General features: G+C 40.3%; 1 protein-coding gene across 1 annotated transcript; it reads right to left on the minus strand.

The window, feature by feature from the left end:
* Window positions 1-2,924: 2,924 nt before the first annotated feature.
* LOC123048141 (cytochrome P450 709B1-like) lies at window positions 2,925-6,414 on the minus strand. Its single transcript, XM_044471300.1, has 4 exons — window positions 6,102-6,414; window positions 5,530-5,753; window positions 3,932-4,185; window positions 2,925-3,807 (listed from the first exon to the last, which is right to left on the minus strand). The coding sequence occupies exons 1-4, from the start codon at window positions 6,382-6,384 to the stop codon at window positions 3,006-3,008; spliced, it is 1,563 nt and encodes a 520-aa protein (XP_044327235.1). The 5' UTR covers window positions 6,385-6,414; the 3' UTR covers window positions 2,925-3,005.
* Between the last annotated feature and the right edge of the window lie 65,675 nt (window positions 6,415-72,089).

Genomic DNA, 72,089 nt, shown 5'->3' on the forward strand with positions numbered 1-72,089 from the left:
AAAAGCCCCTTTTTCTACTAGTGATTGTGGCTTGGTTGGGGCATCCGGCTTTGTATGCTAGGATTTGGTGCGGTGTCTTTGTGATATTAGTCTCGGACATTTGGCACCCCTTCATCAAGGGGATAGGAGTAGCGACTGGCGTGTTGCAAAGATGGTTGCTTCAGGTATACTGATGTATTACTTTATAAGGTCTTTGCGAACAATTAATAAAATGGCTGCATATGCATCATCGAGATGCAGAGGCCGGGGGTATATCCTCCTTAAAAGAAACGAAAACACGTACTGTTCATATATTCCCCTTTCCAAAAAAATACAAACCTGAGCATACATGGTGAAAAATATATACTATACGAGCTCTTGCGTTAATCCACATCCACAAGATTAACTTGGCCAATAGATTGTATATTTAATGGTCCAGCTCTATAAAAAGACGCTGCCTAATTTTCTAAAAGAAATGAAAAACATCTTATATCTTATATCATAACGTATACTTCTTGGTCCCAAAATTTGTGTCTCAAAACTTCAGTACTACCCCCGTCCTGGTTTATTGGTCCTTATTATTTTTTGTGCCCAATTTTGATCATAAAATGTTTGTGCATCAAAAAATTATATCAATGAAAGCTATGTTCAAATACGAGTCTAACGATATAATTTTTGTTGACATGCATTAATATTTTGTTAGTTAAATATTTGTTAAAAATTTGGCACAAATTACAAAGGGACCAATAAACTAAGACGGAGGTAGTACAATCTTGTACTAAAATTGGATGCACCAATGAAGTCTCCACGTTAATTACTAGAAAACACATAAATTAAACCTTTAGATATTAAATATGGTGCATATTAACAAGTAAACAAGGAAATAAAATAAATAAATTAACGAGTGAATCGTGGGTAGAGTCTTAGAAATACACGATCGGTAGATAAAAAAATGAAATCATAGACATGCGGTGAAAAAAAGGAAAGAAAAATAAATTACTTAAATCAATATCTATATCTATATTATATTTCTCTAATAATAAAGGATGGAGGCTTTCCTAGTTCTCCATACGTCACCTCTCTATATCCGTTGATTTTGTATTAAATATAAAGATTGACGGCTGAGATTTGAAAGTAGATCTACCTAGCTTAGTTGCCCTAACGGTACGAACGGCCCTATCCCATACGAACACCACCAGCCGGTTAACCCACCCAGCAAACCCGAACTGGGGCCAACAAATCACTTTCCTACTGGGCCTTAGGCCTCCGTATTAGGGTTAATTAAACTCTCTTAAGGAAGGACTACACTTGTCAAAGAGATAAGGAAGGAAAAGGGCTGCGCACGAGCGCGACAGAGAGATAAGGCAGGGAAGGAGATTTGCACATCAATCACGTATCGACTCCGACGACTTTTGCATACGTAGGCACGCCTGCAGATCATCCATTGTGTACGCCACGTCCGGCAGCGTGATAAGAAGTAGCCGCGGCTGGGCGATGGAAACGAGAAGTGCGGGGTCGAGGAAGAGGCACTGAAGAGGACGGTAATGCACTGGCGATTTCGCGCTGCAGGTCACCATGGAGGACACCACGTCTGGCAGTCAGGTCAGTGCTGTGGCGGACAATGCAGGGTAGCGGTGGACCTGCCCTTGCGTTTCCTAGAGCTTCTGTGCGGACGCTATCATGAGGGTCGTCTCCCCGGCGAGCACACAAAGGTCACGTCCAAGGTGTGACATAATGAGCAAAGCATGGATGTGGCACAGAGTTCAGACTTCATGCATGATAGGCCTCAAGCTTGTGTTGTTGCTATCATGCAACGTAGATGAGACCATGGTCCTTCCGTTATCTCAAACACACAGGCATGCTTACGTTCTACCGAGATTATGTTAAAATGTAGTACGTGTGATAGTTCATAGAAGAACTCTAATCGGACCAAGGTAGAACACACGACCCATGATGTTATTTTTAGTCAAAGAAGAAATTTCTCATTGTTATATACGCAATAGGTTTGAACAAAAACAAGTTATGTACGAACACTGTTTTTTTTTTTTGCATTCAACCATGTGTATGAAACATATCATGTTACTTACATGCCACAAATAGACCAAAGTGTTAAAATGCATGTACGTAGGATCCCCAAAGAAATTCAATGAGAACTCTCTTAGCACAAAACTTAAGTACAATGCATTGGGATGTTTTCTCAAAACATTTATTACTCTCTTCGATCCAAAATAAGTGTAATAGGAGGTAGTACTATTTCATATAGCGTGATAAGAAAAAATGCATTGGGAGTGCCTGATGTACGTCACGATGGTGACATGGCGACATTGTTGAAACCCGTTGCAACGCACAGTCAATTTTGCTAGTTATATATATATGACAAATGTTTCCTACAAACAGTGGTAGTTACCATCACTTGCGTTTTCTATGTTGTATGTAGTATTTATCGAAACCGAGAGTATGTACATGTAGTATGTAGTATATAACAATGATTAGGTAGTATATATACTAATTTTTAGGTAGTATGTACCATGTTTTGATTACGCTCTTTTTTACGTATAAAAATGTACGTATTTCACAAATATAACAAAAACTATGGGCTCATATGCAATTTTTTCGTGTAACTTGCTTTGAAATATCTTAGATATAATATATGAACATATTTAAAATAAAATAATAGTATATATAGTACCACATGATAGTATATGATATATGTGAGGTAACTACCACCGGGTGGTAGGATGGATTTTCCCTATATATATATATAGGGAGAGAGAGAGAGAGAAGGGAGGAATAGCCAGTTTTTTCCCAAAACAATAAAGATTCTATATTGAAACCTACCCACGTGCATAATCCATCATTTTCTATGCATTAAGTAGCAACTTTATTGAAGTGTAATGGGGAGGCTGTAGTACATTGAAGATGATGAAATAATTGAACTATTAATAGCCAATCATGGATTGAGTTGCATGTTCCGTGCTACAATCCATGTTAGAGTAGCAACACATTTTCCCAATAAAAGCACAAATCTAGATCTGCAAGCTGTTGATGACCACTTGAAGGCCGTATCTTGGCCGTATCGTGAATACATCCATCGGTGCATGGACATAGTTGGGGGAAAGCGAGACTGAGAACCTCTGCAGGATCATCGCGAACACAACCTTCGCCTCGATCATTGTAAAGTTCTGCCCAATGCAAGCCCTTGGCCCTATAGAGAAAGGTAGAAATGCATATGGGTGCTTCGCAGCCCTGCCCACCCCGTTCTCGAATCTCTGTGGCTTGAACTCTTCAGCGTCCTTGCCCCAAAGTTCCTTGTCACGGTGTATCGTCTTGATCGGTGTTGATAGAATTGTGCCTTCCGGTACCTTGATGCCGCCGAGCTCAAGATTGGAGCCTGTTTTCCTCTGGATGTTTGTGACCGGGCCGTATAGCCTGAGAGTTTCTAGAATGAACATGTTGACCAGCTTCATATTGTTGAGCTTGTCATCTGTAGGGATATCCTTGCCACATTCTCTCACCACCTCCTCCCTGAGCTTCTCTTGCCACTCTGAGTGTGTGCTTAACAAGAACATAGTCCAGGTGAGCAGCTGCGCGGTGGTCTCATGTCCAGCTAAGTAAAAAGTCTTGCACTCTTCTATGATCTCCTCCATGCTCATGAGGGGGTTTTGCACGTGCTCTGGCGCGCATGCATTCAGGATTATCCCAAGCATGTCATTCCCGTATCCCACAGTGTCCTTGCAGTTAACCCGATTTTTTATGATGTTCATGAGTATGCTCCTCACCTGTTTCTCGAGCATATGCATCTTTAGGTTATTTTTGGTAGGAAGGTACCTGATTTGTTTCATAAAAAAGAATTCATCAAACGGTGCTTTGTGAATTTTTTTAGTGCCTGTTGATTTGAAACTACAAGAAAGAACAAGGTATACATAAGAGGTTGCAGAAGTTGAATATGTACCTGAAGCCCGGGATGAGGTTCAAAACATTAAATATACTGTTGAAGGCAAGAAACTGGAGCTCTTTCTGCACCAGATAGACTTCCTTGGCCTCTTTATGGTTTCTGCCAAATGCCACATGTGAGATCACGTCGGCTGCAACCTCCTCGAACTGGCAACTAATATCAATCTCTACAGGACCCCGATTCATCTCCAATTTTGCTTCCCAGTCCGCCAGCATTAACCCGACACAATCAGACACTGTCATAGCCAACATCTGTGGAACCAAAGCTCGTGGCACATGCAATGAGTTAGAAAAAAGTCCCATACCAAGAAGTACTTCCTCCATTCGAAAATAGATTAAGTTTCAGCTGTGGTCTCCTTGGATAAACATGTTAGTAAATTATTATTCAATATATACTGCAAACGAATATACTAGTATAATTTGCATCTCGCAAATTTTAGTAGGGCTTTTATTAACATGTTTGCACATCCTCACACAGATAGACCTAGCTAAGTTTCACGCAGCCTATCCACCGTCTGATTTTACACAGTGTTTCATAGATAACTTTTCCATTTTAGATTCTTTTTGCTTTGTTGTTTGTTTGATTTTTATTCCTTTTGTGGGTTTTCATTTTTTTAATTTTTATACACGCAAGACGCCCGCCCACTGTCACACTGGTACAATTGCAAGCCCGCACAACTGCAATTGCACGCCCACTGATTGTCTGCAACTACATGTCTACCGGCCGATTTCAACTGCAGTTGCACACCCGCAGCCTATGCTTATCTACATGTCCACCATCCGCGTGTGACTACATTTACGAATATTATGGAAATAATAAATACAATAAAAAATTGAGAAACAAGAAATAAAAGGAGTAAAAAAATAAATGAAAGAAGAAGAAGAAAACAAAAAAGGAACAGCCAAAAATTCTTATGCTGATGTCACTTAGGTGACTCACTAACAATTTTTTTTTTGCGAATAAAACACTTCCATTAGTTAAGCAGGATGGTGACTCACTAACATGATATCCAGCGACACCCTTTTATTATAGTTAGTGTGCGAAGATATGGAGAAGTAATCAATTGAACACGTTATGGGACGTCATCGAGTTTTATTCATTGTTACAAGCTTAGGTTGAACGAGGACACACGCACGCCCAATTATATGAAAAATTCAATTTTGTGCCGGGCTCATCTACACCTGGTGAACAGTAAAATCAAAAGAAACAGCAGGAAAATTTGAAAATTCCTTGGTTTTTTGTGGTGCAAGATGATCAAATGCGTGACGTTCATGCAAAATTTCGGATTGTTTGGACAATTGAGGAACTTGTGGAAAAAAATTCAAAATCGGGTTTGGACATTCAAGGAGCTCGGGCCCAAAATAGCCTTTTTTTGCCACAACCTCCTCGAATGTCGAAACATTAGGCATTTGAGCACCTTGCACCACAAAAAATATTATTTTTTTGAATTTTTCTGCTATTCTTTTAGATGTTACTGTTCACACCCGAATCTAGATGAGCCCGGGTGTAGAATCGCCTCATCCCAATTATATTATACTCCGTCCGTCCGAAAAAGATTGTCGCTCAAATATGTATGTAGCACTAGGGCAGTATACCTTTAGCTTGTCGACACTGAACACTGGGTGGACAACCTTCCGGTGGCGCTTCCACTCGTCGCCGTCGATGAGGATGAGTCCCTTACCAAGCAAGCGGGTGAAATGATCATTCACGGGATTCTTTGGAAAAAGCCCCGTGCGGTCGGAGAGCACCTGCTTCACCATGTTCACATCCCCCATGAACAATTCCGGCTTCTCCCCGGGCCACGAGACGAATGTCCGTCCTGCACACGCACGTAAGTGAGTGCTAGAGAATTTATGCTCTTTAAAAAAAAATATATAACTGCTGGCTTCCGCATGGAGTGACACACATCATCATATATTTATTATTCAAAATTCAGTAGCCGAACAACATTAGCCTGGAAAAAGAGTAAGGCCGCGTGCCGGGGGCACCACTGTACAACCACTAACCCTATAATAAAAGACAAAAAACAAAACAACAAATACAAATACTTCAAAAAATTAATGAACTATAGAATAGCCAAAGAATGGACGTACCATGTGGTTTCGCGTCGTCCATGCAATTAAATTTTTTTGAGGCAAAGTCATGGAAGTGGTGGTAATTAACGTACCGTATTGGGCCATCCATTTGCGAAAGTGGGGCTGCACCAGGGCGCTGTAGTCATGGCAGCCTAGGTCGAGCACGAGGCCTGCGCTCTCGATGAGGAGGCGCTTTATCTCGCCGATGTTGCCGACCAGGAACCGGTAGTCCGGCCCGCCCACGCCCTGCGCGCGGAACGCCCTGGTTATGGCGCGGGGCCTCCACACGTACCGCCACAGCGCGCTGAGGATCCACGACGAGGCCAGCGCCACACTCACGCCGGCTGCCACCATCCAGATCATGGCCACGTGCATGGTATGTGCGTAAGGAAACGTTTGTGTGTCTTTCGGGTTGTGGACGCGATCGGGCTGAGGAGATGGTATTGCTATTTATATGGCACTTTTGGCCAGCTACAGTGAAGGTGGTTCACTCGTGGAATGGACCTGGACTCTTGGAAAGAGATAAATGCATCATGACTCATACAAGTCAGCAAGTCGTCGGTGATGAGTATTTTAGTCACACAACTTCTAAAGTGTTTCATAAGAAGCTCTAAATTCCCAGTTGTAGGCGAAGCCAGCATTGCGTGTGTATATACTAGCAAACATGCTCCTACATTGAAACGGGTGAAAAAAAACAACGTGAACCCAATAAGCATGGTACAAGCATGTCCACGTCTTCTAATTCAACGTGGCGCTCTACCCGTATCGCCGCTTATCCTTCTTCCCATCTTCACCCAAGATGGCCTTGGTTTCCAAACGATGAAAATGCGCCTGAATGTGGTCAATCCCAACGTGATGAAATTGACACACGTGTCATTGAACCGCGCCAGCTCAAGGAATGTTTAAACTTTAAGAACTAATTTTTTTGTAACTGGTTCAAACGGTCTTTTATTATGTGAATATGTAATTTGTTTTTTAAGAAAAGAACACATATTCAAATAAGTGCATGTTAACAATATAGTTTTGTTTTAGATTTTTTATCTTTTCTCATTGTGATATTTAGATATACATCATATGTTATGCACGAATCACCTCATACTATTTGTTTAAGAAAATTTCATATATCACGTTGATAATATTTCTTTTTTTGGAAAGTTCATAATATTTCATATTCCCAAATGCCACTTAAATTTTCAAGCTACTCAAAATTGCAGCAGGTACAAATTTTCAACTTCTAGTAAGGGATTTGATGTAAGAGACTGAGGCGGGACTACTTTATCGTGAATACCCGTGCATTCTCCTTTTTGCTTAATACAGTAAATAGGTTACCTTCCTTAATTTGTAAAATACACTTTATTGGACCAACTATTATATGAAAACAATAAACTTTGAAGCACGATCTGCATACACTCTTTGGTGTGCATGCGTTCTCTCATATATTTACCTTTGCTAGCCAATCAACTGTTTTGCATGCTCTTTTCTCTGCAACACGGCTATTTTTTGCTCCACCGTTCATATTTAGTGGCTGAAATTGTGAGGAGTTTTGTAAGTGGGTGGAGCCTCTAGTTGTATGAGCTGATATATAAGAAAATAAGGGTAAGCAACCTAGTTACTTCTGACCTCCACGTGAATAAAAACATGAGAACATGTCTAGATTTTGCTTAGATCGCAACATATTATATAGGGGAAGTAAGTAATCCAAACCAACTAATAAAGCAAAGTGCATTTCTCCAAAAAAATCCGTTCACCCATATTATTTTATTTTATTTTCTATTCGTGGTGGTACTATTTTTTTGTGAAAAAATGGTTCGAGCGCAACATCTCTACAATGGGCCTTGGCCTCAGCCCACAGTCCACACCCCGCACGGGAAGGCTCGAAGTAGATAAGATAATATGTGATTGTTGGGAATCGTCCTCCGGACCTCCCGTTTTAAGGAAAAGTTGCGCTAGCAAAGTGAGCAACCATATGTTCATGTCTTAGATTAGGGCTTTGAGAATAATAGTGACACTAGGAAAGACATAGGACACCCAATTAAATTGTCCCACCTCGGTCCCATACAATGAATACAATAATTTATACTCGTTCGCTAACCACTCGAAATATCAACAGGTCGCCTCAGAAATTGATGATTTAATGATCGATAAGGAAGTAATAACAACGTAATAAAAACCCGGAAGAATTATTGGCTGCCAAAAGAATTACCAGAAAGGAATGCATTAATATGCATAATAGGCTGCCACCGCCACTCATAAGGAAGACAATCAATAATAAATCATGCTCCAACTTCTTAGCATAACGGCAGACTATACGTGCATGCTTCGGGAATCACAAAGCTCAACACCAATATTCTTACTAAACCACAATCATTCACTAGTACCTCCCACATATTACCATCTTAATATCGCAAACTATTGCAAGGAATCAACTTATCATATTCAGTGATCCACATGAAAGTTTTATTATATCCCTCTTGAATACCTGTCATATTAGGACCAATTTCTTATCCCGTGCATATTGCCATTACTATTTATCCAACTCTCAAAATGATATAAGTGAAGCATGAGAGTGAAACTATTTCTTTAAAATATAACCACCTCCGTGCTCTACATAAATATAAGTGAAGCACTAGAGCAACTGCCTAGCTCAAAAGATATAAGTGAATCACGAAGATTATTCTAACAAATCACGAATGAGTGCGTGTCGTCTGCAAAAGGTGTGTCCAGAAAAGATGATTGTGGAAAACTAGAAAAGCAAACAAAGAAAAGACTCATATATAATACACGACACTCCAAGCAAAACTCATATCATGTGATGAATAAAAATATAACTCCGGCTAAGTAATTTACTGATGGTTGGTAGACGAAAGAGGGGATGCCCCATGCTTAGATGCTTGGGTGTCCTTGAATATTACCTTTGTGTGCCTTGGGCATCCCCAAGATTAGGGTCTTGCCACTATCTATTCCTTCATCCATTGCGATCTCACTTAAAACATGAAAACTTCAGTACACAAAACTCAACAAAAACCTTCATGAGATCCGTTAGTATAACAATCAAATCACAAACTTTTGATACTGTGATGAACCCATTAATACTTTATTATTGCATAATACCTACTGTATTCCAACTCTTCTAAGACTTATACCCCCCAGATACAATCCATAGATTCATCAAAACAAGCAAACTATGCAACGAAAACAGAATCTGTCTAAACTAGAATAGTCTGTAGCAATCTGAATAATTACTATACTTCTGCAACTCCAAAAATGTGAAAAATTACGACAACATGGACAATTTGTATATAAATCGTGTGTAAAAAAATTAGAATTTGTTCACATTCCAGTGAACTTAGAGAATTCCAGAATCGGGAGTAAAAATTTATGTTTTTTTACAGAATCAAAGGAACTATCAACCAAATCATCCCGAAGGCTTAACTTGGCACAAATACTAATTAAAACAAAAAAACACAACCATAGTAGTAGCATAATTGTGTGCACAAAAAAAAGCATAGAAACAAGAAAAAAAAAGATAGCGATTGGGTTGCCTCCCAACAAGAGATTGGGTTGCCTCCCAACACTTACGCTGGATTAGATCGCCCGCTGCAGCGTCCGATTGCTAGGGAGTCGTTTCGTTGTGAAGTATATATGGGCTGCTATCGACTTATTGGGATGATTATGTAGATTTTACTATAATTGTTCTGAGTATATATAGTATTTTCCTATTACATGTGCAAATGGTACAAAAATAAAGATAGCCATATCAACATATTCAAAGAAATTGCCTCCAAAATATTGATTACATCTATATATATCAAAAAAAAAGTTGTCAAAATGTTAGATCAAGCCTTAAGGCCAGACAAGACATAGCAAGCATGGAGCATGCAAGTACATGTTTCCTTTCAGATTTCAACATATATCATCGCACCAGCTCTCATCCAGAAAATCCAGCAGCAACGCGGGATACCGCCTAGTTGACTATAATTGGTACATACAGACCGGAAGTGCTTGCCTCTAATACGCGAGAGAGGGTAGCAAAAAGCTTAATGTTTCGTCCATAAAACTTAAGTATAGACTGATAATTAAAATCCATTATGGCACCCCGGAAAAAAAACAAAGACCATCATGATGACTACTATTGTACAGCGATAATGGCAACCATTAGTTCCTGTAGTCGATACTTGTAGTAGTGCTATGATGCTTTCTCTCATAATGGTTTATAAACATATAATTGAATTTTAAAAGTTAAATTCATAAAGTATAAAAAGCTCTTTCTTTTGGAAATTCCCCTAAATATGCTGGAAGTTCATGTTCACATTTCTGAAAGAGCCATGTTATTTCTACGTACTAATTTACAAAAGTTGTACCACACAGTTGAATATGATGAGGAATAGCCAAAATTATGAAGGTGGTTGCAATGCAAATTACCTAGTGTGTGGAGTTTTATTTCCCTTATGGCCCCTGAAATAATGGATCTGACGTAAAACAAAATCTAGTGTGGCTTCATTTCTCCTTTGGACCCCATGTGTGTCGTTGTCACTTTTTTCCTCTTATCATAGCTTATTTTAAATTTATTTTTTCTATGTATAAGTATTCTTCGTGTCCATCAACTGGTCTGTTCAACTAATGTTCGTCCACATCAATTCATGGCCAATCGAAATCTCAAGTATTCAATGAATTGGATTCAGATAAAACAATTTAATGTGCGATTTGAAATGTGATTTTGTTTGGGAAGCAAACAGCAACGTAGGTCAGTTCTTGTCACATGATCTTGTTATTCAAATCCTTTCATTTGTTAAATAGATTTAAGTAAGTGAGGTGTTACTTCATGTGCTCAAGAAGAAGAAGAGAGGTACGCTTGGAAGGTAGTAATAATGCGTGAGATGGAATGGAACTATATATGAACGTCAACATTGCTTGCAGGTAAAAAAATTAAATGGTCTGCATTAACAAGTTTCGTATGAAGTCATATTCTATGTAGCCTACAACAAGTTTTGTGCTAATAATGGAGAAATGGGAAGGCTTCTTGAGAAATCATGGCATTTCGAAAATCATTGACCTGAATCTAATTTTAGATGAAGCCAACCCTGGCGAGCAGAGCTGAACAGCGACGACGCTCAAGCCTCGTTAGTCCTCAATGGAAGTTGTAGCCCGTGAGGCCGAGACTTGTCCTAAACAGTTGTCACTAATCTTCATTGTGGCACGTGGAGTACATCTCAACTTATCGTGGATACAAGTATTCTAGGATCCACTAGCGCGGTCATTTCCCCGTCATATGTGGAAAGTCAAGCGTCACGTCGAGCATCCACACTTATATCTGCCAAGAGTGGTATGTATGGCGTTTATAAAAAAAAGCCACGTATCGTTATTGGTGCAATCATGTGATAGTTATGTCTTCCTGCCTTCAACATTAAATTGTACTCCTGCTTGCTGACTTGAATTGGTATCCTCTCAACCACTTGAAAGGGAAGCAAAAAGCTGAACGTTTATTCCACACACTTACGTACGGACTGGTAACTAAGGACCATGACGGCGACTACTACTACAGACCGATTTGACAAAATCATTCTAGTCTAGCATACAATGGCGTGCTATTTCTCTACGTGGAGACTTGATGTTCCCGAGGTGCATCCACGTCGATGTCTGCCATGAGTGGTATGTATTGTGTTGGGTGTGATCATGTGATCGTTAAGTGTTTCAGCCTTTATTACTCCCTCCTGTCCTTTTTAGTTTGCGCCTAACTTTTTTTTGTTTTTTCCATATTGCTTTGTGCATTCCATTTTTCTCTCGGCGTTTTCCTATTCTACCCCGCACCTTCCGCCTCTCATGCAACCAATCCCATGCATGCATTAAGTGCTCTCCTTCCTACTGTTACGCTGGTGGAGGGACAAACCAAGAGACGGGATAGGCAATCAAAGAGATCTAGAGAATCATGCGTGCATATTTATTACGGACCAGCTCTCCTCATGACTGCAGCTTTACTCTAGCGAAGACAAATTAGTCCCAAAAGCAAAAAAGCTGTCCTCCTTGCAATCCGGGTCTGTAGTTATGCGCTGAGTAAAAAGGACCGGAGGGAATATTACACTGTTATTGACAGGAATTGTACGTACGGACAAGAACTGATGGCCTCTCAACCACATGAAAGGGTAGCAAGAGTTGAACATTTCATCGGCACTGTTAATATACGGACAGATAATTAATGACCATCATTCGGCCCCCTAAAATAACAAAGACCATCATGGCCACTAATACCGCGGACAGAGATGGCAACCACCTGTTCTTGTAGTCAACCCTCCTCTTAGAAGTTCAGTGAAATTTTTTGGAAGTTCATCTTCATATTTCTGAAAGAGCAACGTTATTTCTACGTACTAATTCACAAAAATTATAGTCGACCAACAAGTTCAATATGATGAGGATTAACTAAAATAGTGGTGGTGTTTGCAATGCAAATTAACGTGTGTAGGGAGTTACTTTTTCCCATATAACCCCTAAATATGATCTGATGTTAAAGAAAAAAATCCCTCGCGGCCTATATTCTCGTTCTAACCCAACGTATATCCTTTGCCACTTTTGTTCTCTTATCATCATCCAACTGGCACATGTAGCTAACTACAAATTCAAATTTCGTCCTGGTATAAGTCGTATTCATCGTTTGCTAAATTCAACTTATGGTCCTCCACATAAATTCAGGGACAATCGAAATATGAAATATCCAGTATATTTGTCGAGATAAAAGATTTCAATGTGCGATTTCGAATGCGATTTTGTTTGGGAAGCAGGCAGCAATGTAGGTCTGCATTAATAATGTGTGACGGCTATGTCCTTTTTGTGCTAATAATCAAGAAATGAGAAGGTTTCTTTAGAAATCATGGCAGCATGAAAATCATTGACCTGAAGTTACTTTTTGATGAAGCCAACGCTAGTGAGCAGAGTAGACTAGCGACGATGCTCAAGCTTCGGTAGTCCTCCATGGATATTTTAGTCCGAGAGTAAGAGACTTGTCCTAAACAGTCATCACAACTCATAACTGTGGCACGTGAAGTCCAACAAAAGTTATCATGGATATACGAATTCTAGGATCCACTAGCGCGGTCATTTTAGTGTCTCACGTGGAAAGTCAAGCGTTAGGTGGACCATCCACACTGATATCTGCCAAGAGTGGTATGTATGGCGTTTATAAAAAAAGTCACATATGGTTGTTAGAAATATCATGTGATTGTTATGTCTTCCAGCCTTCATCATTAAATGGTACTTCTACTTGCTGACATGAATTGATATCCTCTCAACCACTTGAAAGGGAAGCTAAAAGATGAATGTTTATTCCACACACTTACGTACGGACTGGTTATTAAGGACCTCGAAGGCGACTACTGCTGCAGACCAAGATAACCAAAGAATTCTAGTCTAGCATCCAATAGCGTGGCCATTTCACCGTCATACGTGGTGTCTTCCAGGAGTGGTATGTATTGTGTGTCTAAAAAATCCACGTGGCTAGGTACGATCTTGTGATCGTTAAGCTTTTCTGCCTCTCTTATTACATTGTTACTGACTAGAAATTATCGGTGCAGACCAGAAGTGCTGGCTTCTATTACACCTGAAAGGGTAGTGGAGAGCTGGACGTTTCATCCACACAATTAATGTACAGACATATAATTAATGACCATCGTTGGCCCTGCAAAAAGAAAAAGTCCATCATGGCTACTAGTACTGCAGGTTGAGGTGGCAACCACCGGTTCTTGTAGTCGATGCTCCTTTTAGAAGTGCTATAATGCACTGATGCTTTTTTCATTAAGCTCGGCATACGCTCCAATTTCCAAAGTTCATTTTGCAAAGTAAAAACCTCATTTTTGGGGCATTTCACCAAAATATGTTGGAAGTTCATGTTCACATTTATGAAAGAGCAACGTCCGTTCTACGTACCAGTTTACAAAAATTGTACCATCTAGTTCAACCTGATGAGGATTAACCAAAGTTGTGGGGTTGGTTGCAATGCACATTAACATGTGTATAGAGTTTTTTTCCCATATCACCCTTAAATATTCGATCTGACGTTAAAAAAATCTCACGTGCCTTATATTCTCCTTCGGACCCAACGTGTGTCCTTTACCGCTTTTTTCCTCTTATCATCGTCCAATAGACAATTGTAGCTAACGACAAATTTAAATGTTTCCAGGTATAAGTCCTGTCCATCGACTACTAAATTCTACTTATGTTCCTCCACAAAAATTCAAGGCCAATCAAAATATAAAATATCGAGTAAACTGTGTTGGGATAAAAGATTTCAATGTGCGATTTCCAATGTGATTTTCTTTGGGAAGCGGGGAGCAATGTAGGTCAATTTTGAATCTTGTTATTAACATCCATGCATTAGTTTGCTAGATTAAAGTAAACGGGGTGTTTTTTCATGTGCTCTTGTGGAAGTAAATGAGGTTGGCTCAGAAGGGAGTGATAACGCTTCAGTTGGAATGAGTAATAATATGTACATAAAATATCGATAATAGGTAAAAAAATTACACTGTTATTAACAGGAATTGTACGTACGGACCAGAGTGCTGGCCTCTCAACCACATGAAAGGGTAGCAGATAATTAATGACCATCATGGCCACTAATACCGCGGAAAGAGATGGCAACCACTTGTTCTTGTAGTCGACCTTCCTCTTAGAAGTTTAGTTAAATTTGTTGGAAGTTCATGTTCACATTTCTGAAAGAGCAACGTTATTTCTATGAACTAATTCACAAAAGTTATACTCGACCAACAAGTTCAATATGATGAGGATTAACTAAAATAGTGGTGGTGTTTGTAATGCAAATTAACGTGTGTAGGGAGTTTCTTTTTCCTATATCACCCCTAAATATTTGATCTGATGTTTAAGAAAAAAATCCCTCGCGACCTAGATTCTCCTTCTAACCCAACGTATATCCTTTGCCACTTTTGTTCTCTTATCATCATCCAATTGGCACATGTAGCTAACTACAAATTAAAATTACGTCCTGGTATAAGCCGTATTCATCGTTTGCTAAATTCAACTTATGTTCCTCCACATAAATTCATGGACAATCGAAATATTAAATATCCAGTATATTTGTCGAGATAAAAGATTTCAATGTGCGATTTCGAATGTGATTTTGTTTGGGAAGCAGGCAGCAATGTAGGTCTGCATTAATAATGTGTGACGGTTATGTCCTTTTTGTTCGAATAATCGAGAAATGAGAAGGTTTCTTTAGAAATCATGGCAGCATGTAAATCATTGACCTGAATTTACTTTTTCATGAAGCCAACGCTGGTGAGCAGAGCAGACCAGCGACGACGCTCAAGCTTCGGTATTCCTCCAAGGATATTGTAGTCCGAGAGTCAGAGACTTGTCCTAAACTGTCGTCACAACTCATAACTGTGGCACGTGAAGTCCAACACAAGTTATCATGGATACACGAATTGTAGGATCCACCAGCGCGGCCATTTTAGTGTCTTACGTGGAAAGGTAAGCGTCAGGTCGACCATCCACACTGATATCTGCCAAGAGTGGTATGTATGGCGTTTATAAAAAAAGTCACATAGTGTTGTTAGTAATATCATGTGATCGTTATGTCTTCCAGCCTTCATCATTAAATGGTACTCCTACTTGCTGAATTGAATTGCTATCTCTCAACCACTTGAAAGGGAAGCAAAAAGTTGAATGTTTATTCCACACACTTACGTACGGACTGGTTATTAAGGACCTTGAAGGCGACTACTGTTGTAGACCGAGATAACCCAAGAATTCTTGTTTAGCATCCAATAACGTGGTCATTTAACCGTCATACGTGGTGTCTGCCAGGAGTGGTGTGTATTGTGTGTCTAAAAAAATCCACGTGGCTAGGTACGATCATGTGATCCTTAAGTCTTTCAGCCTTTCTTATTACAGTGTTACTGACTAGAAATGGCCGGTGCAGACCAGAAGTGCTGGCTTCTATTACACCTGAAAGGGTAGTAGAGAGTTGAACGTTTCATCCACACAATTAATGTACGGACATATAATTAATGACCATCGTTGGCCCTGCAAAAATAAAAAGACCATCATGGCTACTAGTACTGCAGGTCGAGATGGCAACCACCCGATCTTGTAGTCGATGCTCCTTTTAGAAGTGTTGTAATGCACTGATGCTTTGTTCATTAAGCTTAGCATATGCTCCAATTTCAAAAGTTAAAATTGCAAAGTAAAAACCTCATTTTTGGGGCATTTCACCAAAAAAAATTGGAAGCTCATGTTCACATTTATGAAAGAGCAACGTCTGTTGTACATACCACGTTTACAAAAACTGTACCAGCTAGTTCAAACTGATGAGGATTAACCAAAGTTGGGGGGTTGGTTGCAATGCAAATTAACATGTGTATAATTTTTTTCCAATATCACCCTTAAATATTCGATCTGACGTTAAAAAAAATCTCGCGTGCCATATATTCTCCTTCGGACCCAACGTGTGTCCTTTGCCGCTTATTTCCACTTATCATCGTCCAATAGACAATTGTAGCTAACTACAAATTTAAATGTTTCCAGGTATATGTCCTGTCCATCGACTGCTAAATTCGACTTATATTCCTCCACAAAAATTGAAGGCCAGTCAAAATATAAAACATCGAGTAAACTGTGTTGGGATAAAAGATTCGAATGTTCGATTTGGAATGTGATTTTGTTTGGGAAGCGGGGAGCAATATAGGTCAATTTTGAATCTTGTTATTAAAATCCATGCATTAGTTTGCTACATTAAAGTAAACGGGGTGTTTTTTCATGTGCTCTTGTGGAAGTAAATGAGGTTTGCTCAGAAGGGAGTGATAACGCTTCAGTTGGAATGAGACATAATATGTACATAAAATATTGATAATAGGTAAAAAATTGCACTGTTATTAACAGGAATTGTATGTACGGACCAGAGTGCTGGCCTCTCAACCACATGAAAGGGTAGCAAGAGTTGAACATTTCATCAGCACTGTCAATATACGGACAGATAACTAATGGCCATCATTCGGCCCCCTAAAATAACAAAGACCATCTTGGCCACTAATACTGCGGAAAGAGATGGCAACCACCTGTTCTTGTAGTCGACCCTCCTCTTAGAAGTTTAGTTAAATTTGTTGGAAGTTCATGTTCACATTTCTGAAAGAGCAACGTTATTTCTACGTACTAATTAACAAAAATTATACTCGACCAACAAGTTCAGTATGATGAGGATTAGCTAAAATAGTGGTGGTGTTTGCAATGCAAATTAACGTGTGTAGGGAGTTTCTTTTTCCATAATCACCCCTAAAGATTTGATCTGATGTTAAAGAAAAAAATTCCCTCGTGGCCTATATTCTCCTTCTAACCCAACGTATATCCTTTGCCACATTTGTTCTCTTATCATCATCCAATTAGCACATGTAGCTAACTACAAATTCAAATTTCGTCCTAGTATAAGCCATATTCATCGTTTGCTAAATTCCACTTATGTTCCTCCACATAAATTCAAGGACAATCGAAATATGAAATATCCAGTATATTTGTCGAGATAAAAGATTTCAATGTGCGATTTCGAATGTGATGTAATTTGGGAAGCAGGCAGCAATGTAGGTCTGCATTAATAATGTGTGACGGTTATGTCCTTTTTGTGCTAATAATCGAGAAATGAGAAGGTTCCATTAGAAATCATGGCAGCATGAAAATCATTGACCTGTATTTACTTTTTGATGAAGCCGACGCAGGTGGCAGAGCAGACCAGCGACGACGCTCAAGCTTCGGTAGTCCTCCATGGATATTGTAGTCCTAGAATAAAAGACTTGTCCTAAACAGTCGTCACAACTCATAACTGTGGCACGTGAAGTCCAGCACAAGTTATCATGGATACATGAATTCTAGGATCCAGTAGCACGATCATTTAGTGTCTTACCTGGAGAGTCAAGCGTCAGGTCGACCATCCACACTGATATCTGCCAAGAGTGGTATGTATGGCGTTTATAAAAAAAGTCACATATGGTTGTTAGTAATATCATGTGATTGTTATGTCTTCCAGCCTTCATCATTAAATGGTACTCCTACTTGCTGACTTGAATTGCTATCCTCTCATCCACTTGAAAGGGAAGCAAAAAGCTGAACGTTTATTCCACATACTTACATACGGGCTGGTTATTAAGGACGTTGAAGGCGACTACTGCTGCAGACCGAGATAACCCAAGAATTCTAGTGTAGCATCCAATAGCGTGGCCATTTCACCGTCATACGTGGTGTCTGCCAGGAGAGGTATGTATTGTGTGTCTAAAAAAATCCACGTGGCTAGGTACGATCATGTGATCATTAAGTCTTTCTGCCTTTCTTATTACATTGTTACTGACTAGAAATTGTCGGTGCGGACCAGAAGTGCTGGCTTCTATTACACCTGAAAGGGTAGTAGAGAGCTGAACGTTTCATCCACACAATTAAAGTACGCACATATAATTAATGACCATCGTTGGCCCTACAAAAAGAAAAAGACCATCATGGCTACTAGTACTGCAGGTCGATATGGCAACCACCGGTTCTTGTAGTCAATGCTCCTTTTAGAAGTGTTGTAATGCACTGATGCTTTGTTCATTAAGCTTAGCATAGGCTCCAATTTCAAAAGTTAAATTTGCAAAGTAAAAACCTCAGTTTTGGGGCATTTCACCAAAATTTGTTGGAAGTTCATGTTCACATTTATGAAAGAGCAACGTTTGTTCTAGTACCAGTTTACAAAAATTGTACCAGCTAGTTCAACCTGATGAGGATTAACCAAAGTTGTGGCGGTGGTTGCAATGCACATTAACATGTGTATAGAGTTTTTTTCCCATATCACCCTTAAATATTCGATCTGACGTTAAAAGAAATCTCACGTGCCATATATTCTCCTTCGGACCCAACGTGTGTCCTTTGCCGCTTTTTTCCTCTTATCATCATCCTAAAATTTAAATGTTTGCAGGTATATGTCCTGTCCATCGACTGCTAAATTCAACTTATGTTCCTCCACATAAATTGAAGGCCAATCAAAATATAAAATATCGAGTAAACTGTGTTGGGATAAAAGATTTCAATGTGCGATTCGGAATGTGATTTTGTTTGGGAAGCGGGGAGCAATGTACGTCAATTTTGAATCTTGTTATTAAAATCCATGCATTAGTTTTCTAGATTAAAGTAAACGGGGTGTTTTTTCATGTGCTCTTGTGGAAGTAAATGAGGGTGCCTCAGAAGGGAGTGATAACGCTTCAGTTGAAATGAGACATAATATGTACATAAAATATTGATAATAGGTAAAAAATTACACTGTTATTAAGAGGAATTGTACGTACGGACCAGAGTGCTGGCCTCTCAACCACATGAAAGGGTAGCAAGAGTTGAACATTTCATCAGCACTGTTAATATACGGACAGATAATTAATGGCCATCATTCGGCCCCCCTAAATTAACAAAGACCATCTTGGCCACTAATACTGCGGAAAGAGATGGCAACCACCTGTTCTTGTAGTCGACCCTCCTCTTAGAAGTATAGTTAAATTTGTTGGAAGTTCATGTTCACATTTCTAAAAGAGCAACGTTATTTCTACGTACTAATTAACAAGAATTATACTCGAACAACAAGTTCAGTATGATGAGGATTAACTAAAATAGTGGTGGTGTTTGCAATGCAAATTAACATGTGTAGGGAGTTTCTTTTTCCGATATCACCCCTAAATATTTGATCTGATGTTAAAGAAAAAAATCCCCCGCGGCCTATATTCTCCCTCTAACCCAACGTATATCCTTTGCCACTTTTTTTCTCTTATCATCATCCAATTGGCACATGTAGCTAACTACAAATTCAAATTTCGTCCTGGTATAAGCCGTATTCATCGTTTGCTAAATTCCACTTATGTTCCTCCACATAAATTCATGGACAATCGAAATATGAAATATCCAGTATATTTATCGAGATAAAAGATTTCAATGTGCGATTTCGAATGTGATGTAATTTGGGAAGCAGGCAGCAATGTAGGTCTGCATTAATAATGTGTGACGGTTATGTCCTTACATACGGACAAGAAGTGATGGCCTCTCAACCACATGAAAGGGTAGCAAGAGTTGAACATTTCATCGGCACTGTTAATATACGGACAGATAATTAATGACCATGATTCGCCCCCCTAAAATAACAAAGACCATCATGGCCACTAATACCGCGGAAAGAGATGGCAACCACCTGTTCTTGTAGTCAACCCTCCTCTTAGAAGTTCAGTGAAATTTTTTGGAAGTTCATCTTCATATTTCTGAAAGAGCAACGTTATTTCTACGTACTAATTCACAAAAATTATACTCGACCAACAAGTTCAATATGATGAGGATTAACTAAAATAGTGGTGGTGTTTGCAATGCAAATTAACGTGTGTAGGGAGTTACTTTTTCCCATATCACCCCTAAATATTTGATCTGATGTTAAAGAAAAAAATCCCTCGCGGCCTATATTCTCGTTCTAACCCAACATATATCCTTTGCCACTTTTGTTCTCTTATCATCATCCAACTGGCACATGTAGCTAACTAGAAATTCAAATTTCGTCCTGGTATAAGTCGTATTCATCGTTTGCTAAGTTCAACTTATGTTCCTCCACATAAATTCAGGGACAATCGAAATATGAAATATCCAGTATATTTGTCGAGATAAAAGATTTCAATGTGCGATTTCGAATGTGATTTTGTTTGGGAAGCAGGCAGCAATGTAGGTCTGCATTAATAATGTGTGACGGCTATGTCCTTTTTGTGCTAATAATCAAGAAATGAGAAGGTTTCTTTAGAAATCATGGCAGCATTAAAATCATTGACCTGAATTTACTTTTTGATGAAGCCAACGCTAGTGAGCAGAGTAGACCAGCGACGACGCTCAAGCTTCGGTAGTTCTCCATGGATATTTTAGCCCGAGAGTAAGAGACTTGTCCTAAACAGTCGTCACAACTCGGAACTGTGGCACGTGAAGTCCAGCAAAAGTTATCAGGGATACACGAATTCTAGGATCCACTAGCTCGGTCATTTTAGTGTCTCATGTTGAAAGTCAAGCGTCAGGTGGACCATCCACACTGATATCTGCAAAGAGTTGTATGTATAGCGTTTATAAAAAAAGTCACATATGGTTGTTAGTAATATCATGTGATTGTTATGTCTTCCAGCCTTCATCATTAAATGGTACTCCTACTTGCTGACATGAATTGCTATCCTCTCAACCACTTGAAAGGGAATCAAAAAGCTGAACGTTTATTCCACACACTTACGTACGGACTGGTTATTAAGGACCTTGAAGGGGACTACTGCTGCAGACCGAGATAACCCAAGAATTCTAGTCTAGCATCCAATAGCGTGGCCATTTCACCGTCATACGTGGTGTCTTCCAGGAGTGGTATGTATTGTGTGTCTTAAAAATCCACGTGGCTAGGTACGATCGTGTGATCGTTAAGTCTTTTTGCCTTTCTTATTACAGTGTTACCGACTAGAAATTGTCGGTGCAGACCAGAAGTGCTGGCTTCTATTACACCTGAAAGGGTAGTAGAGAGCAGGACGTTTCATCCACACAATTAAAAAAAATCTCACGTGCCATATATTCTCCTTCGGACCCAACGTGTGTCCTTTGCCACTTTTTTCCTCTTATCATCGTCCTAAAATTTAAATGTTTCCAGGTGTAAGTCCTGTCCATCGACTGCTAAATTCGACTTATGTTCCTCCACATAAATTCAAGGCCAATCAAAATATAAAATATCGAGTAAACTGTGTTGGGATAAAAGATTTCAATGTGCGATTCGGAATGTGATTTTGTTTGGGAAGCGGGGAGCAATGTACGTCAATTTTGAATCTTGTTATTAAAATCCATGCATTAGTTTGCTAGATTAAAGTAAACGGGGTGTTTTTTCATGTGCTCTTGTGGAAGTAAATGAGGGTGGCTCAGAAGGGAGTGATAACGCTTCAGTTGAAATGAGACATAATATGTACATAAAATATTGATAATAGGTAAAAAATTACACTGTTATTATCAGGAATTGTACGTACGGACCAGAGTGCTGGCCTCTCAACCACATGAAAGGGTAGCAAGAGTTGAACATTTCATCGACACTGTTAATATACGGACAGATAATTAATGACCATCATTCGGCCCCCTAAAATAACAAAGACCATCATGGCCACTAATACTGCGGAAAGAGATGGCAACCACATGTTCTTGTAGTTGACCCTCCTCGTAGAAGTTTAGTTAAATTTGTTGGAAGTTCATGTTCACATTTCTGAAAGAGCAACGTTATTTCTACGTTCTAATTCACAAAAGTTATACTCGACCAACAAGTTCAATATGACGAGGACTAACTAAAATAGTGGTGGTGTTTGCAATGCAAATTAACGTGTCTAGAGAGTTTCTTCTTCCCATATCACCCCTAAATATTTGATCTAATGTTAAAGAAAAAAAAATCTCGCGGCCTATATTCTCCTTCTAACCCAACGTATATCCATTGCCACTTTTGTTCTCTTATCATCATCCAATTGGCACATGTAGCTAACTACAAATTAACCTTATGTTCCTCCACATAAATTCATGGACAATCGAAATATGAAATATCCAGTATATTTGTCGAGATAAAAGATTTCAATGTGCGATTTCAAATGGGGTTTTCTTTTGGGAAGCAGGCAGCAATGTAGGTCTGCACTAATAATGTGTGAAAGCTATGTCCTTTTTGTGCTAATAATCAAGAAATGAGAAGGTTTCTTTAGAAATCATGGCAGCAAGAAAATCATTGACCTGAATTTACTTTTTGATGAAGCCAACGATGGTGAGTAGAGCAGACCAGCGACGACGCTCAAGCTTCAGTAGGTCTCCATGGATATTGTAGTCCGAGAGTAAGAGACTTGTCCTAAACAGTCGTCACAACTCATAACTGTGGCACGTGAAGTCCAGCACAAGTTATAATGGATACACGAATTCTAGGATCCACTAGCGCGGCCATTTTAGTGTCTTACGTGGAAAGGTAAGCGTTAGGTCGACCATCCACACTGATATCTGCCAAGAGCGGTATGTATGGCGTTTATAAAAAAGTCACATAGTGTTGTTAGTAATATCATGTGATCGTTATGTCTTCCAGCCTTCATCATTAAATGGTACTCCTACTTGCTGAATTGAATTGCTATCCTCTCAACCACTTGAAAGGGAAGCAAAAAGCTGAACGTTTATTCCACACAGTTACGGACGGACTGGTTATTAAGGACCTTGAAGGCGACTACTGTTGTAGGCCGAGATAACCCAAGAATTCTAGTTTAGCATCCAATAGCGTGGCCATTTCACCGTCATACGTGGCGTCTGCCAGGAGTGGTATGTATTGCGTGTCTAAAAAAATTCACAGCGCTAGGTACGATCATGTGATCTTTAAGTCTTTCTGCCTTTCTTATTGCAGTGTTACCGAGTAGAAATTGTCGGTGCAGACCAGAAGTGTTGGCTTCTATTACACATGAAAGGGTAGTAGAAAGTTGAACGTTTCATCCACACAATTAATGTACGGACATATAATTAATGACCATCGTTGGCCGTGCAAAAAGAAAAAGACCATCATGGCTACTAGTAGTGCAGGTCGAGACGGCAACCACCGGTTCTTGTAGTCGATGCTACATTTAGAAGTGCTGTAATGCACTGATGCTTTGTTCATTAAGCTTAGCATACGCTCCAATTTCAAAAGTTAAATTTGCAAAGTAAAAACATTATTTTTGGGGCATTTCACCAAAATTTGTTGGAAGTTCATGTTCAAATTTATGAAAGAGCAACGTCTGTTCTACGTACCAGTTAACAAAAACTGTACCAGCTAGTTCAACCTGATGAGGATTAACCAAAGTTGTGCGGGTGGTTGCAATGCACATTAACATGTGTATAGAGTTTTTTTTCCCATATCACCCTTAAATATTCGATCTGACGTTAAAAAAAATTTCGCGTGCCTTATATTCTCCTTCGGACCCAACGTGTGTCCTTTGCCGCTTTTTTCCTCTTATCATCGTCCAATAGACAATTGTAGCTAATGACAAATTTAAATGTTTCCAGGTATAAGTCCTGTCCATCGATTGGTAAATTCGACTTATGTTCCTCCACATAAATTCAAGGCCAATCAAAATATAAAATATCGAGTAAACTGTGTTGGGATAAAAGATTTCAATGTGCGATTTCCAATGTGATTTTGTTTGGGAAGCGGGGAGCAATGTACGTCAATTTTGAATCTTGTTATTAACATCCATGCATTAGTTTGCTAGATTAAAGTAAACGGGGTGTTTTTTCATGTGCTTTTGTGGAAGTAAATGAGTTTGGCTCAGAAGGGAGTGATAACGCTTCAGTTGGAATGAGTAATAATATGTACATAAAATATTGATAATAGCTAAAACAAATTACACTGTTATTAAAAGGAATTGTACGTACGGACCAGAGTGCTGGCCTCTCAACCACATGAAAGGGTAGCAAGAGTTGAACATTTCATCGGCACTGTTAATATACGGACAAATAATTAATGGCCATCATTCGGCCCCCTAAAATAATAAAGACCATCATGGCCACTAATACTGCGGAAAGAGATGGCAACCACCTGTTCTTGTAGTCGACCCTCCTCTTAGAAGTTTAGTTAAATTTGTTGGAGGTTCATGTTCACATTTCTAAGAGAGCAACGTTATTTTTACGTACTAATTCGCAAAAATTATACTCGACCAACAAGTTCAATATGATGAGGATTAACTAAAATAGTGGTGGTGTTTGCAATGAAAATTAGTGTGTGTATGGAGTTTCTTTTTCCCATATCACCAATAAATATTTGATCTGATGTTAAAGAAAAAAATCCTTCGCGGCCTATATTCTCCTTCTAACCCAACGTATATCCTTTGCCACTTTTGTTCTCTTATCATCATCCAATTGGCACATGTAGCTAACTAAAAGTTCAAATTTCGTCCTGGTATAAGCCGTATTCATCGTTTGCTAAATTCAGATTATGTTCCTCCACATAAATTCATGGAAAGTCGAAATATGAAATATCCTGTATATTTGTCGAGATAAAAGATTTCGATGTGCGATTTCGAATGTGATTTTGTTTGGGAAGCAGGCAGCAATGTATGTCTGCATTAACAATGTGTGACGGCTATGTCCTTTTTGTGCTAACAATCGAGAAATGAGAAGGTTTCTTTAGAAATCATGGCAGCATGAAAATCATTGACCTAAATTTACTTTTTGGTGAAGCCAACGCTGGTGAGCAGAGCAGACCAGCGACGACGCTCAAGCTTCGGTACTCCTCCATGGATATTGTAGTCCGAGAGTAAGAGACTTGTCCTGAACAGTCGTCACAACTCATAACTGTGGCACGTGAAGTCCAGCACAAGTTATCATGGATACACGGATTCTAGGATCCATTAGCGCGGTCACTTTAGTGTCTCACGTGGAAAGTCAAGCGTTAGGTGCACCATCCACACTGATATCTGCCAAGAGTGGTATGTATGGCGTTTATAAAAAAAGTCACATATGGTTGTTAGTAATATCATGTGATTGTTATGTCTTGCAGCCTTCATCATTAAATGGTACTGCTACTTGCTGACATGAATTGCTATCCTCTCAACCACTCGAAAGGGAAGCAAAAAGATGAACGTTTATTCCACACACTTACGTACGAACTGGTTATTAAGGACCTTGAAGGCGACTACTACTGCAGACCGAGATAACCAAAGAATTCTAGTCTAGCATCCAATAGCGTGGCCATTTCACCGTCATACGTGGTGTCTGCCAGGAGTGGTATGTATTGTGTGTCTAAAAAATCCACGTGGCTAGGTACGATCGTGTGATCGTTAAGCCTTTCTACCTTTCTTATTACAGTGTTACTGACTAGAAATTGTCGGTGCGGCCCAGAAGTGCTGGCTTCTATTACTCCTAAAAGGGTAGTAGAGAGCTGGACGTTTCATCCACACAATTAATGTACAGAAATATAATTAATGACCATCTCGTTGGCCCTACAAAAAGAAAAAGACCATCATGGCTACTAGTACTTCAGGTTGAGATGGCAACCACCGGTTCTTGTAGTCGATGCTCCTTTTAGAAGTGCTATAATGCACTGATGCTTTGTTCATTAAGCTCAGCGTACGCTCCAATTTCAAAAGTTAAATTTGCAAAGTAAAAACCTCATTTTTGGGGCATTTCACCAAATATGTTGGAAGTTCATGTTCACATTTATGAAAGAGCAACGTCTGTTCTACATACCAATTTACAAAAATTTTACCAGCTAGTTCAACCTAATGAGGATTAACCAAAGGTGCGGGGGTGGTTGCAATGCACATTAACATGTGTATAGAGTTTTTTCCCATATCACCCTTAAATATTCGATCTGACGTTAAAAAAATCTCGCGTGCCTTATATTCTCCTTCGGACCCAACGTGTGTCCTTTGCCGCTTTTTTCCTCTTATCATCGTCCAATAGACAATTGTAGCTAACGACAAATTTAAATGTTTCCAGGTATAAGTCCTGTCCATCGATTGCTAAATTCGACTTATGTTCCTCCAGATAAATTCAAGGCCAATCGAAATATAAAATATCGAGTAAACTGTGTTGGGATAAAAGATTTCAATGTGCGATTGCCAATGTGATTTTCTTTGGGAACCGGGGAGCAATGTAGGTCAATTTTGAATCTTGTTATTAACATCCATGCATTCGTTTGCTAGATTAAAGTAAACGGGGTGTTTTTTCATGTGCTTTTGTGGAAGTAAATGAGGTTGGCTCAGAAGGGAGTGATAACGCTTCAGTTGGAATGAGTAATAATATGTACATAAAATATTGATAATAGGTAAAAAAATAAACTGTTATTAACAGGAATTGTACGTACGGACCAGAGTGCTGGCCTCTCAACCACATGAAAGGGTAGCAAGAGTTGAACATTTCATCGGCACTGTTAATATACGGACAGATAATTAATGACCATCATTCGGCCCCCTAAAATAACAAAGACCATCATGGCCACTAATACTGCGGAAAGAGACGGCAACCACTTGTTCTTGTAGTCGACCTTCCTCTTAGAAGTTTAGTTAAATTTGTTGGAAGTTCATGTTCACATTTCTGAAAGAGCAACGTTATTTCTACGTTCTAATTCACAAAAGTTATACTCGACCAACAAGTTCAATATAATGAGGACTAACTAAAATAGTGGTGGTGTTTGCAATGCAAATTAACGTGTGTAGAGAGTTTCTTCTTCCCATATCACCCCGAAATATTTGATCTGATGTTAAAGAAAAAAAATCCCTCGCGGCCTATATTCTCCTTCTAACCCAACGTATATCCTTCGCCACTTTTGTTCTCTTATCATCATCCAATTGGCACATGTAGCTAACTACAAATTCAAATTTCGTCGTCGTATAAGTCGTATTCATCGTTTGCTAAATTCAACTTATGTTCCTCCACGTAAATTCATGGACAATCGAAATATGAAATATCTAGTATATTTGTCGAGATAAAAGATTTCAATGTGCGATTTCGAATGTGATTTTGTTTGGGAAGCAGGCAGCAATGTAGGTCTGCATTAATAATGTGTGACAGCTATGTCCTTTTTGTGCTAATAATCAAGAAATGAGAAGGTTTCTTTAGAAATCATTGCAGCAAGAAAGTCATTGACCTGAATTTACTTTTTGATGAAGCCAACGATGGTGAGTAGAGCAGACCAGCGACGACGCTCAAGCTTTGGTAGGTCTCCATGGATATTGTAGTCCGAGAGTAAGAGACTTGTCCTAAACAGTCGTCACAACTCATAACTGTGGCACATGAAGTCCAACACAAGTTATAAAGGATATACGAATTCTAGGATCCACTAGCGCGGCCATTTTAGTGTCTTACGTGGAAAGGTAAGCGTTAGGTCGACCATCCACACTGATATCTGCCAAGAGTGGTATGTATGGCGTTTATAAAAAAAGTCACATAGTGTTGTTAGTAATATCATGTGATCGTTATGTCTTCCAGCCTTCATCATTAAATGGAACTCCTACTTGCTGAATTGAATTGCTATCCTCTCAACCACTTGAAAGGGAAGCAAAAAGCTAAATGTTTATTCCACACACTTACGGAAGGACTGGTTATTAAGGACCTTGAAGGCGACTACTGTTGTAGACCGAGATAACCCAAGAATTCTAGTTTAGCATCCAATAGCGTGGCCATTTCACCGTCATACGTGGCGTCTGCCAGGAGTGGTATGTATTGTGTGTCTAAAAAAATCCACGTCGCTAGGTACGATCATGTGATCGTTAAGTCTTTCTGCCTTTCTTATTACAGTGTTACTAACTAGAAATTGTCGGTGCAGACCAGAAGTGCTGGCTTCTATTACACATGAAAGGGTAGTAGAAAGTTGAACATTTCATCCACACAATTAATGTAGGGAAATATAATTAATGACCATCGTTGGCCCTGCAAAAAGAAAAAGACCATCATGGCTACTAGTACTGCAGGTCGAGACAGCAACCACCGGTTCTTGTAGTCGATGCTACTTTTAGAAGTGTTGTAATGCACTGATGCTTTGTTCATTAAGCTTAGCATACACTCCAATTTCAAAAGTTAAATTTGCAAAGTAAAAACATTATTTTTGGGGCATTTCACCAAAATTTGTTGGAAGTTCATGTTCACATTTATGAAAGAGTAACGTCTGTTCTACATACCAGTTTACAAAAATTGTATGAGCTAGTTCTACCTGATGAGGACTAACCAAAGTTGTGGGGGTGGTTGCAATGCAAATTAACATGTGTATAGAGTTTTTTTCGCATATCACACTTAAATATTCGATCTGACGTTAAAAAATCTCGCGTGCCATATATTCTCCTTCGGACCCATTGTGTGTCCTTTGCCGCTTATTTCCTCTTATCATCGTCCAATAGACAATTGTAGCTAACTACAAATTTAAATGTTTCGAGGTATATGTCCTGTCCATCGACTGCTAAATTCGACTTATGTTCCTCCACATAAATTCAAGGCCAATCAAAATTTAAAATATCGAGTAAACTATGTTGGGATAAAAGCTTTCAATGTGCGATTTGGAATGTGATTTTGTTTGGGAAGCGGGGAGCAAAATAGGTCAATTTTGAATCTTGTTATTAAAATCCATGCATTAGTTTGCTACATTAAAGTAAATGGGGTGTTTTTTCATGTGCTCTCGTGGAAGTAAATGAGGTTGGCTCAGAAGGGAGTGATAACGCTTCAGTTGGAATGAGACAAAATATGTACATAAAATATTGATAATAGGTAAAAAAAATGCACTGTTATATAGGTGTGCAAAAGTTATAGCCGTTTTTAAATTTTCCTAACTAGTACATGTAGTAACATAACTACATCTGGAAGGATTTTAATATTTGAAGTTTTTATGCATTTATTTTTGCTTTTTACAAAACTGAAAAGGCGATCCACGCGGGGGGGGGGGGGTAGAGATTGAAAATGGGACCTTTAGTACCGGTTCGTGCCATGAACCGGTACTAATGCCTCAAATCCCATTAGTACTGGTTGGTGGCTCGAACCGGGACTAAAGGTCTAACCTTTAGTACCGGTTGGTACCACGAACCGGTACTAATGGGCATCGCACCCTTTAGTCCCGGTTCGTGGCACCAACCGGGACTAAAGGTCCCATTTGAAGTGGGACTAATGCCTGTACGGTGCCCTAGCCGCTCGAACCGGGACTAATGCTCACATTAGTCCCGGTTCGTAATGCAACCAGGATTAATGCTCTTTTCTGGCCGAACCAAAGCCCTGTTTTCTACTAGTGATCGTCCTAAAATTTAAATGTTTCCAGGTGTAAGTACTGTCCATCGACTGCTAAATTCGACTGATGTTCCTCCACATAAATTCAAGGCCAATCAAAATATAAAATATCGAGTAAACTGTGTTGGGATAAAAGATTTCAATGTGCGATTCCGAATGTGATTTTGTTTGGGAAGCGGGGAGCAATGTAGGTCAATTTTGAATCTTGTTATTAAAATCCATGCATTAGTTTGCTCGATTAAAGTAAACGGGGTGTTTTTTCATGTGCTCTTGTGGAAGTAAATGAGGTTGGCTCAGAAGGGAGTGATAACGCTTCAGTTGAAATGAGACATAATATGTACATAAAATATTGATAATAGGTAAAAAATTACAGTGTTATTAACAGGAATTGTATGTACGGACCAGAGTGTTGGCCTCTCAACCACATGAAAGGGTAGCAAGAGTTAAACATTTCATCGGCACTGTTAATATATGGACAGATAACTAATTACCATCATTCGGCCCCCTAAAATAACAAAGACCATCATGGCCACTAATACCGCGGAAAGAGATGGCAACCACCAGTTCTTGTAGTTGACCCTCCTCTTAGAAGTTTAGTTAAATTTGTTGGAAGTTCATGTTCACATTTCTGAAAGAGCAACGTTATTTCTACGTACTAATTCACAAAAATTATACTCGACCAACAAGTTTAGTTAAAATGATGAGGATTAACTAAAATAGTGGTGGTGTTTGCAATGCAAATTAACGTGTGTAGGGAGTTTCCATTTCCCATATCACCCCTAAATATTTGATCTGATGTTAAAGAAAAAAAATCCCTCGTGGCCTATATTCTCCTTCTAACCCAACGTATATCCTTTGCCACTTATGTTCCTCCACATAAATTCATGGACAATCAAAATATGAAATATCCAGTATATTTGTCGAGAGAAAAGATTTCAATGTGCGATTTCGAATGCGATTTTGTTTGGGAAGCAGGTAGGAATGTAGGTCTGCATTCATAATGTGTGACGGCTATGTCCTTTTTGTTCTAATAATCGAGAAATGAGAAGGTTTCTTTAGAAACCATGGCAGCATGAAAATCATTGACCTGAATTTACTTTTTCATGAAGCCAACGCTGGTGAGCAGAGCAGACCAGCGACGACGGTCAAGCTTCGGTAGTCCTCCATGGATATTGTAGTCCGAGAGTAAGAGACTTGTCCTAGACAGTCGTCACAACTCATAACTGTGGCACGTGAAGTCAGGCACAAGTTATCATGGATACACAAATTCTTGGATCCACCAGCGCGGCCGTTTTAGTGTCTTACGTGGAAAGGCAAGCGTCAGGTCGACCATCCAGACTCATATCTGCGAAGAGTGGTATGTATGGCGTTTATAAAAAAAAGTCACATAGTGTTGTTAGTAATATCATGTGATCGTTATGTCTTCCATCCTTCATCATTAAATTGTACTCCTACTTGCTGAATTGAATTGATATCTCTCAACCACTTGAAAGGGAAGCAAAAAGTTGAATGTTTATTCCACACACTTATGTACGGACTGGTTATTAAGGACCTTGAAGGCGACTACTGTTGTAGACCGAGATAACCCAAGAATTCTGGTTTAGCATCCAATAACGTGGCCATTTAACCGTCATACGTGGTGTATGCCAGGAGTGGTATGTATTGTGTGTCTAAAAAAATCCACGTGGCTAGGTACGATCATGTGATCATTAAGTCTTTCAGCCTTTCTTATTACAGTGTTACTGACTAGAAATGGCCGGTGGAGCCCAGAAGTGCTGGCTTCTATTACAGCTGAAAGGGTAGTAGAGAGTTGAACGTTTCATCAACATAATTAATGTACGGACATATAATTAATGACCATCGTTGGCCCTGCAAAAATAAAAAGACCATCATGGCTACTAGTACTGCAGGTCGAGACGGCAACCACCCGTTCTTGTAGTCGATGCTCCTTTTAGAAGTGATGTAATGCACTGATGCTTTGTTCATTAAGGTTAGCATATGCTCCAATTTCAAAAGTTAAATTTGCAAAGTAAAAACCTCATTTTTGGGGCATTTCACCAAAAAAAATAGAAGCTCATGTTCACATTTATGAAAGAGCAACGTCTGTTGTACGTATCAGTTTACAAAAAATGTACCAGCTAGTTCAACCTGATGAGGATTAACCAAAGTTGTGGGGGTGGTTGCAATGTAAATTAACATCTGTATAGACTTTTTTCCCATATCACCCTTAAATATTCGATCTGACGTTAAAAAAAATCTCGCGTGCCATATATTCTCCTTCGGGCCCAACGTGTGTCCTTTGCCGCTTATTTCCTCTTATCATCGTTCAATAGACAATTGTAGCTAACTACAAATTTAAAAGTTTCCAGGTATATGTCCTGTCCATCGACTGCTAAATTCGACTTATGTTCCTCCACATAAATTGAAGGCCAGTCAAAATATAAAATATCGAGTAAACTGTGTTGGGATAAACGATTCGAATGTGCGATTTGGAATGTGATTTTGTTTGGGAAGCGGGGAGCAATATAGGTCAATTTTGAATCTTGTTATTAAAATCCATGCATTAGTTTGCTACATTAAAGTAAACGGGGTGTTTTTTCATGTGCTCTTGTGGAAGTAAATGAGGTTTGCTCAGAAGGGAGTGATAACGCTTCAGTTGGAATGAGACATAATATGTACATAAAATATTGATAATAGGTAAAAAATTGCACTGTTATTAACAGGAATTGTATGTACGGACCAGAGTGCTGGCCTCTCAACCACATGAAAGGGTAGCAAGAGTTGAACATTTCATCAGCACTGTTAATATACGGACAGGTAATTAATGGCCATCACTCGGCCCCCTAAAATAACAAAGACCATCTTGGCCACTAATACTGCGGAAAGAGATGGCAGCCACCTGTTCTTGTAGTCGACCCTCCTCTTAGAAGTTTAGTAAAATTTGTTGGAAGTTCATGTTCACATTTCTGAAAGAGCAACGTTATTTCTACGTACTACTTAACAAAAATAATACTCGACCAACAAGTTCAATATGATGAGGATTAACTAAAATAGTGGTGGTGTTTGCAATGCAAATTAACGTCTGTAGGGAGTTTCTTTTTCCCATATCACCCCTAAATGTTTGATCTGATGTTAAAGGAAAAAACCCTCGCGGCCTAGATTCTCCTTCTAACCCAACGTATATCCTTTGCCACTTTTGTTCTCTTATCATCATCCAATTGGCATATGTAGCTAACTCCAAATTCAAATTTCGTCCTGGTATAAGCCGTTCATCGTTTGCTAAATTCAACTTATGTTCCTCCACATAAATTCATGGACAATCGAAATATGAAATATCCAGTATATTTGTCGAGATAAAAGATTTCAATGTGCGATTTCAAATGTGATTTTTTTGGGACGCAGGCAGCAATGTAGGTCTGCATTAATAATGTGTGACGGTTATGTTCTTTTGTTTCTAATAATCGAGAAATGAGAAGGTTTCTTTAGAAATCATGGCAGCATGTAAATCTTTGACCTGAATTTACTTTTTGATGAAGCCAACGCTGGTGAGCAGAGCAGACCAGCGACGACGCTCAAGCTTCGGTAGTCCTCCATGGATATTGTAGTCCGAGAGTAAGAGACTTGTCCTAAACAGTCGTCACAACTCATAACTGTGGCACGTGAAGTCCAGCACAAGTTATCATGGATACACGAATTCTAGGATCCACCAGCGCGGCCATTTTAGTGTCTTACGTGGAAAGGTAAGCGTCAGGTCGACCATCCACACTAATATCTGCCAAGAGTGGTATGTATGGCGTTTATAAAAAAAGTAACATAGTGTTGTTAGTAATATCATGTGATCGTTATGTCTTCCAGCCTTCATCTTTAAATGGTACTCCTACTTGCTGAATTGAATTGCTATCTCTCAACCACTTGAAAGGGAAGCAAAAAGTTGAATGTTTATTCCACACACTTACGTACGGACAGGTTATTAAGGACCTTGAAGGCGACTACTGTTGTAGACCGAGATAACCCAAGAATTCTGGTTTAGCATCCAATAACGTGGCCATTTAACCGTCATACGTGGTGTATGCCAGGAGTGGTATGTATTGTGTGTCTAAAAAAATCCACGTGGCTAGGTACGATCATGTGATCATTAAGTCTTTCAGCCTTTCTTATTACAGTGTTACTGACTAGAAATGGCCGGTGGAGCCCAGAAGTGCTGGCTTCTATTACAGCTGAAAGGGTAGTAGAGAGTTGAACGTTTCATCAACATAATTAATGTACGGACATATAATTAATGACCATCGTTGGCCCTGCAAAAATAAAAAGACCATCATGGCTACTAGTACTGCAGGTCGAGACGGCAACCACCCGTTCTTGTAGTCGATGCTCCTTTTAGAAGTGATGTAATGCACTGATGCTTTGTTCATTAAGGTTAGCATATGCTCCAATTTCAAAAGTTAAATTTGCAAAGTAAAAACCTCATTTTTGGGGCATTTCACCCAAAAAAAATAGAAGCTCATGTTCACATTTATGAAAGAGCAACGTCTGTTGTACGTATCAATTTACAAAAAATGTACCAGCTAGTTCAACCTGATGAGGATTAACCAAAGTTGTGGGGGTGGTTGCAATGTACATTAACATCCGTATAGACTTTTTTCCCATTTCACCCTTAAATATTCGATCTGACGTTTAAAAAAAATCTCGCGTGCCATATATTCTCCTTCGGGCCCAACGTGTGTCCTTTGCCGCTTATTTCCTCTTATCATCGTTCAATAGACAATTGTAGCTAACTACAAATTTAAATGTTTCCAGGTATATGTCCTGTCCATCGACTGCTAAATTCGACTTATGTTCCTCCACATAAATTGAAGGCCAGTCAAAATATAAAATATCGAGTAAACTGTGTTGGGATAAACGATTCGAATGTGCGATTTAGAATGTGATTTTGTTTGGGAAGCGGGGAGCAATATAGGTCAATTTTGAATCTTGTTATTAAAATCCATGCATTAGTTTGCTACATTAAAGTAAACGGGGTGTTTTTTCATGTGCTCTTGTGGAAGTAAATGAGGTTTGCTCAGAAGGGAGTGATAACGCTTCAGTTGGAATGAGACATAATATGTACATAAAATATTGATAATAGGTAAAAAAATTGCACTGTTATTAACAGGAATTGTATGTACGGACCAGAGTGCTGGCCTCTCAACCACATGAAAGGGATGCAAGAGTTGAACATTTCATCAGCACTGTTAATATACGGACAGATAATTAATGGCCATCACTCGGCCCCCTAAAATAACAAAGACCATCTTGGCCACTAATACTGCGGAAAGAGATGGCAGCCACCTGTTCTTGTAGTCGACCCTCCTCTTAGAAGTTTAGTAAAATTTGTTGGAAGTTCATGTTCACATTTCTGAAAGAGCAACGTTATTTCTACGTACTACTTAACAAAAATTATACTCGACCAACAAGTTCAATATGATGAGGATTAACTAAAATAGTGGTGGTGTTTGCAATGCAAATTAACGTCTGTAGGGAGTTTCTTTTTCCCATATCACCCCTAAATGTTTGATCTGATGTTAAAGGAAAAATCCCTCGCGGCCTAGATTCTCCTTCTAACCCAACGTATATCCTTTGCCACTTTTGTTCTCTTATCATCATCCAATTGGCATATGTAGCTAACTCCAAATTCAAATTTCGTCCTGGTATAAGCCGTTCATCGTTTGCTAAATTCAACTTATGTTCCTCCACATAAATTCATGGACAATCGAAATATGAAATATCCAGTATATTTGTCGAGATAAAAGATTTCAATGTGCGATTTCAAATGTGATTTTTTTGGGACGCAGGCAGCAATGTAGGTCTGCATTAATAATGTGTGACGGTTATGTCCTTTTGTTTCTAATAATCGAGAAATGAGAAGGTTTCTTTAGAAATCATGGCAGCATGTAAATCATTGACCTAAGTTTACTTTTTGATGAAGCCAACGCTGGTGAGCAGAGCAGACCAGCGACGACGCTCAAGCTTCGGTAGTCCTCCATGGATATTGTAGTCCGAGAGTAAGAGACTTGTCCTAAACAGTCGTCACAACTCATAACTGTGGCACGTGAAGTCCAGCACAAGTTATCATGGATACACGAATTCTAGGATCCACCAGCGCGGCCATTTTAGTGTCTTACATGGAAAGGTAAGCGTCAGGTCGACCATCCACACTGATATCTGCCAAGAGTGGTATGTATGGCGTTTATAAAAAAAGTAACATAGTGTTGTTAGTAATATCATGTGATCGTTATGTCTTCCAGCCTTCATCTTTAAATGGTACTCCTACTTGCTGAATTGAATTGCTATCTCTCAACCACTTGAAAGGGAAGCAAAAAGTTGAATGTTTATTCCACACACTTACGTACGGACAGGTTATTAAGGACCTTGAAGGCGACTACTGTTGTAGACCGAGATAACCCAAGAATTCTGGTTTAGCATCCAATAACGTGGCCATTTAACCGTCATACGTGGTGTATGCCAGGAGTGGTATGTATTGTGTGTCTAAAAAAATCCACGTGGCTAGGTACGATCATGTGATCATTAAGTCTTTCAGCCTTTCTTATTACAGTGTTACTGACTAGAAATGGCCGGTGGAGACCAGAAGTGCTGGCTTCTATTACAGCTGAAAGGGTAGTAGAGAGTTGAACGTTTCATCAACACAATTAATGTACGGACATATAATTAATGACCATCGTTGGCCCTGCAAAAATAAAAAGACCATCATGGCTACTAGTACTGCAGGTCGAGACGGCAACCACCCGTTCTTGTAGTCGATGCTCCTTTTAGAAGTGATGTAATGCACTGATGCTTTGTTCATTAAGGTTAGCATATGCTCCAATTTCAAAAGTTAAATTTGCAAAGTAAAAACCTCATTTTTGGGGCATTTCACCCAAAAAAAATAGAAGCTCATGTTCACATTTATGAAAGAGCAACGTCTGTTGTACGTATCAATTTACAAAAAATGTACCAGCTAGTTCAACCTGATGAGGATTAACCAAAGTTGTGGGGGTGGTTGCAATGTACATTAACATCCGTATAGACTTTTTTCCCATTTCACCCTTAAATATTCGATCTGACGTTAAAAAAAAATCTCGCGTGCCATATATTCTCCTTCGGGCCCAACGTGTGTCCTTTGCCGCTTATTTCCTCTTATCATCGTTCAATAGACAATTGTAGCTAACTACAAATTTAAATGTTTCCAGGTATATGTCCTGTCCATCGACTGCTAAATTCGACTTATGTTCCTCCACATAAATTGAAGGCCAGTCAAAATATAAAATATCGAGTAAACTGTGTTGGGATAAACGATTCGAATGTGCGATTTGGAATGTGATTTTGTTTGGGAAGCGGGGAGCAATATAGGTCAATTTTGAATCTTGTTATTAAAATCCATGCATTAGTTTGCTACATTAAAGTAAACGGGGTGTTTTTTCATGTGCTCTTGTGGAAGTAAATGAGGTTTGCTCAGAAGGGAGTGATAACGCTTCAGTTGGAATGAGACATAATATGTACATAAAATATTGATAATAGGTAAAAAAATTGCACTGTTATTAACAGGAATTGTATGTACGGACCAGAGTGCTGGCCTCTCAACCACATGAAAGGGATGCAAGAGTTGAACATTTCATCAGCACTGTTAATATACGGACAGATAATTAATGGCCATCACTCGGCCCCCTAAAATAACAAAGACCATCTTGGCCACTAATACTGCGGAAAGAGATGGCAGCCACCTGTTCTTGTAGTCGACCCTCCTCTTAGAAGTTTAGTAAAATTTGTTGGAAGTTCATGTTCACATTTCTGAAAGAGCAACGTTATTTCTACGTACTACTTAACAAAAATTATACTCGACCAACAAGTTCAATATGATGAGGATTAACTAAAATAGTGGTGGTGTTTGCAATGCAAATTAACGTCTGTAGGGAGTTTCTTTTTCCCATATCACCCCTAAATGTTTGATCTGATGTTAAAGGAAAAATCCCTCGCGGCCTAGATTCTCCTTCTAACCCAACGTATATCCTTTGCCACTTTTGTTCTCTTATCATCATCCAATTGGCATATGTAGCTAACTCCAAATTCAAATTTCGTCCTGGTATAAGCCGTTCATCGTTTGCTAAATTCAACTTATGTTCCTCCACATAAATTCATGGACAATCGAAATATGAAATATCCAGTATATTTGTCGAGATAAAAGATTTCAATGTGCGATTTCAAATGTGATTTTTTTGGGACGCAGGCAGCAATGTAGGTCTGCATTAATAATGTGTGACGGTTATGTCCTTTTGTTTCTAATAATCGAGAAATGAGAAGGTTTCTTTAGAAATCATGGCAGCATGTAAATCATTGACCTAAGTTTACTTTTTGATGAAGCCAACGCTGGTGAGCAGAGCAGACCAGCGACGACGCTCAAGCTTCGGTAGTCCTCCATGGATATTGTAGTCCGAGAGTAAGAGACTTGTCCTAAACAGTCGTCACAACTCATAACTGTGGCACGTGAAGTCCAGCACAAGTTATCATGGATACACGAATTCTAGGATCCACCAGCGCGGCCATTTTAGTGTCTTACATGGAAAGGTAAGCGTCAGGTCGACCATCCACACTGATATCTGCCAAGAGTGGTATGTATGGCGTTTATAAAAAAAGTAACATAGTGTTGTTAGTAATATCATGTGATCGTTATGTCTTCCAGCCTTCATCTTTAAATGGTACTCCTACTTGCTGAATTGAATTGCTATCTCTCAACCACTTGAAAGGGAAGCAAAAAGTTGAATGTTTATTCCACACACTTACGTACGGACAGGTTATTAAGGACCTTGAAGGCGACTACTGTTGTAGACCGAGATAACCCAAGAATTCTGGTTTAGCATCCAATAACGTGGCCATTTAACCGTCATACGTGGTGTATGCCAGGAGTGGTATGTATTGTGTGTCTAAAAAAATCCACGTGGCTAGGTACGATCATGTGATCATTAAGTCTTTCAGCCTTTCTTATTACAGTGTTACTGACTAGAAATGGCCGGTGGAGACCAGAAGTGCTGGCTTCTATTACAGCTGAAAGGGTAGTAGAGAGTTGAACGTTTCATCAACACAATTAATGTACGGACTTATAATTAATGACCATCGTTGGCCTTGCAAAAATAAAAAGACCATCATGGCTACTAGTACTGCAGGTCGAGACGGCAACCACCCGTTCTTGTAGTCGATGCTCCTTTTAGAAGTGTTGTAATGCACTGATGCTTTGTTTATTAAGGTTAGCATATGCTCCAATTTCAAAAGTTAAATTTGCAAAGTAAAAACCTCATTTTTGGGGCATTTCACCAAAAACAAATAGAAGCTCATGTTCACATTTATGAAAGAGCAACGTCTGTTGTACGTACCAGTTTACAAAAAATGTACCAGCTAGTTCAACCTGATGAGGATTAACCAAAGTGGTGGGGGTGGTTGCAATGCAAATTAACATGCGTATAGACTTTTTTCCCATATCACCCTTAAATATTCGATCTGACGTTAAAAAAAATCTCGCGTGCCATATATTCTCCTTCGGGCCCAACGTGTGTCCTTTGCCGCTTATTTCCTCTTATCATCGTTCAATAGACAATTGTAGCTAACTACAAATTTAAATGTTTCCAGGTATATGTCCTGTCCATCGACTGCTAAATTCGACTTATGTTCCTCCACATAAATTGAAGGCCAGTCAAAATATAAAATATCGAGTAAACTGTGTTGGGATAAACGATCCGAATGTGCGATTTGGAATGTGATTTTGTTTGGGAAGCGGGGAGCAATATAGGTCAATTTTGAATCTTGTTATTAAAATCCATTCATTAGTTTGCTACATTAAAGTAAACGGGGTGTTTTTTCATGTGCTCTTGTGGAAGTAAATGAGGTTTGCTCAGAAGGGAGTGATAACGCTTCAGTTGTAATGAGACATAATATGTACATAAAATACTGATAATAGGTAAAAAAATTGCACTGTTATTAACAGGAATTGTATGTACGGACCAGAGTGCTGGCCTCTCAACCACATGAAAGGGTAGCAAGAGTTGAACATTTCATCAGCACTGTTAACATACGGACAGATAATTAATGGCCATCATTCGGCCCCCTAAAATAACAAAGACCATCTTGGCCACTAATACTGCGGAAAGAGATGGCAACCACATGTTCTGGTAGTCGACCCTCCTCTTAGAAGTTTAGTAAAATTTGTTGGAAGTTCATGTTCACATTTCTGAAAGAGCAACGTTATTTCTACGTATTAATTAACAAAAATTATACTCGACCAACAAGTTCAGTATGATGAGGATTAACTAAAATAGTGGTGGTGTTTGCAATGCAAATTAACGTGTGTAGGGAGTTTCTTTTTCCATAATCACCCCTAAAGATTTGATCTGATGTTAAAGAAAAAAATCCCTCGTGGCCTATATTCTCCTTCTAACCCAACGTATATCCTTTGCCACTTTTGTTCTCTTATCATCATCCAATTAGCACATGTAGCTAACTACAAATTCAAATTTCGTCCTAGTATAAGCCGTTTTCATCGTTTGCTAAATTCCACTTATGTTCCTCCACATAAATTCATGAACAATCGAAATATGAAATATCCAGTATATTTGTCAAGATAAAAGATTTCAATATGCGATTTCGAATGTGATTTTGTTTGGGAAGCAGGCAGCAATGTAGGTCTGCATTAATAATGTGTGACGGTTATGCCCTTTTTGTTCTAATAATCGAGAAATGAGAAGGTTTCATTAGAAATCATGGCAGCATGTAAATCATTGACCTTAATTTACTTTTTAATGAAGCCGACGCTGGTGGGCAGAGCAGACCAGCGACGACGCTCAAGCTTCGGTAGTCCTCCATGGATATTGTAGTCCGAGAATAAAAGACTTGTCCTAAACAGTCGTCACAACTCATAACTGTGGCACGTCAAGTCCAGCACAAGTTATCATGGATACACGAGTTCTAGGATCCACTAGCACGGTCATTTAGTGTCTTACGTGGAGAGTCAAGCGTCAGGTCAACCATCCACACTGATATCTGCCAACAGTGGTATGTATGGCGTTTATAAAAAAAATTACATATGGTTGTTAGTAATATCATGTGATTGTTATGTCTTCCAGCCTTCATCATTAAATGGTACTCCTACTTGCTGACTTGAATTGCTATCCTCTCAACCACTTGAAAGGGAAGCAAAAAGCTGAACGTTTATTCCACACACTTACATAGGGACTGGTTATTAAGGACGTTGAAGGCGACTACTGCTGCAAACCGAGATAACCCAAGAATTCTAGTCTAGCATCCAATAGCGTGCCATTTCACCGCCATACGTGGTGTCTCCCAGGAGTGGTATGTATTGTGTGTCTAAACAATCCATGTGGCTAGGTACGATCATGTGATCGTTAAGTCTTTCTGCCTTTCTTATTACAGTGTTACTGACTAGAAATTGTCGGTGCGGACCAAAAGTGCTGGCTTCTATTACACCTCAAAGGGTAGTAGAGAGCTGAACGTTTCATCCACACAATTAATGTACGCACATATAATTAATGACCATCGTTGGCCCTGCAAAAAGAAAAAGACCATCATGGCTACTAGTACTGCAGGTCGATATGGCAACCACCGGTTCTTGTAGTCGATGCTCCTTTTAGAAGTGTTGTAATGCACTGATGGTTTGTTCATTAAGCTTAGCATAGGCTCCAATTTCAAAAGTTAAATTTGCAAAGTAAAAACCTCAGTTTTGGGGCATTTCACCAAAATTTGTTGGAAGTTCATGTTCACATTTGTGAAAGAGCAACGTCTGTTCTAGTACCAGTTTACAAAAATTGTACCAGCTAGTTCAACCTGATGAGGATTAACCAAAGTTGTGGGGGTGGTTGCAATGCACATTAACAAGTGTATAGAGTTTTTTTCCCATATCACCCTTAAATATTCGATCTGACGTTAAAAGAAATCTCACGTGCCATATATTCTCCTTCGGACCCAACGTGTGTCCCTTGCCGCTTTTTTTCTCTTATCATCGTCCTAAAATTTAAATGTTTCCAGGTGTAAGTCATGTCCATCGACTGCTAAATTCGACTTATGTTCCTCCACATAAATTCAAGGCCAATCAAAATATAAAATATCGAGTAAACTGTGTTGGGATAAAAAATTTCAATGTGTGATTCCGAATGTGATTTTGGTTGGGAAGCGGGGAGCAATGTAGGTCAATTTTGAATCTTGTTATTAAAATCCATGCATTAGTTTGCTAGATTAAAGTAAACGAGGTGTTTTTTCATGTGCTCTTGTGGAAGTAAATTAGGTTGGCTCAGAAGGGAGTGATAACGCTTCAGTTGAAATGAGACATAATATGTACATAAAATATTGATAATAGGTAAAAAATTACACTATTATTAACATGAATTGTACGTAAGGACCAGAGTGTTGGCCTCTCAACCACATGAAAGGGTAGCAAGAGTTGAACATTTCATCGGCACTGTTAATATACGGACAGATAACTAATGACCATCATTCGGCCCCCTAAAATAACAAAGACCATCATGGCCACTAATATCGCGGAAAGAGATGGCAACCACCTGTTCTTGTAGTTGACCCTCCTCTTAGAAGTTTAGTTAAATTTGTTGGAAGTTCATGTTCACATTTCTGAAAGAGCAACGTTATTTCTACGTACTAATTCACAAAAATTATACTCGACCAACAAGTTCAATATGATGAGGATTAACTAAAATAGTGGTGGTGTTTGCAATGCAAATTAACGTGTGTAGGGAGTTTCTTTTTCCCATATCACCCCTAAAAATTTGATCTGATGTTAAAGAAAAAATCCCTCGTGGCCTATATTCTCCTTCTAACCCAACGTATATCCTTTGCCACTTTTGTTCTCTTATCATCATCCAATTGGCACATGTAGCTAACTACAAATTCAAATTTGTCCTGGTATAAGCCGTATTCATCGTTTGCTAAATTCAACTTATGTTCCTCCACATAAATTCATGCACAATCGAAATATCAAATATCCAGTATATTTGTCGAGAGAAAAGATTTCAATGTGCGATTTCGAATGCGATTTTGTTTAGCAGGAATGTAGGTCTGCATTAATAATGTGTGACGGCTAAGTCCTTTTTGTTCTAATAATCGAGAAATGATAAGGTTTCTTTAGAAATCATGGTAGCATGAAAATCATTGACCTGAATTTACTTTTTGATGAAGCCAACGCTGGTGAGCAGAGCAGACCAGCGACGACGGTCAAGCTTCGGTAGTCCTCCTTGGATATTTTAGTCCGAGAGTAAGAGACTTGTCCTACACAGTCGTCACAACTCATAACTGTGGCACGTGAAGTCAGGCACAAGTTATCATGGATACACCAATTCTAGGATCCACTAGCGCAGCCGTTTTAGTGTCTTACGTGGAAAGTCAAGCGTCAGGTCGACCATCCACACTGATATCTGCCAAGATTGGTATGTATGGCGTTTATAAAAAAAGTCACAGATGGTTGTTAGTAATATCATGTGATTGTTATGTCTTCCAGCCTTCATCATTAAATAGCACTCCTATTTGCTGACTTGAATTGCTATCCTCTCAACCACTTGAAAGGGAAGCAAAAAGCTGAACGTTTATTCCACACACTTACGTACGGACTGGTTATTAAGGACCTTGAAGGCGACTACTGTTGTAGACCGAGATAACCCAAGAATTCTAGTCTAGCATCCAATAGCGTGGCCATTTCACCGTCATACGTGGTGTCTGCCAGGAGTGGTATGTATTGTGTGTCTAAAAAAATACACGTGGCTAGGTACGATCATGTGATCGTTAAGTCTTTCTGGTTTTCTTATTACAGTATTACTTTGTAAGGTCTTTGTGAATAATTAATAAAATGGCTGCGTGCATCGTCGAGATGCAGAGGCCGGGGGTATATCCTCCGTTAAAAAAATGAAAACACTATTCATATATTCCCCTTTCAAAGAAAAAACTGAGCATACATGGTTAAAAATATATACCATACCAGCTCTTGCGTTAATCCACTTCCACAAGATTAAATTGGCCAATCGATTTTATATTTAATTGTCCAGATCTATCAGAAGGGGCGGCCTAATTTTCTAAATGAAATGAAAGAGCATCTTCTATCTTATATCATCACGTATACTTTCTCCGTCCCAAAATAAGTGTCTCAACTTCAGTACTACCTCCGTCCTGGTTTATTGGTCCTTATTATTTTTTGTGCCAAATTTTGACCACAAATTTAACTAATAAAATGTTTATACATGCCACAAAAAATTATACCAATGAATACTATGTTCAAATACGAATCTAACGATATAATTTTTTTTGACATGCATTAACAATTTGTTAGTTAAATATTTGATCAAATTTTGGCACAAATTACAAAGGGACCAATAAACCAGAACGGAGGTAGTACAATCTTGTACTAAAATTGGATGCACCAATGAAGTCTCCATGTTAATTACTAGAAAACACATATTAAACCTTTAGATATTAGATCTATGGTGCATATTAACAAGTGAACATGGTTGGATTCCTAGAAATACACAATCTATATATCAATTAAATAAATGACAGATATGATCCGTAGATCAAGCAAAACAATTGTAGATGTGCTATAAAAACAAGGAAAGAAAACAAATAAATTAACGAGTGAATCATGGGTAGAGTCCTAGAAATACACGATATGTAGATTAAAAAGATGAAATTATAGACATGCGTAGGGAAAATCCATCCTGCCACCTGGGGGTAGTTACCCCACATATCTCATATACTATCATGTGGTAGTATATATTCTACTTTATCATTTCAAGTATATTCATATACTATATATAAGATACTCCAAAGTGAGTTACACGAAAAAATTATATATATAGGGATTGACTATTCGTCACCCTGGGTAAGGAATAGTTATTCGTTACCCCCCCTCTATTTTACCACCAATGCACTGTAATTTTACGTTACGTAAGTTTTGTCTTATTTCTGACATAAAAAGAGACTGTTAGAAAATATATAATCACCGTAAAAAATATTTTATGTTATGTAAAATTACAAACATAAAAGTATAGTGTAAAATATACATAAAAAATCTACATTTTCTTGTCCTATGACCTATATTTTTATTTTCTTATACCAAATTTTATGTAGTGAATCAATAGGAATGTAATTATTTGAATTCCAAACGTAATTTAATTATGAAATGATCGTAAGACAAGAAAATTTGGCATAAGACAAGAAAATTTGCAGTTTATGTGTATTTTACAGTATGCTTTTATGTTTGTAATTTTACATAACATAAAATATTTTTTACGACGATTATATGTTTTCCTACGGTCTCTTTTTACGTCGGAAATAAGACAAAACTTACGGAACATAAAATTACGGTGCATTGATGTCAAATAGGGGGGGTGAAGAATAATTATTCCTCACCCAGGATGACGAATAGTCAATCCCTATATATATTAGCTAATATTCTGATAACACTTCCGCACTGCACGCTCAACGCAAGTGCACGTCATTGTTTGAACCAAGTGTGCTGTAGTACTCACATGAGTGAACTTCCCGTCGCAAAAAACCGCATACTTTGTTTTTTCGGTACCTTTTTAACTCAAGTTTTTTAACCTTTAGTCAGAACGAGGTGTGTAATATACTGTTGAAAAGCTATGGATTAGGCGCTACTTCAACATGTTGAATACTTTTCGAGATTCCACACGGTTTAAGAGCGGTTTTGAAAATGGTGCAGCCCATGACGAGTGGCAGCGAGCGTTTTTTCGCGATTTCTTCTAAACCGCTCATCGGAATGAAGCAAATGATACACCGTTGGAAAGATATCGTCGAGGCGCATATTTTAGATATCTATAATTTTCTCTAATTCGTTACGATTTAAGAGCAGTTTCAAATTTAGTAAATCGCGGAATTCTATTTTTCAATTTATTTCAAATTTTGGGTACTGTTTTCGCTCCAGTTTTCTGACCATTTTTCTGAAATGAGGCATATGATAAGTCGTTGGAAAGCTACGGATGAGGCGCAACTTTCATATGTTAAAATGTTTTTGAGATTCCTTACTATTTTTAGTTAATTTTAAAAATCGGGCGGTCGACGACGAGAGGCAGCGACCGTTTTTCACGAAAATTTTACAAACCGCTGGTCCAAATGATTCAAATTATACGCCGTTGGAAAGATATCGATGAGGCGCAAATTTTTCATACAGGACACTCTCTTCGATTCCTTACGGTTTAGGAGCAATTTTGATTTTAACGAAATGCGGACACTATGTTTTTTCGCGACACCAAAATCGTCGTATGTGCTGCATCAGACAGAAAACCACACTTCTTTAGACTAAAAACTGCACTTCATCGGACAAACAAGTGCACTGCATGATTTCTTTTTTGTGCGACGTAAATTTTCCTAAACGAGGTGGAGTGCACTTCATGTCGAGTGTTGGTGAACCGCAAGACTATGAAAACTGAACCTCGAGACTACTGTAAACGAGCCGTACTGCATGAGATAGATAACCGCACTTATTTAGACTAATAACCACACTTCATTGGACAGACAAGTGCACTGCCTGATTTCTTTTTTATGGGACGTAAATTTTACCAAACGAGGTGGAGTGCACTTCTTTAGACTAAAAACCGCACTTCATCAGACCGACAAGTGCACTGCATGATTTTTTTATGGGACGTAAATTTCCCATACGAGTTTTTGTTTTCTTTTTTTCAACTTTCTTTTATGAACGAGAGCGGACCGCAGAGACGGGGGCAAGTGAACCGCGGCATATATCGTAGTGAACCGCATTACTTTTTTGTTGTTTCGCTAATTTTTTCCGCAATTCCACATGTGCGCGAGTGAATAGCATCACTCTCAACAGTGAACCACATTCAAGGACCAAACGCACTGCTAGTGTTTGATGTAGTCGAATGAATTTTAAAACACACGAAACAAATTGCACTTAATACAGAGGGATAATGAGCTGCTACACAAATGGAGTGAACTACTTTTTTCAATCGTCCCACAAAGAAAACAAGATGCATTAAAAAAGAAGTGAACCTCTCATGAGAATTTCTTTTTCTCCTTTTTTTACAAAGCGAATCACACCACCACTACAAAATGAACCACATCATTTTTTTATCTGAAAATTATAGAACATGAAAAATAAAAAATTGCATGCGAACATTTGTACTTGTAGTGCACTATTCCCCCTTTTTGTTCTGTTTTCCTCATGCAAAACAGTAAGAAGAACTACAGTAACAGCCAAGAGTGAGCCACATTGAAGATTTGTTTAATTTCTTTTTAAGAGAGAACCAGCGCTCCCTTACAAAATCGAGCGTACTGCAATCGAACTGGTGATGTGCTACAGGAGCGACTCAACCGAACTGAATGGCGGCTCCTACGAGTTCTGTACTGCCACCGTATACTCCAGCCCGGCCACGCCACTAGGTCAATCTCCACGAACAGACCATCACCACTTTTTACCTTCATGCACAAATCGGTGAAATAAATGTCAAGAGCAAACAACAAGGAATAAACTGAAACTAAAAGTTGCACGAGCCACACGTGCCGCGGAACCGAGCTGCACTCCATCCTCCAGCGAACTGCGAGCCATAGGCGCCGCTTTTCACATCATTCTGGCGCCATGCCGATGCTGCCTCGGTGACGCTTCGCGGCGGAGGTGGAGCGAGATGGAAGGGTGGACAGAGGGGACGATGCTCACTGGTCCGTCACGCCGGTGAACGTCGGGTGGACCACCTGCCCCTTCACAGAGAACAAATCGAGAGGAAGGTGGGAGCAGCTCCATTGTTTTCCTGTACATTGGCGGGGAAGCACCTAGGATCGGCCATGGCATGCGGAAGAGGGAGGTCTTTGGCCTCGTCAGAACTATGCACCCGCGCACACGCGCTCCACACCGCACCAGACGCGCCACGCGAACTGCACGTGGGTTGGGGGTGGCCGAGGAGGGGATCCGGTGTTGGTGCTCGACGGTGGTGGGTTGGGATCAGTAGCGTGGCCAATCGGTGGTAGCTGGGTGGGTGTGTGGGAGGCAGGGGAGGGAGGAAGAAGGTGGGGCATCGGGGCAGAGCATGGGGGCGGCCGGTAAGGAGGGATTTCGTTGCCGGCGGGAAGTGGTGGGGAGGCAGAGATAGTTGTGGATCCGGCCACCGCGGCACACCAGGAGGTTGCCGGGGTCCGGATGGCTGGATCCGGCCGCCGCGTCGCAAAAAGAGATCACCGGGGTGGGGGTAGCGGTGGTCGACGTCCATGGTGTTCGCGGGCAGGGGCGCGATGGCGGCCTGGCGAGGGGCGGAACGGCACCGGCGTAGGGAGGGGCGGCGCGGCGGCTGGCTGTGGAGGGGTGACGGCGATGGTCTGGGGAGGGGCGGCCGGGGCCTGGTGGGGAGGGAGGTCGGGGTGGGAGGCGTGGGCGAGATCCACGCTGGCAGGTGGTGGGTCGGGGGGTGAGGTGGGGTGGGGGATTTGACCGCACTGGGTGTTCTCGCACTGAGTAGCTCGTACGTAGTTTTACGAAGTGTTAGGAGAATAAGTGCAGGTGTTAGGAGTTAGCAGAATAAGGTCTTAAGGGGTGTTATTATAATAGACCCACCCTATATATATATATAGTGATGCTATTCATCACCCAGGGTGCAGAATAAGTTATTCTTCACCTGAGGTAATCTTATGATCACTTCATAATTAAATTACATTTGGAATTCAAATGGTTACATTCCCTTTGATTCACTACGTGAAATTTGGTATAAGAAACTAAAAATATAGGTCATAAAACAAGAAAATTTGGAGTTTATGTATATTTTACACTACGTTTTTACGTTTGTAATTTTACATAACATAAAATATTTTTTACGGCGATTATATATTTTCTTACGGTCTCTTTTTAAATTAGAAATAAGACAAAACTTACGGAACATAAAATTACAATGCATTGGTGGTAAAATAGAGGGGGTGAAGAATAACTATTCCTCACCCAGAGTGACGAATAGTCAATCCATACACACACACACACACACACACACACACACACACACACACACACACACACATATATATATATATATATATATATATATATATATATATATATCCTACAAGCAGTGGTAGTTACCACCACTTGCGTTTTGCAATAAAATATATATATTGAATGATGATTCTAGTGGTATTGACTTGGTATTGTGGATGTATATATATATATATATATATATATATATATATATATATATATATATATATATATATATATATATATATATATATACCAAAAACAACTCAAAAACAATGTGTGTGTATATATCCTACAAGCAGTGGTAGTTACCACCACTTGCGTTTTGCATGTTGTATGTACTATCTGTCGAAACCGGGAGTATGTACATGTAGTATGTACTATATAATAATGTTTATGTAATATATATTATAATTTTTAGGTAGTATGTATTATATTTTGAGTATGTTCTTTTTTACGTACAAATATGTACGTATTTCATAAATAAAACAAAAACTATGTGATCATATGCAATGTTTTCGTGTAACTTGCTTTGAAATATCATAGATATAATATATAAACATATTTAGAATGAGAAAGTAGTATATATAATACTATATGGTAGTATATGAGACACGTGGGTAACTACCCCTGGGTGGTAGGATGGATTATCTCTCTATATATATATGTATATATATATATATATGTATATATATACGTCACCTCTTTATATCCGTTGATTTTGTTTTAAACATAAAGATTGACGGCTGAGATTTAAAAGTAGATCTACCTAGCTTAGTTTCCCTAACCGTATGAATGGCCCTGTCCCATACGAACACCACCGGCCGGTTAACCCACCCAGCAAGCCCGAACTGGGGCCAGCAAATCACTTTTCTATTGGGCCTTAGGCCTCCGTATAGGAAGAAGGACTAATTAGGGTTAATTAAGCTCTCTTAAGGAAGGACTACACTTGTCAAAGAGATAAGGAAGGAAAAGGGCTGCGCACGAGCGCGACAGAGAGATAAGGCAGGGAAGGAGATTTGCACATCAATCACGGATCGGCTCCTACGACTTTTGCATACGTAGGCACGCCTGCAGATCATCCATTGTATACGCCACGTCCGGCAGCGTGATAAGAAGTAGCTGCGGCTGGGCGATGGGAACGAGAAGTGCAGGGTCGAGGAAGAGGCACTGAAGAGGACGGTAACGCACTAGCGATTAGGCGCTGCAGGTCACCATGTTACTTACATGCCACAAATAGACCAAAGTGTTAAAATGCATGTACGTAGGATCCCCAAAGAAATTCAATGAGAACTCTCTTAGCACAAAACTTAAGGTACAATGCATTGGGATGTTTTCTCTAAATATTTATTACTCTCTTCGATCCAAAATAAGTGTAATAGGAGGAAGTACTATTTCGTATAGCGTGATAAGAAAAATTGCATTGGGAGTGCCTGATGTATGTCACGATGGTGACATGGCGACATTGTTGAAACCCGTTGCAACGCACGGTCCATTTTGCTAGTGTGTATATATATCTAGAGAGAGAGAGAGAGAAGGGAGGAATAGCCAGTTTCTTCCCAAAACAATAAAGATTGTATATTGAAACCTACCCACGTGCATAATCCATCATTTTCTATGCATTAAGTAGCAACTTTATTGAAGTGTAATGGGGAGGCTGTAGTACATTGAAGATGATGAATAATTGAACTATTAATAGCCAATCATGGATTGAGTTGCATGTTCCCTGCTACAATCCATGTCACACGCCACGTCGAGCATGCACACCGATATCTGCCAAGAATGGTATGTATGACGTTTATTAAAAAAAGCCACCTATCGTTATTGGTACAATCACGTGATTGTTATGTCTTCCTACCTTCAACATTAAATTGTACTCCTACTTGCTGACTTGAATTGCTATCCTCTCATCCACCTGACAGGGAAGCAAAAAGATGAACGTTTCTACCACACACTTATGTATGGACTGGTAATTAAGGACCGTGACGGTGACTACTACTGCAGACCGAGATGACAAAAGAATTCTAGTCTAGCATCCAATAGCGTCGCCATTTCTGTATGTAGAAACTTGAGGTTCCCGAGGTGCATCCACGTCGATGTCTGCCATGATTGGTACGTATTGTGTTTCTAAAAAAACACACGTGGTTAGGTATGATCATGTGATCGTTAAGTCTTTTTGCCTTTATTACCCCCTCCTGTCCTTTTTAGTTTGCGTCTAACTTTTTTTGTTTATTCCGTATTGCTCTGCATCCCTTTTTCTCTGGGCATTTTCCTATTCTACCCCGCACCTTCCGCCTCTTATGCAACCAATCCCATGCATGCATTAAGTGCTCTCCTTCCTACTGTTACGCTGGTGGGGGGACAAACCAAGAGACGGGATAGGCAATCGAAGAGATCTAGAGAATCATGCGTGCATATTTATTATGGCCCAGCTCTTCCGTATTGCTTTACTCTAGCGATGGGCAAATTACTATTAGTCAAAAACAAAAATGTTGTCCTCCTTGCTATGCGGGTATGTAGTTATGCGCTGAGTAAAAAAGACCGGAGGGAGTATTACACTTTTATTGACTAGAATTGTACGTACGGACCAGAAGTGCTGGCCTCTCATCCACATGAAAGGGTAGCAAGAGTTGAACATTTCATCCACACAGTTAATATACGGACAGATAATTAATGACCATATATAATTCGCCCCGCAAAAATAACAAAGTCCATCATGGCGACTAATACTGCGGAAAGAGATGGCAACCACCAGTTCTTGTAGTCGATGCTCCTTTTAGAAGTTCAGTTAAATTTGTTGGAAGTTCATGTTCACATTTCTAAAAGAGCAACGTTATTTCTACATACTAATTTACAAAAAATGTACTTGGCCAGCAAGTTCAATCTGATGAGGGTTAACCAAAATAATGGTGGTGTTCGCAATGCAAATTAACTTGTGTATGGAGTTTCCTTTTCCCATATCACCCCTAAATATTTGATCTAGCGATAAAGAAAATATCCGCGCGGCCTATATTTTCCTTCGAACCCAACGTGTGTCCTTTGCCACTTTTGTTCTCTTATCATCATCCAATTGGCACATGTAGCTAACTACAAATTTAAATTTCATCCTGGTATAAGTCTTATCCATCGTCAGCTAAATTCAACTTTTGTTCCTCCATATAAATTCAAGGACAATGGAAATATGAAATGTCCAGTAAATTTGTTGAGATAAAAGATTTCAATGTGCGATTTCGAATGTGATTTTATCTGGGAAGCGGGCAGCAATGGAGGTCAATTCTTATCAGATAATCTTGTTATTAAAATCCGTGCATTAGTTTGCTAGATTAAAGTAAACAATGTGATTTTTCATGTGCTCATGCAGTAGTATATGAGATTGGCTTCGAAAGGAGTGATAATGCTTGATTTGGGATGAAACATATGTTGGGGATCGTTGCAGAAATTAAAAAATTTCTACGCATCACCAAGATCAATCTATGGAGAGACTAGCAACGAGAGAGAGGGGAGTGCATCTTCATACCCTTGAAGATCCCGATGCGGAAGCGTTACAAGAACGCGGATGAAGGAGTCATACTCGTAGCGATTAATATCACGGTTGATTCCGATCTAAGCGCCGAACAACGGCGCCTCCGCGTTCAACACACGTACAGCCCGGGGACGTCTCCTCCTTCTTGATCCAGCAAGGGGAGAGGAGAAGTTGAGGGAGAGCTCCGGCAGCACGACGGCGTGGTGGTGGAGCTTGCAGTTCTCCGGCAGGGCTTCGCCAAGCACTACAACGGAGGAGGAGGTGTTGGGGAGGGAGAGGGCTGCGCCAGGGGAAGGGGTGCCGCTCCCATGCGCCTCCCCACTATATATAGGGGTGGAGGGGGCTGGTTTCTTGCCCTCCAAGTCCATTGGGGCGTTGGCAAAGGTGGGGGGAAGAAATCCCATCATTTCCCTTCCCCACCGATTGTTATCCCCCTTTTTAGGGATCTTGATCTTATCCCTTCGGGATATGATCTTATTCCTTCTAAGGGGGGATCTTGGTGTGCCTTGACCAGGGGTGTGGGGCCTTGCCCCCACTACCCACGTTCATGTGGGTCCCCCCATGAAGGTGGGCCCCACTCCGGAACCTTCTAGAACCTTCCCAGTACAATACCGAAAAATCCGAAACATTTTCCGATGGCCAAAATAGGACTTCCCATATATAAATCTTTACCTCCGGACCATTCCGGAACTCCTCGTGACGTCCGGGATCTCATCCGGGACTCCGAACAACATTCGGTAACTGCACACTAATTCCCATAACAACTCTAGCGTCACCGAACCTTAAGTGTGTAGACCCTACGGGTTCGGGAATCATGCAGACATGACCGAGACAGCTCTCTGGCCAATAACCAACAGCGGGATCTGGATAACCATGTTGGCTCCCACATGTTCCACGATGATCTCATTGGATGAACCACGATGTCGGGGATTCAATCAATCCGGTATACAATTCGCTTTGTCAATCGGTACATTACTTGCCCGAGATTTGATCGTCGGTATCCCAATACCTCGTTCAATCTCGTTACCGGCAAGTCAATTTTACTCATTCCGTAATGCATGATCCCGCGACAAACTACTTAGTCACATTGAGCTCATTATGATGATGCATTACGGAGTGGGCCCAGAGATACCTCTCCGTCATACGGAGCGACAAATCCCAGTCTCGATTCGTGCCAACCCAACAGACACTTTCAGATATACCTGTAGTGTACCTTTATAGCCACCCAGTTACGTTGTGATGTTTGGTACACCCAAAGCATTCCTACGGTATCCGGGAGTTGCACAATCTCATGGTCTAAGGAAATGATACTTGACATTAGAAAAGCTTCTACCAAACGAACTACACGATCTTGTGCTATGCTTAGGATTGGGTCTTGTCCATCACATCATTCTCCTAATGATGTGATCCCGTTATCAACGACATCCAATGTCCATGGTCAGGAAACCGTAACCATCTATTGACTAACGAGCTAGTCAACTAGAGGCTCACTAGGGACATGCTGTGGTCTATGTATTCACACATGTATTACGATTTCCGGATAACACAATTATAGCATGAACAATAGACAATTATCATGAACAAGGAAATACTATAATAACCATTTTATTATTGCCTCTAGGGCATATTTCCAACAGTCTCCCACTTGCACTAGAGTCAATAATCTAGTTCACATCACTATGTGATTGTAATGAATCCAACACCGATGGGGTTTGATCATATCTCGCTTATGAGAGAGGTTATTAGTCAACGGGATCTGAACCTTTCAGATTCGTGTGTGCTTTACAAATCTCTATGTAATCTTGTAGATGCAGCTACCATGCGCTACTTGGAGCTATTCCAAATAACTTCTCTACTATACGAATCCGGTTTACTACTCAGAGTCATCCGGATTAGTGTCAAAGTTTGCATCGACGTAACCCTTTACGATGAACTCTTTTAGCACCTCCATAATCGAGAAAATTCTTTAGTCCACTAGTTACTAAGGATAAGTTTGACCGCTGTCATGTGATCCATTCCTGGATCACTCTTGTACCCCTTGATTGACTCATGGCAAGGCACACTTCAGGTGCGGTACACAGCATAGCATACTGTAGAGCCTACGTCTAAAGCATAGGGGACGACCTTCGTCCTTTCTCTCTCTTCTGTCGTGGTCAGATCTTGAGTCTTACTCAATGCTCAGACCTTATAACACAGCCAATAACTCCTTCTTTGCTGATCTATTTGAACTCCTTCAAAATCTTGTCACGGTACGTATTCATTTGAAAGTACTATTAAGCGTTTTTGATCTATCCTTATAGATCTTGATGCTCAATGTTCAAGTAGCTTAATCCAGGTTTTCCATTGAAAAACACTTTTCAAATAACCCTATATGCTTTCCAGAAATTCTACATCATTTCTGATCAAGAATATGTCAACAACATATACTCATCAGAAATTCTATAGTGCTCCCACTCACTTCTTTGGAAATACAAGTTTCTCATAAACTTTGTATAAACCCAAAATCTTTGATCATTTCATCAAAGCGTATATTCCAACTCCGAGATGCTTACTCCAGTCCTTAGAAGGATTGCTGGAGCTATGCATACTTGTTAGCATCTTTTAGGATTGAGAAAAACCTTCTGGTTGTATCACATACAATCTTTCCTCAAGAAAATTGTCGAGGAAACAATGTTTTGACATCCTATCTGCAAGATTTCATAAATAATGCAGTAACTGCTAATACAATTCCAATAGACTCTTAGCATCGCTACAAGTGAGAAAGTCGCATCGTAGTCAACTCCTTGAACTTGTCGGAAAACATCTTAACGACAAGTCGAGCTTTCTTAATGGTGATACTTACCATCATTGTCCGTCTTCCTTTTAAAATCCATTTGTACCTAATAGCCTTACGACCATCAAGTAGTTCTTCCAAAGTCTATACTTTGTTTTCACACATGGATCCTCTCGGATTTTATGGCCTCGAGCCATTTGTCGGAATCCGGGCCCACCATCGCTTCTCCATAGCTCGTAGGTTCATTGTTGTCTAGCAACATGACCTCCAAGACAGGATTATGTACCACTCTGAAATAGTACGCATCCTTGTTGACCTACGAGGTTTGGTAGTGACTTGATCCGAAGTTTCATGATCACTATCATCAGCTTCCACTTCAATTGGTGTAGGCGCTACAGGAACAACTTCATGTGCCTGCTACACACTGGTTGAAGTGACGGTTCAATAACCACATCAAGTCTCCACCATCCTCCCACCCAATTCTTTCGAGAGAAACTTTTCCTCGAGAAAGGACCCGTTTCTAGAAACAATCACTTTTGCTTCCGGATCCGAAATAGGAGGTATACCCAACAGTTTTGGGTGTCCTATGAAGATGCATTTATCTGCTTTGGGTTCGAGCTTATCAAGCTAAACCTTTTCCACATAAGCGTCGCAGCCCCAAACTTTTAAGAAATGACAGCTTAGGTTTCTCTAAACCATAGTTTATATGGTGTCATCTTAATGGAATTACGTGGTGCCCTATTTAAAGTGAATGTGGTTGTCTCTAATGCCTAACCCATAAACGATAGTGGTAATTCGATAAGAGACATCATGGTATGCACCACATCCAATAGGGTGCAGCTATAATGTTCGGACACACCATCACACTATGGTGTTCCAGGCGGCATTAGTTGTGAAACAATTTCCACAATGTCTTAATTGTGTACCAAACACGTAACTCAGATATTCATCTCTATGATCATATCATAGACATTTTATCCTCTTGTCACGACGATCTTCAACTTCACTCTGAAATTACTTGAACCTTTCAATAATTCAGACTTGTGTTTCATCAAGTAAATATACTTAGAATCTACTCAAATCATCTGTGAAGTAAGAGCATAACGATATTCACTGCGTGCCTCAGCACTCATTGGATTGCACACATCAAATGTATTACTTCCAACAAGTTGCTCTTTTGTTTCATCTCACTGAAAACGAGGCCTTTCAGTCATCTTGCCCATGTGGTATGATTTGCATGTCTCAAGTGATTCAAAATCAAGTGAGTCCAAACGATCCATCTGCATGGAGTTTCTTCATGCGTATAAACCAATAGACATGGTTCGCATGTCTCAAACTTTTAAAAAAATGAGTGAGTCCAAAGATCCATCAACATGGAGCTTCTTCATGCGTTTTATACCAATATGACTCAAATGGCAGTGCCACAAGTATGTGGTACTATCATTACTATCTTATATCTTTTGGCATGAACATGTGTATCACTACGATAGAGATTCAATAAACCATTCATTTTAGGTGCAAGACCATTGAAGGTATTATTCAAATAAACAGAGTAACCATTATTCTCCATAAATAAATAACCGTATTGCGATAAACACAATCCAATCATGTCTATGCTCAACGCAAACACCAAATAACAATTATTTAGGTTTAACACCAATCTCGATGGTAGAGGGAGCATGCGATGCTTGATCACATCAACCTTGGAAACACTTCCAACACATATCGTCATCTCACCTTCAGCTAGTCTCCGTTTATTCCGTAGCTTTTTATTTTGAGTTACTAACACTTAGCAACCGAACCGGTATTTTAATACCCTGGTGCTACTACGAGTACTAGTAAAGTACGCATTATAATGTATATCCAATATACTTCTGTCGGCCTTGCCAGCCTTCTCATCTACCAAGTATCTAGGGTAGTTCTGCTTCAGTGACCGTTCCCCTTATTTCAGAAGCACTTAGTCTCGGGTTTGGGTTCAACCTTGGGTTTCTTCACTAGAGCAGCAACTGATTTGCCGTTTCATGAAGTATCCCTTTCTTGCCCTTGACCTTCTTGAAACTAGTGGTTTTACTAACCATCAACAATTGATACTCCAATTTGATTTCTACTTTCGCGGTGTCGCGAATAGCTCAAGGATCATCATATCTATCCCTGATATGTTATAGTTCATCACGAAGCTCTAGTAGCTTGGTGGCAGTGACTTTGGAGAACCATCACTATATCATCTGGAAGATTAACTCCCACTCGATTCAAGCGATTGTAGTACTCATACAATCTGAGCACATGCTCAACGATTGAGCTTTTCTCCTTAGTTTCCAGGCTTAAGAAACTTGTTAGAGGTCTCATACCTCTTGACGTGGGCACTAACCTGAAATCCCAATTTCAGTCCTTGGAACATCTCATATGTTCTACGATGTTTCAAAAACTTCTTTGGTGCCTCAATTCTAAACCATTTAGCATTACACACTGAACTATCATGTAGTCATCAAAACGTGTATGTCAGATGTTTGCAACATCCACAACCGACGCTCGAGGTTCAGCACACTGAGTGGTGCATTTCTTTCTGCGCAGCAATGAGGACAATCCTCAGTTTACGGACCCAGTCCGCATAATTGCTACTGTCAACTCTCAACTAAATTTTCTCTAGGAACATATCTAAAACAGTAGAACCAAAGCGTGAGCTACGACATAATTTGCAAAGACCTTTTGACTATGTTCACGATAATTAAGTTCATCTAATCAAATTATTTAATGAACTCCCACTCAGATAGACATCCCTCTAGTCATCTAAGTGATACATGATCCGAGTCAACTAGGTCGTGTCCGATCATCACGTGAGACGGACTAGTCATCATCGGTGAACATCTTCATGTTGATCGTATCCACTATACGACTCATGTTCGACCTTTCGGTCTCTCGTGTTCCGAGGCCATGTCTGTACATGCTAGGCTCGTCAAGTCAACCTAAGTGTTTTGCATGTGTAAATCTGGCTTACACCCGTTGTATGCGAACGTTAGAATCTATCACACCCGATCATCACGTGGTGCTTCGAAACAACGAACTTTCGCAACGGTGCACAGTTAGGGGGAACACTTTCTTGAAATTTTATGAGGGATCATCTTATTTATGATACCGTTGTTCTAAGCAAATAAGATGTAAACATGACAAACATCACATGCAAATCATAGAGTGACATGATATGGCCAATATCATCTCACGCCTTTGATCTTCATCTTTGAGGCGCGACATGATCACCTTCGTCACCGGCATGACACCATGATCTCCATCATGATGATCTCCATCATCATGATCTCCATCATCGTGTCTTCATGAAGTTGTCTCGCCAACTATTACTTCTACTACTATGGCTAACGGTTAGCAATAAAGTAAAGTAATTACATGGCGTTTTCAATGACACGTAGGTCATACAATAAATTAAGACAACTCCTATGGCTCCTGCCGGTTGTCATACTCATCGACATGCAAGTCGTGATTCCTATTACAAGAACATGATCAATCTCATACATCACATATATATAATTCATCACATCCTTTTGGCCATATCACATCACATAACATATGCTGCAAGAACAAGTTAGACGTCCTCTAATTGTTGTTGCAAGTTTTTACGTGGCTGCTATAGGTTTCTAGCAAGAACGTTTCTTACCTACGCTAAAACCACAACGTGATATGCCAATTTCTATTTACCCTTCATAAGGACCCTTTTCATCGAATCCGATCTGACTAAAGTGGGAGAGACAGACACCCGCTAGCCACCTTATGCAACTAGTGCATGTCAGTCGGTGGAACCTGTCTCACGTAAGCGTACGTGTAAGGTCGGTCCGGGCCGCTTCTTCCCACGATGACGCCGAATCAAGATAAGACTAGTAACGGCAAGTAAATTGACAAAATCGACGCCCACAACAACTTGTGTTCTACTCGTGCATAGAAACTACGCATAGACCTAGCTCATGATGCCACTGTTGGGGATCGTTGCAGAAATTAAAAAAATTCTACGCATCACCAAGATCAATCTATGGAGAGACTAGCAACGAGAGAGAGGGGAGTGCATCTTCATACCCTTGAAGATCGCGATGCGGAAGCGTTACATGAACGCGGATGAAGGAGTCGTACTCGTAGCGATTCAGATCGCGGTTGATTCCGATCTAAGCGCCGAACAACAGCGCCTCCACGTTCAACACACGTACAGCCCGGGGACGTCTCCTCCTTCTTGATCCAGCAAGGGGAGAGGAGAAGTTGAGGGAGAGCTTCGGCAGCACGACGGCGTGGTGGTGGAGCTTGCAGTTCTCCGGTAGGGCTTCGCCAAGCACTACCATGGAGGAGGAGGTGTTGGGGAGGGAGAGGGCTGCACCAGGGGAAGGGGTGCGGCTCCCATGCGGCTCCCCACTATATATAGGAGTGGAGGGGGCTGGTTTCTTTCCCTCCAAGTCCATTGGGCGTTGGCAAAGGTGGGGGGAAGAAATCGCATCATTTCCCTTCCCCACCGATTGTTATCCCCCTTTTTTAGGGATCTTGATCTTATCCCTTCGGGATATGATCTTATTCCTTCTAAGGGGGGATCTTGGTGCGCCTTGACCAGGGGTGTGGGGCCTTTCCCCCACTACCCACGTTCATGTGGGTCCCCCCATGCAGGTGGGCCCCACTCCGGAACCTTCTAGAACCTTCCCGGTACAGTACCGAAAAATCCCAAACATTTTCCGATGGCCAAAATAGGACTTCCCATATATAAATCTTTACCTCCGGACCATTCCGGAACTCCTCGTGACGTCTGGGATCTCATCCGGGACTCCGAACAACATTCGGTAACTGCACACTAATTCCCATAACAACTCTAGCGTCACCGAACCTTAAGTGTGTAGACCCTACGGGTTCGGGAATCATGCAGACATGACCGAGACAGCTCTCTGGCCAATAACCAACAGCGGGATCTGGATACCCATGTTGGCTCCCACATGTTCCACGATGATCTCATTGGATGAACCACGATGTCGGGGATTCAATCAATCCTGTATACAATTCCCTTTGTCAATCGGTACGTTACTTGCCCGAGATTCGATCATCGGCATCCCAATACCTCGTTCAATCTCGTTACCGGCAAGTCACTTTTACTCGTTCCGTAATGCATGATCCCGCGACAAACTACTTAGTCACATTGAGCTCATTATGATGATGCATTACGGTGTGGGCCCAGAGATACCTCTCCGTCATACGGAGCGACAAATCCCAGTCTCGATTTGTGCCAACCCAACAGACACTTTCAGATATACCTGTAGTGTACCTTTATAGCCACCCAGTTACGTTGTGACGTTTGGTACACCCATAGCATTCCTACGATATCCGGGAGTTGCACAATCTCATGGTCTAAGGAAATGATACTTGACATTAGAAAAGCTTCTAGCAAACGAACTACACGATCTTGTGCTATGCCTAGGATTGGGTCTTGTCCATCACATCATTCTCCTAATGATGTGATCCCGTGTCAACGACATCCAATGTCCATGGTCAGGAAACCGTAACCATCTATTGATCAACGAGCTAGTCGACTAGAGGCTCACTAGGGACATGTTGTGGTCTATGTATTCACACATGTATTAGGTTTTCCGGATAACACAATTATAGTATGAACAATAGACAATTATCATGAACAAGGAAATACAATAATAACCATTTTATTGTTGCCTCTAGGGCATATTTCCAACAACATAATATATGCATCAAATACTGATTATATGTAAAAACATGATTTTTTTTTTCTTTGCAGGAAAACTTTTGATTTATTCATCTTCAATCATGGCAGTACAATGAACACCAAAAATAATAAAAATTACATCCAGATATGTAGACTACCTAGCGACGATTACAAGCACTGAAGCGAGCTGAAGGCATGCCGCCGTCCTCGTCCCTCCCTCGCCGGAGTGGGCCAAACCTTGTTGTAGTAGAAATCAAGGAAGTTGTCTTTCTAAGGCCCCATAGAAGCACCACCAGGAAAATCTTGTTGTAGTAGACAATCGGGAAGTCGTCGTGCTAAGGCCCCATAGAACCAACGCACCAGAAAAGCAACTGCCGCCGATGAAGAGTAGCGTAGATCGGAAGGATCCAGCCTGAAGAGACATGAATGTAAAGGCACGACGAATAGATCCCAGCAAATCAAACAAAGATAGATCCGACAGAGACATACCTCCCTGGCGATGCTATATGCATCACCGGGACATGGGCTGGGCGAGGAGATTCCATCTTCAGGGATCCGCCACCATCTCGTCTTCCTAAGCATGACACAATCCCTCACAAAACTCGAAGAAACATGTAAAAATAGAGCCCTCCCACCGGCAAGGTCGGGCATCAAACGCGCCCCATGGCGTTAAAGCCATCGGAGACGAAACGGACCAGCAGCGGTGCAGCTCGGAGTCAGAGGAAGCCTAGGCCAATTTTGTAGCTGAGGCGGCTGCGTGTGGCGGCTACTTCATTTGTGTCTTACCTAACAAATTGAACGACCTTCATTAACAAGTTCCGTAAAAAAGCATATTCTATCTGTGACTGCGAAGTTATTTTTGTGCTACCAATGGTGAAATGAGAAGGCTTCAACATAAATCATGCCATGATGAAAAACAATACCCTAACTCTAATTTTAGATGAAGCCATAGCTGGCAAGCAAAACAAGAGATGATGACGTTTAAGCCTCAGTAGTCCTCCATGGACGTTGTGGCCAGAGACTTGGTCTAAATAGTACGTCGTCACCACTCTTCCTTGTGCCATGCAGAAGCATAGCTGATCATGGACACAAGGATCCGAGCATCCTCCAGCACTGCCATTTTGCCATCGTACTTGGAAAGTCTAGTGTCACAATGTGCATCCACGTCAATGGAGGACTATTGACGCTTAAACACGCGCAGCGGGTACAACCATGTGATCTTGAGTCTACATGCCTTGGTACGTATATACCAGAAGTGCTTGCCTGTAATCCACGAGAAATGGTAGAAAAAAGCTTAATGTTTCATCCACACAGTATAAATACGGAATAATAATTAAAGTCCATTATGGAACCCTGCAAAAAAACAAAGAACATTATGACGACTACTATTGCACACCAATAATGGCAACCACCAGTTCCTGTAGTCGATGCTCCTTTTATTAGTGCCATGATGCGTTGTCTCATAATGGTTAAGAATGATATGATTCAATTTTAAAAGTTTAATTCGCAAAGTAGAAAAACCTCTATCTTGTTGTAGTTCCCATAAATATGCTGGAAGGTCATGTTCACATTTCTAAAAGATCCATGTTATTACTACAAAATTATTTACAGAAGTAGTACCACCTAGTTCAATGTGATGAGGATTAACAAAAATTATGAAGGTGGTGGCAACGCAAATTAACTAGTGTGGGAAGTTTAAATTCCCTTATCAGCCCTGAAAAGAAGGGATCTGACGTAAATCAAAATCTAGCGTGGCTTCCTTTCTCATTTGGACCCCACGTTTGTTGCTGCCATCTTTGTTCTGTTATCGTCATCCTGTGATGTACGTAGCACATTTGAAAATTAAATTTTGTCCATGTATAAGTATTCGTCGTGTCCATGGACTGGTGAATTCATCGAAATCTCAAATATTCCTTAAACTTGATTCCAACAAGAGAATTTAATGTGCAATTTGAAATGTGATTTTGTTTGGGAAGCAGACAACAACATAGGTCTATTCTTATCACATGATCCTCTAATTCAAATCCTTTCATTTGTTTGCTAAATTTAATTTAACATGTTGTTTTTTCATGTGCTCAAGCAGAAGAAGATGAGGTGAAATGCGTGAGATGAAATGTAATTTAATATGAACCTCAACATTGTTTGCAGGTAAAAACTTAAATGGTCTGCATTAGCAAGTTTTGTATGAACTCATATTCTATGATGTGACGTCTATGTCCTTTTTGTGCTAATAATGGAGAAATGAGAAAGTTTCTTTAGAAATCATGGCACCCTGAAAATCATTGACCTGAATTTAATTTTTGATGAAGCCAATACTGGTGAGCAGAGCAGACTAGCGACAACGCTCAAGCTTCGGTAGTCATCCATGGATGTTGTTGTCCGAGAGGCAGAGACTTGTCCTAAACAGTCGTCGCAACTATTCATTGTGGCACGCGAAGTCCAGCACAAGTTATCATCGATACGCGAATACTTCGATCCACTAGCACGGTCATTTTACCGTCTTACATGGCAAGCCAAGCGTCAGGTCGACCATCCACACTGATATCTGCCAAGAATGGTATGTACGGCATTTATAGAAAGAAGTCACGTATGGTTGTTAGTACAATCATGTGATCGTTATGTCTTCCTGCCTTCAGCATTTAATTGTACTCCTACTTGCTGACCTGAATTGCCATCCTCTCATCCACTTGAAAGGGAAGCAAAAAGTTGAACGTTTATTCCACAGACTTACGTACGGATAGGTTATTAAGGACCTTGAAGGCGACCACTACTGCAGACAGAGGTAACAAAAGAATTCTAGTCTAGCATCCAATAGCGTGCCCATTTCACCGTCATACGTGGAAACTTGAGGGTCCCGAGGCGTGTCCACGTCAATGTCTGCCACGAGTGGTATGTATTGTGTTCCTAAAAAATCGACGTGGCTAGGTACGATCATGTGATCGTTAAGTCTTTCTGCCATTACTAGTCCACTGTTACTGACTAGAAATTGTTGACGCGGACCAGAAATTCTGGCCTCTATTCCGCCTGAAAGGGTAGCAAAGAGATGAACACTTCATACACACAATTAATATACGGACATGTAATTAATGACCATCATTGGCCCTGCAAAAAGGAAAAGACCATCATGCCTACTAGTACTGCAGGTCGAGATGGCAACCACCAGTTATTGTAGTTAAATTTGCAAAGTAAAAACCTCATTTTTGGGGAAATTTTACCTAAATTTGTTGGAAGTTCATGTTCACATTTCGAAAGAGCAACATCAGTTCTACGTACTAATTTACAAAAACTGTACCAGCCCGTTCAACCTGATGAGGATTAACCAAAGTTGTGGGGGTGGTTGCAATGCTCATGTGGTGGCAATGAAGTAGTACCACCTAGTTCAATGTGATGAGGATTAACAAAAATGATGAAGGCGGTGGCAATGAAAATTAACTAGTGCAGGGAGTTTTATTTCCCCTATCAGTCCTGAAAAGAATGGATCTAATGTAAATCAAAATCTAGCATGGCTTCCTTTCTCATTTGGACACACATTTGTTGTTGCCACTTTTGTCCTCTTATCATCGTCCTGTGATGTACATAGCTCATTTCAAATTCAAATTTTGTCCATGTATAAGTATTCGTACTGTGTTACGCTGGTGGGGGGACAAACCAAGAGACGGGATAGGCAATCGAAGAGATCTAGAGAATCATGCGTGCATATTTATTACGGCCCAGCTCTTCCGTATTGCTTTACTCTAGCGATGGGCAAATTACTATTAGTCAAAAACGAAAATGCTGTCCTCCTTGCTATGCGGGTATGTAGCTATGTGCTGAGTAAAAAGGACCGGAGGGAGTATTACACTGTTATTGACTAGAATTGTACGTACGGACCAGAAGTGCTGGCCTCTCATCCACATGAAAGGGTAGCAAGAGTTGAACATTTCATCCACACAGTTAATATACGGACAGATAATTAATGACCATAATTCGCCCCGCAAAAATAACAAAGTCCATCATGGCGACTAATACTGCTGAAAGAGATCGCAACCACCAGTTTGTAGTCGATGCTCCTTTTAGAAGTTCAGTTAAATGTTCATGTTCACATTTCTAAAAGAGCAACGTTATTAATTTACAAAAAAATGTACTCGACCAGCAAGTTCAATCTGATGAGGGTTAAACAAAATAATGGTGGTGTTTGCAATGCAAATTAACTTGTGTATGGAGGTTCTTTTTCCCATAACACCATTAAATATTTGATCTGCCGATAAAGAAAATATCCGCGCGGCCTATATTTTCCATCGAACCCAACGTGTGTCCTTTGCCACTTTTGTTCTCTTATCATCATCCAATGGGCACATGTAGCGTAGTACAAATTTAAATTTCATCCTGGTATAAGTGGTATCCATCGTCAGCTAAATTCAACTTTTGTTCCTCCACATATATTCATGGACAATCGAAATATGAAATATCCAGTAAATTTGTTGAGATAAAAGATTTCAATGTGCGATTTCGAATGTGATTTTGTTTGGGAAGCAGGCAGCACTGTAGGCCAGTTCTTATCAGATAACCTTGTTATTAAAATCCATGCATTAGTTTGCTAGATTAAAGTAAACGATGTGTTTTTTCATGTGCTGATGTAGAAGTAGATGAGGTTGGCTTAGAAAGGAGTGATAATGCTTGAGTTGGGATGAAACATAATATGTACATCAAATACTGATTATAGGTAAAAAAAGATATTTTTTCTTTGCGGGAAAACTCCCGATCTATTCAATCATGGCAGTACATCGCACACCAAAAATAATAAAAATTGGATCCGGATATGTAGAACACCTAGTGACGATTACAAGCACTGAAGTGAGCAGAACGCATGCCGCCATCCTCGTCCCTCTCTCGCCGGAGCTGGGCAAACCTGGTTGTAGTAGAAAATTAGGAAGTTGTCGTGCTAAGGTCCCATAGAAGCACAACCTGAAAAAACTTGCTGTAGTAGACAATTAGGAAGTCGTCATGCTAAGGCCCCATAGAACCAGCACACCAAAAAAGCAACTGCCGCCGATGAAGAATAGCATAGATCGGAACGATCCAACCTGAAGAGACACGAATGTAAAGGAACAACAAATAGATCCCAGCAAAAAAAAAGACAAATCCGACAGAGACATACCTCCACACACGCACCGGAGATGCTATATGCATCACCGGGACATGGGCTAGGCGAGGAGATTCCATCTTCAGGGATCCGCCATGATTTCGTCTTCCTGAGTAGGACACAATCCATCACAAAACTCAAAGAAACGTGTAAAAACTGAGCCTTCCCACCGGCAAGGTCGGGCATCAAACGCGCTCCATTGCGTTAAGGCCACTGGAGACGAAACGACCAACAGCAGTGCAGCCGGGAGTCAGAGGAACCCTAGGCCTTTTTTGTAGCTGAGGCGACTGCGTGTGGCGGCCACTTCATTTGTCTCTTACCTAACAAATTGAATGATCTTCATTAACAAGTTCCGTAAGAAAGCATATCATATCTATGACTGCAAAGTTATTTTTGTGCTACCAATGGTGAAATGAGAAGTCTTCAACATAAATCATGCCATGATGAAAACCAATACCCTGACTCGAATGTTAGATGAAGCCATAGCTGGCAAGCAAAACAAGAAATGATGATGTTTAAGCCTCAAAAGTCCTCCATAGACGTTCTGGCCAAAGACTTGGCCTAAACAGTACGTCGTCACCACTCTTCCTTGTGCCATGCGGAGTACAACACAGCTGATCATGGCCACAAGGATTCGAGCATCCACCACCGCAGCTATTTCACCATCGTACTTGGAAAGTACAGTGTCACAATGTGCATCCACGTCTATGGAGGACTATTGACGCTTAAACACGCACAATGGGTACAACAATGTGATATTGAGTCTACATGCCTTTCTACATATATACCAGAAGTGTTTGCCTGTAATCCACGAGAAAGGGTATCAAAAAGCTTAACGTTTCATCCAGACAGAATAAGTACGGACTAATAATTAAAGTCTATTATGGAACCTCGCAAAAAGAAAACAGAGAACATTATGAAGACTACTATTGCACACCAATAATGGCAACCACCAGTTCCTGTAGTCGATGCTCCTTTTATTAGTGCCATGATGCTTTTTCTCATAATGGTTTAGAAACATATGATTTGATTTTAAAAGTTTAATTCGCAAAGTAGAAAAAGCTCTTTCTTGTTGTAGTTCCCATAATAGGCTGGAAAGTCATGTTCACATTTCTGAAAAGAGCCATGTTATTCCTACGAACTTATTTACAGAAGTAGTACAACACAGGTCAATGTGATGAGGATTAACAAAAATTATGAAGGTGGTGGTAATGCAAATTCACTAGTGGGGGGAGTTTTATTGCCCTTATCCGAACAGAATGGATCTGACGTAAATCAAAATCTAGCGTCGTTTCCCTTATCATTTGGACCCCACGTTTGTTGTGGCCATCTTTGTTCTCTTATCATCATCCAGTGATGTACGTAGCTCATTTCAAATTTAAATTTTGTCCATGTATAAGTATTCGTCGTGTCCATGGACTAGTGAGTATATCGAAATCTCAAATATTCCTTAAACTTGATTCCAATAAATGAAGTTAATGTGCAATTTGAAATGTGATTTTGTTTGGGAAGCAGACAGCAACATAGATCTGTTCTTATCACATGAGCCTACAATTCAAATCCTTTCATTTGTTTGCTAAATTTAATTTAACATGGTGTTTTTCCATGTGCTCATGCAGAAGAAGATGAGGTACACTTAGAAGGGAGTAATAATGCGTGTGATGGAATGTAATTTAATATGAGCATCAACATTGCTTGCAGGTAAAAAATTAAATTGTCTGCGTTAGCAAGTTTTGTATGAACTCATATTCTATGCTGTGACGGCTATGTCCTTTTTGTGCTAATAATGAAGAAATGAGAAGGTTTCTTTAGAAACCATGGCACCATGAAAGTCAACGATGTGTTTTCTCATGTGCTCATGTAGAAGTAGATGAGGTTGGCTTAGAAAGGAGTGATAAGGCTTGAGTTGGATGAAACATAATATGTACATCAAATACTGATTATAGGTAAAAAAATGGTCTTTTTCTTTGCGGGAAAACTTCCGATCTATTCATCTTCAATCATGGTAGTACAACACACACCAAAAATAATAAAAATTGCATCCAAATATGTAGACCACCTAGCGACGATTACAAGCACTGAAGCAAGCCGAACGTATGCTGTCGTCCTCGTCCCTCCCTCGTCGGAGCTGGGCAAACCTTGTTGTAGTAGAAAATAAGGAATTTGTCGTGCTACGGCGCCATAGAACCACCACCGGAAAAAACTTGTTGTAGTAGACTATCGGGAAGTCGTCATGCTAGGGCCCCATAAAACTAGCGCACCAAAAAAGCAACTGCCGCCGATGAAGAATAGGGTAGATCGGAACGATCCAACCTGAAGAGACACGAATTTAAAGGAACAACGAATAGATCACAGCAAATAAAACAAAGACAGATCCGACAGAGACATGCGTCGACACGTGCACCGGAGATGCTATATGCATCACCGGGACATGGGCTAGGCGAGGAGATTCAATCTTCAGGGATCCGCCACCATCTCGTCTTCCTGAGTAGGACACAATCCTCACAAAACTCGAAGAAACATGTTAAAACAGAGCCTTCCCACCGGCAAGGTCAGGCATCTAACGCGCCCCATGGCGTTAAGGCCATCGGAGACGAAACGGACCAGCAGCGGTGCAGCCGGGAGTCAGAGGAACCCTAGGCCTTTTTTGTAGCTGAGGCGGCTGCGTGTGGCGGCTACTTCATTTGTCTCTTACCTAACAAATTGAATGATCTTCATTAACAAGTTCCGTAAGAAAGCATATTCTATCTGTGACTGCGATGTTATTTTTTTGCTACCAATGGTGAAATGAGAAGTCTTCAACATAAATCATGCCATGATGAAAATAATACCCTCACTCTAATGTTAGATGAAGCCATAGCTCGCAAGCAAAACAAGAAATGATGACGTTTGAGCCTCAGTAGTCCTCCATGGACGTTGTGGCCAGAGACTTGGCCTAAACAGTACGTGGTCGCCACTCTTCCTTGTGGCATGCGGAGTCCAGCACAGCTGATCATGGACACAAGGATTCGAGCATCCACCAGCGCTTTCGTTTCGCCATCGTACTTCAAAAGTCCATTGTCACAATGTGCATCCACGTCTATGAAGGACTGTTGACGCTTAAACACGCACAACGGGTACAACAATGTGATATTGAGCCTACATGCCTTTGTACGTATATACCATAAGTGATTGCCTGTAATCCACGAGAAAGGGTAGCAAAAAGCTTAACGTTTCGTCCAGACAGAATAAGTACGGACTAACAATTAAAGTCCATTTCGGAAACCCGCAAAAAAAGAACATTATGACGACTACTATTGCACACCAATAATGGCAACCACCAGCGAATAATCGCGAGTGGACATGCCATCACGCGCGGTCGGTATCCATACCGTACGTTGCCGCGCGATTCGTGCTAATTAAATACACTTCCATCGTATAATGATCTCCCCTCTGCGTATAGCAAACGGTATAGACGCGTATTCCCAGCTGACACATGCAGCCGTGCCCCGCGACGCAACACACGCATTGAACTCTGCTCGTGGCCAGCATCTTAGCCCCAACGGCCACCCGCGAGGTAGCACACGGTGTGGACTGGGTTCTGGCACGACAGCATGTCAGTTTTTAAACGACGGGACCAGCATAAACTTTTTCAGCCTGGCTCCATTCGTTTACTGTAAATGGCTGACAGGACGTGAAGGCACCCATCATCTTTTAAATGCAACATGCAGACCATCCTTTATCCACCCCGCAGCTCTAATTCTTGCGACTTTGTTCGTCTGCATAGCTAGCTGAACCCAACCATGGAGATATCCGGAAAATCAATTCGGCTCCCGGGTGCATTTGCGCACGGGCCCACTTTTGTTTTTTTTTAATGTTGAAAAAATTGAGACAATTTTTTTTTGTCATCTGTCACATACAAATGCGACCTGCAAATTTTGAGACAAAAATGTCAATCATTTTGGCTTGCGCAAAAAAACAAATCAAAGACCAAATGTCACCCTAAATTTGTTTTTTTCGCGGACGAAACACTGCTGCTCCGTTCCGCGCGAATTTTGTCAAGCATGTTTGCGACACCAACACGATCATCTACAATTTTTTTCAGAATATTTTGAAAACATTTAATTTGTTTTTTCGGAATACTGTTCATGCGGGTGCAAATGCACCCGGGAGCCAAAACGCCTGCCCCGTAGTGACAAAGCCTTGCATGCACTTGCCATGCAGAAGATAACGATGTGCAGCTAACAGGGATCAGGATTTCCAGAAAGTGCCATGGTTTCCTTTATTATTATTCTCCAAATGGATTTTTTTAAACGGGAATAAATATCCCACTACCAACAGCCATTTAATTGATCACAAAGGAAAATTAATACCGGCCTGCACTCCCATCAATCCACCCATGACTGTCCTGCAGCCCATCAGGACACGCAGGAAGTATTAATTGCTGCATTTGTGTGGAGAAAACAAGTTTATAATCAAAACAAAACATAAGCGTCAATGAGACTTGCGCAGGGTAGCTAAGCAAACGCATAAGCCACACAGTACTCACTACTCATAATGTTCCAGGAAGCACAAGATGAAGAAGGATCAAGCGGTAACCAAATAAACAAAAGAAGCAGAATAGGGCACAGCTTGAAGCGATCAAATAAACAAAAGAAGGATCAAGTAGAGTCTCGATAGGCTAACCTGTTAACATCTGTTTCCGCTGGAGGTATCTCCTCTTGTTATACGGATACAAAATGAGCTTAGGCAAAACAAACCACAGCAAAAACGGCAGGCCCACACTAATTAAGTGCCATTCAAGACGTACAACAAGTGAGTCGGACACGTTTAAATGCCAACCAGTGCCTAGACCACCAGTCTATTTAAGATGTCTGTCACATACGCGTATTCATCAAATTAACTCATTGTATCACTTCGGTATTCATTAATTCTCTATATTAAGTGCTAACCTTGCAGCATGCATGGACTGCCCAGATTTCATCCTCGCGTGGCACCATGTCGCAAAAATCCGCGTCGCAACCACCAGTTCCTATAGTTTGTGCTGCTTTTATTAGTGCCAAGTTTGGCCTTGTTGTAGCCGAGGCGGCTACGTGTGGCGGCTACTTCATTTGCCTCTTACCTAACAAATTGAATGATCTTCGTTAACAAGTTCCGTAAGAAAGCATATTATATCTGTTGCGTACGGACCAGAAGTGCTGGCCTCTCATCCACATGAAAGGCTAGCAAGAGTTGAACATTTCATCCACACAGTTAATATACGGACAGATAATTAATGACCATCAGGGCGACTAATACTGCGGAAAGAGATAGCAACCACCACGTCTTGTAGTCGATGCTCCTTTTAGAAGTTCAATTAAATTTGTTGGAAGTTCATGTTCACATTTCTTAAAGAGCAACGTTATTTCTTGTATTCAATATCAGAAAGGGAGAAGTGGCCATCTAGCTACTGCATACAGACCCGTAGGTGTGTGGTAAACTACTCACGCATCATCGTAGGGGCAAGGGTGATGATGAAGAACCGCTCCGTGATCGTTGCCCCCTCTGGCAGAGTGCCGGAAAAGGCCTCTAGATTCGATCTCGTGGTTCTGAAACTTGCGGGGCTGGAATTGTGTTTCGCCGACTCCCCTTTGGGTTTCTGCAATATTAGAGTACTTATAGAGCTAAGAGGCGGTGGAGGGGGTGCCTGTGGGCCCCACTACCAACCAGGCCACGCCTGGGAGCCCTGGCGCGCCCTGGTGCCTAGTGGGCCCCACAGGGCCCCTCTGGTGCACTTCTTGGGCCTCCTGGGTGTCTTCTGGGCAAAAAAATATCTCCAAAAAGTTCCGCTGCATTTGGACTCCGTCTTGTACTGATTTTCTGCGAAGTAAAAAACAAGAAAAAAACAACAAGTGGCACTAGGCACTATGTCAATAGGTTAGTTCGAAAAAATGATATAAAGTTTGCTTGTAAATGAGTATAAAACATCCAAGAACGATACTTTAATAGCATGGAACAATCAAAAATTATAGATACGTTGGAGACGTATCAAGCCCACATACCAATCCATCCATCCTTCGTCCAGCTTAATCCGTTCATTCTTCATCCAGCTTACTACATGTAGTTTGGCCCACGTATGTAAAATGGTACAACTGTATGTAAAGGAGAAATGTGGGACTATTTAAATACTTTTGCCTTATTCCCCAGGTAGCTGGG

Source organism: Triticum aestivum, chromosome 2D (assembly GCF_018294505.1).
Source record: "Triticum aestivum cultivar Chinese Spring chromosome 2D, IWGSC CS RefSeq v2.1, whole genome shotgun sequence".
NCBI lineage: Eukaryota > Viridiplantae > Streptophyta > Magnoliopsida > Poales > Poaceae > Triticum > Triticum aestivum.

Coding starts and splice junctions, on each gene's coding strand:
- LOC123048141 (XM_044471300.1), bottom strand. CDS start 6,384: ATGCACGTGGCCATGATCTGGATGGTGGCAGCCGGCGTGAGTGTGGCG. Junction 5,754..6,101: donor CAAATGGATGGCCCAATACG/GTACGTTAATTA, acceptor GTGCGTGTGCAG/GACGGACATTCGTCTCGTGG. Junction 4,186..5,529: donor TCAGTGTCGACAAGCTAAAG/GTATACTGCCCT, acceptor TTGGTTCCACAG/ATGTTGGCTATGACAGTGTC.